Here is a 72089-nt window from a genome sequence, read left to right on the forward strand (position 1 = left end):
GGTGGGGAGGGACTCTTTTATCAGGGAGTGAAGTGATAGGACGAGGGGTAACGGTTTTGAACTGAAAGAGGGGAGAAATAGATTAGATATTGGGAAGAAATTCTTTACTGTGAGGGTGGTGAGGCACTGGAACAGGTTGCCCAGAGAAGTTGTGGATGCCCCATGTAAGGGATGGACTGTAAATTCCCTGACGAGGGGCAGAAGGCCCTCGAAGCCTTCAATGGAATGCCTCAAACACTCACAAGGAAATAAATAATGCAGGCCTGGCCTTCAAAGAACTGATAAGGCTAACACTTCTGGCGTCTGAAAGTGTGGGAGAACTGTCTTGTGAAGACAGGATAGTTCTGCCACTCGTGTGGTGAGCTTGCTAGTTGTCAGTTCTCAAGGCCATTGTGTCCGATGAGTGACCTTTGCTTCATTATCCGTGAAATGCATAAGAAAGTGCACACTCCTGCATATGCTAATGAAGATTATAGAGATCATGTTAAACATGTGTGATTATGGCACTCGTCTCTCCACCCAAATCATGCTACATGTCACCTGGGAGAAGGGAGAAACCTGAGACCAGGCTGTCCTCAGCAAGGGGGGTGGACCATGCTAATTCAGCAATCATAAAAGGGGAAAATAAGTGCCCCTAGGGGGGAACAAAGAAGAAACAATAGAAGACAGTGGCTGGGAAGATTCTTCCCAAGAAAGAAGACCGTGCCTGGGAAGATTTTTCCAAGAAAGAGGAAGATTATGCCTGGGAAGATTCCCTGAAAAAGATGCTGGAACCAGGACCGCCGATCTCTTTATCTGTGTCTTTTTTTCAGTCTTTTCCTTTTTCTATCCCTCAGTTTCTCTTTTCTCTTAGAATTGTTAAGTAACAGTTAGAGTTGTTAAGTAACGACCTTAAGTACGACTTGCCATAAGTTGTCCTATACCTGTTGTTACGTAACACAATGCATACCTCACCACTTGCCATAATTTGTTATATACCTAACCAATTATCGTGGACTTGTTAAGACCTATACTAACCATTTTGGTAAGCTAATAAATGTTTCTATATGGACCTTGAGATTTATCTCACCTTAGTCCGCACTGTTTAGAATTTAAGAATCTGAAGTCATTTACCCCCCCTCTTTACTGAGAGTGGGACGTGACACCCCATCCCTGGAAGTGTTCAAGGCCAGGCTGGATGGGGCTTTGAGCAGCCTGGTCTGTAGGAGGTGTCCCTGCCCATGGCAGGGGGGTTGGAACTAGATAGTCTTTAAGGTCCCTTCCAACTCGAACCATTCTATGATGCTGCGATTCAGGGCATTGGTTCCAGAGGGGTAGGGAGTTTGGGGAACTCCCATGGGGCACGAGGGTGGCCGAGAAATGAAGGTTGGAGGGTTTTATTTGCCTTATTTTACAACATGGATCTGGATGAGACCAGCTGGAAGACGCAAGAGTCTTTGCGCTTCCTGGTACCTCATCTCTAAAACTGTATTACACATTGTGTAATACAGTTATATATGTAATAAATGTATATATGTAATAATATAGTACATGTGTGCTATTTACCTGAGCAAACACACAAAATGCCTGGAGGGAGGGATGGATGTGCAGCCAAAGTGACCCCTTTTACCTTCTTCACCCACCAGGATGCTCTTTGTTCACATTCCCTCAAACGTTACCAAAACTTTGCAGGGCACTTCATGCTCTGGATTGTAATTATTCCTCACTGCCCCCTTCCTGTGTGCTAATTGCCTAACTGTTATGATTTTCTGCATTAGCATTGCATGGAAGCCTATATGCTTATTGCACCAAGCGCTTTATTCCTCATCGGGTTTCACCGGCTGGGTTCAACAAGTTTTTAACGGTTGAGTTACTAGGTGAATCTACCATAATACAGACTCCTGTCTATCAAAAATGGAGCTGATGAATATAGAATAAGCCTAGAAATACAGGGGAAAATACGTAAAAGACAGGGAAAGGCAGGTGGAATAAACACTAGAATAAAACAACTACCTCACCTGCACAACCAAAGTAGCCCGCCTCTCTCCTTCCCTGTATTGGCTTTACACCTTTCTTCCTCTTCCTCCTCTTCTTCACCCCTTCCTGCCTGCCCTTCCTCCCCAAACCCAGACTCGAGCCAGCCAAAAATCGGGTCAGTAGCCATGGGAAGAGAAGTAGAGGCCAAAACATCCCCCCTCGGCGCCTGAGGCACCGACAAGACCTTCATCCCTGGGCCCCAGCGGACCTGCCTTCCTTCCTCCCTGCCCCTGTTTCTCGGCTAGGCAGCCGCCGGGACGAATAAGAACGAGAGACCGAAGATAAGGCTTAACGCGCCAAAGCCACAGTGGCCTGTGCTCTCCCCTCTATAAACCTTGGTTCCATGTGGACGCCGTAGGGCTGGCGGCCGGGCGCAGGCGCAGTAGCGGCAGCGCGGCTCCCCTCACCATGCCAGCGCCGATCCCGCCGCGCACGCGCAGGGGCAGGAACAGCGCGTGAGACCGCGCATGCGCGGGACGGGGCGGGGGGGGCGCGCGGGGGCCGGAAGGAGCCGGCGCGGGTCGAGGCGGAGGGGAGGGGGTCACGCAGGCGCAGTGCGGCCTCTCCGTCGAGTGTTGTGGCGGGGGAACGACGGAGGACGCCATCTTGGTGGTGCCGTGCCGGGAGCCGCGGGCAGCGGGGCTCGCCGCCCAGCCTCTCCTGGTGGCCTGTCCGGTGGGTGGATGGCGTGAGGGAGAGCGGCCGGCTTCCCGGGGCGCTGCGTGTAACCAAGGGTGCGGGGTTCGCGCCGTCAGCCGGTTCTCGTCAGCCCCAACCCTCGCGGAACCGCTGCGCGGCCGTTCCCCGGGCCGCGGCCTCCTCATGCCGCCCTGGCCGCCCGCCACCCTTCCCTCCCCGGTGCTCCCTCCAGCTCTCTCCCGGTGCCCGGCGGAGGCCGGATCTTAGGTGGAGCCGCCTGCCCCCATTCCCGTTCCCTCACCCGCTGTGGCGCGTCCCGCCGCCCCGGGCTCCGGCCCGCCCGCCCCGGGCTCCGGCCCGCTCGCCCCTCCGGGGCTTGGGCTGCGCCGCCCGCGGTCGGAGCGGTGTTAAAAGCCGGCGGCGGGCGCCTCATGGGCTTTCTCCCGCTCGCCGCGCTCAGGGCGGCCGTGCAGCTGTCCCAGCTGCCGAGCTCACTCGCGTCCTCCGTCAGCCATGTGAAAACTGACATTAGCAACAGCTTGCATCGGCTGCTAAGGCTTGTTTTGAAGAAGATTAGGATCAGAAGTCGTCCTCTGATCCGCCCGTTATTCTCATATTGGTCCAGTTTTATAGTTGCGGTATTTCTGTGGGTGTTCTTTCTAGCTTGCATGCTCACTGCGTGCTGACTGTGTAATCTCTCAACGTTGTGGTAAAAATACTAGGCTAGTGTAGGCTAAGTTTCCTACAGTGTTTGCAAGTTTTGGTTTTTTTTTTGTTTGTTTTAAGTGAAGTTTTAATGGTATTTGGAATTTGCTGAGGCTGTGGAAGTATAGGTATAGTACTGTTTTCTAGTTGTGTCAGTTCAAATACAAAATTATAACAGCGTGCACGCTTTGTGCTTTTTAATTAGTGGCATGAAATTGTCATTCTATTTATTATCTAAATCCTTGCTCTCTAAAGTCCTTGCTCAGTTAATGAATTGGTCTTAGTTTTGCGTGGCACATTCATCCTAAAAGTTACTCTTTTTGGTCGTTCACTTTAAATTGTTGGATGGCTCACCTACACTTTCTACCAATACTTCATTGCTTAATAGACAGTAAGTAAATGCTTATTATTTGAATTTGCATTTCTGTTTGTGGAATTCTTAAATATCGCTGGATCTGGAATCACTGTCTAGTTTTCACCACTGAAGGTTGTATGGTGTATTCATGGTAAATCCTGGAGAACTTGCCATTTGTCACCGAAGAAATACTGAGGAGATCTGTTCTGAATGCTGTTTAAAAATTGGGAGAATGCAGAGTTGTGAAATTCAGAAATACTACAGATTAAATACATCGTGAAGTAGCAGGGCAGCGGATTTGTTTTTCAAGACACGAAGGTCCTATAAGAAAATTCTGTCCTTGCATTCTCCTTGCTTTTTGGCATTGCCGTCACATCTGTTGAGAAGATCCGTTAAAAAGTGTACTGGGTCTGGCTGGGATGGAGTTAACCTTCTTCATAGCAGCCCCTGCGGTGCTTTGTTTTGGAAATGTGGCTAAAAGAGTGTTGACAACACATCAGTGTTTTGGCTATGGCTGAACAGCACTTGCAGAGCGTCAAGGTTTTCTCTTTTTTTTCCTCATTCTGCCACCCCGGTGAGTGTGCTGGGAGTAGGCAAGAAGCTGGGAGGGGACACAGCCGGGACAGCTGACCCAAAGTGACAAAAAGGGATATTCCATGCCATCTAACATCATGCTCAGCAACAAAAAAATGAGGTAGAGGAAGAAGGTGGGTTTTATTTGATAGTTTTAGTTTTTTGAGGTGATTTTTTTTATTGGCTTCCAAGGTGGTGGTTGTTCAGAGGCAGGCTGGGCATCAGTCAGCCTGTGTGAGGTGGTGATTTCCTTTGTTTCACTCGTTTCTCTTTGCTGATTAAACTGTCTTTATCTTGACCCACAAGTTTTCTTGACTTTGTTCTTCCTATTTTCTTCCCCATCCTGCTGTTGGGGATGAGGAGTGAACGATCCCCTGTGTGGGTGCTTGGCTGCTGGCTGGGGTCAACCCACCACAAAAGTAGAGAGAACAGATGATCCTCAGTGCAGTTATTAAATAGGTGGTTGGTTTGTTGTGTTTACAAAGTGCTGGTGTAGAAGTGACATAGAATCCATTTGTTACAGAATTTGGGCTTTGCTCTTGGTTTGTTAAGCTCAGGTGGAGTGATAGTTGCTGTGATCAATACATAACTTGGCATCAGGATCTAGTGCTTTATGTTTGTTATTGAGCAAGGGGTTTGTGCAGGGGATATTCTCAAATGCATGTCATTGGAGCATTGGGCTCTTGTTTTTTTAAAAGGATGTAGTCGTTTGCTACGGAAGGTTGTGTTTGTTCGGAGAGTACTGTGCTGTGTATTGTGTGATGTTAGATAATGTTGAAAATGAGGATATATTTAAGTCAGTGTACTAAGGTGATTCTTGTTCTTAGGTTTGAAAGGCAGTAAACATATAGGGAAAATACTGAAGTCTGCTTTTTAAATTGAAGTACTCCCTGAAGTTTCTCCTTGTTGGATATTTTTGCTCTTTTATTTGATAGTTTTCACTGTGATGTTAAGTGCAGTGCTGGACTGGTGAGTAGCATTCTCTCGTTGTGAACTTTCAAAGCAGGTGGATTTAGAAGAATGGACACATCCTGTAATCTTGAGATGGACTTATGCATCTTTCAAGGACGGCAAGGAATTAAATTGAGAGTTTTTCCCTCAATATACTGTCAGTCTGTTTCATTTCAACAGTTCAGTGTGGCACAATTGATGACCAAGTGATCTCATCGTGTTTTCATCATTTCCAGAAGTCAACTCTAAATTTTGAATTTCTTTTCCTTCTAAAATGGAAGCACAAAGATGCAGGCATAGCATCTTGGAACATGGAAGGAGTTCTTCATAGTACCCCAGATTGTGGGTTCATTACATGCTTGGCTTTAATACTAGCCACTGCTATGGATGAGCTGCAGCAGTGTAGGACAGTATGTAAAGTGAAGTACAGGTATCAGCCATTAATTATGTTTCGTTTTCTTTCCACAGTTAAGTTGATTTTACAGAATTTATCAGGTCTTCAAAGCATAAACAGGTAAGCTGCCAAAAGCTTAACACTTCTCACTGAATATTGTGACAAGATCATACACATCCTTTTTTTCTCACAGTCTTGTGGCTGGGAACTAGGAGATGCTCTCCTGAGTGCATGTGGCTGCTGCAGTTAATGCTCTGACTACATGAAAGAGACAACGTTTTTGAACGCTGAGAAAACACGTTATTGAACAGACCTGGTCACTGGGTAGAGCAACTTGTCAAAGCAGTGAAGTCATCACTGTTGGTGAATTACTTTATTCTCCAGTGATGTAGTTATCCTTTTTCATTTCTCCTTTTATCATCTAGTATTTTCTGTGTTAAGATCACAAATGTCCTGTTCAAAAGTAAACAGGATTTTATTTTATTTTTTTGTTCCTCAGGACTGGGCAGAGATCTCTGGCATACAGTAACTATGCTGTGAAAGACTTTAGGCGTTCTTTAGGTATTGTGGATGGTGAGGAGTGACTTAGGTGGATTTTGTTGCCCTTAGGATAGGGAATATTGATAGGCTTGTGCACGTGTGCTGGTGGAGTAGCTAATTGTTTTGACTAATCAACTTTCAGTGAATCTTGTTTTAATGTTGTTCTTGTGAACTTGTGGGGGTTTTGATACCTTCTCTCTTGATTGAGACAAGGACGTTCATTAAAAAGGCTCTAGCTTCTTAAGTGTTAAGATACTGTAATAGCTGAGTACTAAAGACGTGCTATCATGTGTACCTTTTTGTCTGCAGGTGATTTTTGCTGTGGGTTGAGCTCAGCATGGCTGTAGTCATCCGTTTACAGGGGCTTCCTGTTGTTGCGGGTCCTCCAGATATTCGTCGTTTCTTCTTGGGATTGAATATTCCTGATGGAGGTGTGCATATTATTGGAGGAGAGATTGGGGAGGCTTTTATTATATTTGCAACAGACGAAGATGCACGGCGTGCCATGAGCTGTTCAGGAGGGTTTATCAAGGACTCGCGCATAGAGCTCTTTCTCAGCAGCAAGGCAGAAATGCAGAGTACCATAGAAATGAGCCAGAAACGATTTGACCGTGGGGGACGAGAAACTATGTCTGGCTCTAGAAGAACAGGTACTAATGGTTCTGGTGCAGCGGGTGTTGGAGATGTTCCGCATTTAGTCACGGCTTTTCCAAAAGGAATAAGTAAACCTGGTTATGGTCCACCAAATCATCCAGAGGCTGGTTTCCATACCAATGGCATGAGACATGGTGATATAGGTATGCCTAAATCAAGCTATCAGTCAAGAAGGGATTCTCATCCATTTAACCCAGATGACCTTTACTTATTTCTACGTGGTATACCTTACTCTGCAACAGAAGATGAAGTACGTGCTTTCCTCTCTGGGATACATGTGGATGGAGTGATTCTGATAAAGCATCGCAATGGTTTAAACAATGGTGATTGCTTGGTAAAATTTGCTACGCCTGGTGATGCCTTAGAAGGACTTAAACGTCATAGACAATACATGGGTCAGAGGTTTATAGAAATTAGCCCATCTACAGAGGAACGGTGGATTGAATACGGTGGCAGGGTAGACATGCCAAATGAAATGGATCGCTTTTTCTGTGAAGACCGGTCCCCAAGAAGTTCAGGCTACATGCATTCAAGGAAGCATTCTCATTCAAGATCACCAAGGAGACAAAGAACACGTTCTCGTTCACCTCCCAACCAGGAATATTACATACACTTAAGAAATCTATCTACTAATGTGGAGAAGAGAGATTTGAGAGCTTTTTTTCCTGATCTGGATATAGGCAGCAAACAAATCAAGCTTCTAACAGATAAGCATCAGAGGAGGACTAGAGATGCCTTTGTGATGTTAAGGAGTGAGAGAGATTATCAGGCTGCTTTGGAATGTCATAGAAAGGTTCTTCTCAACCGTCCCGTTTACATTTTTCCAATTTCAAAAAAGTCAATGTTGAAAATAATTGATTCTTGTGAGAGGAAAAGATCGCAGGACAGAGATCATCCTGGACAGGCCATACCAGAAAAAAGTTACCGGGAAGGTCATTCCGGCCCTAAGATTTGTGTTTATGTAAGGAATTTTCCATTTGACGTGTCAAAAATTGAAGTGCAAAAGTTTTTTGCAAGATTTGATGTTGATGAAGATGATATTTACTTGCTCTATGATGACAAAGGAGTTGGACTGGGAGAAGCATTAGTGAAGTTTAAATCTGAAGAACAAGCCATGAAAGCAGAAAATTTAAATCGCCGAAGATTCTTGGGAACAGAGGTATTAATAAGACTTATATCTGAAGATCAGATGCAGAAGTTTGGTGTAAATGTACCGCTGTCTGCACCAAATGAAATGCAGGGTCATTCACATCCATATGACAGAGGTGAGCTTTCCCGTCCAGTTGGTTCACCATCTGGGCCACCACAAGGGCCACCCATGCATTCATTTGGTCCCCCTGGAAATTTCAGGCATCCTTCTGAATTTAGGCACCCCCCTGAGGACTTCATGTGCCCTCCTAAGGATTTTAGAGGTCCGCCACCCCTCATGGATTTTGGTAGTGATGGTGAACCTTTTGGCAGAATGGAGTTTGGGAATAATAAAATGGGAAATTTTCCTGAAGGAAGATTTATGCCGGATCCAAATTTCAGTGGTGGTTCTGAACGTGTTGTTCCTATTCGATTGAAAAATTTACCTTTTAAAGCTACTCCTAATGAGATTCTGGATTTTTTCTATGGCTACAGAGTCATACCAGAGTCAGTTTCTGTACAGTATAATGAACAAGGATTACCTTCAGGTGATGCCATCGTTGCTATGACAAACTATGAGGAAGCTATGGCTGCTATTAATGAACTGAATGATAGGCCAATTGGTCCACGGAAAGTTAAGTTGAGCTTGCTGTGAAGGAGTGAAAGATGCTCTAGAATAAGACATTCTAGATTTGACAGTATTGACGGTTATTTTCACTTTTTTAATTACTGGAAGATGCAGAAAAAGCTGTTTCCATCAACGGTTGTAAATAGTTCAGTTGTTTAGCTCTTCGTTGAAATATCTGTATGGTTAAGATACGGGAACTGTATTGTGCCTACTTCTTGTGGCAGAGAAGAGCCCAGAAATTCTGGAGGATATTGAATGTCTTACATCAAGGTATAAAGGCATGGAGTTGTAATGCTTTGGATTTTTTTGTTTGCTTTAATTCCATGTCCCATGACTTTGCATCAAATAAAAATGTAAGTGCTGGTTGATTGACTACACAAACGGTTTAAACAGAACTACTTCAGTGCTACCTGCACTAGTAAATAACATTTCTTACTGAGATTAGCTTAATAAAATCTAAAAATGACAGAATTTTTCTTTTTTTTTGTGTAAACTGTTCAGGTTTTTTTTTCGGTTTCATGTGGTTGCAGGCATTTCTATTAAAAGAAGAAAAAGCTTCCTGTTCACATAGCTGGCTTTACAACTTTTTTTTAAATAAAAAAGAAATTGCCATTAAATGTGTGTCTTATATTTAAAGTTCGTATAGTTAATGATCTCAACTGTTATGTTCCGCATACATGGGTCTTGGTGAGAATGATGCTGGCTCCTTCCTCTAGAGAGTGAACTATTACAGTTTGTCAACACAGCAATGAATAGGTAGTTAACAAAGGCTGCAAAATCTGTATTAAAAAGTTGGATAGGCTTTCTTGTTCTAATCACTCACTGTAGTACCTTGAAGCAGAAAATGAATGTTGGAATTAGATCAAGAATTCTGGCTTCAGCCTGAGCTTTCGGAGTGGTCTTTGTTTTATCTCCGTATGCTTGTAATATGAATATTAGCTTGCTAATGATGTCTGGATGCATTCCAGGTCAATCTCTGATTAGTTTTAACTAATATCTGTCACTGGCAATCAAACCAACAACCAAATATGTTATTTTCTTATGTAAGAAAATAAATGCTTTGTCAGTATTTAGAATGCTTTGCGTATTTAAATTTTAGGAAGAAATAAAAGCTAGCCTGTCTGAGGAAAAACTGCATCTTCAAAATTCAGGCTTGGTAGGAAACTTTGGTTGTGTAAGGACTTTGTTGACATTGCAACTGTACAAGATAGTACTTGAAGTACTAATGAATTTTATGAATTTTAGTCTCCTCTCAAACTAAGACAATAGAATTGCAACTTAGTGATGAAAACTTCTTTTAACCTTTGCTTGGGCAGTACCAAAAAATCATAGATTCATGGAGTAGTTGAGGTTGGAAGGAACCTGGGGGTCTCTAGTGCAACCCCCTTCTCAAAAGCAGCATCAACTAGAATAGGTTATTCAAGGCCTTGGTGGTTGGGTTTTCAATAGAGACTCCACAGCCTCTCTAAGGAGACTGTTCCAGTGATTGATTATCCTCACTGGTGATCAAAGCTTAATTACTTTGTTTATGTAAAGTCATCATTATTACTAAACTTACATGTAAACTCTTTGAGTAGAAGCAAACAAAATCAAGAGAAACTTTTTTTGTTCTGTAATTTTTAAGTGGCCAGTGTAGCTTTATTTCTTCTGCATATTACTTGTCCTCTGTTTTAAGTGCTAGGAAAAAAGCATTTTGAATGAGAATGATAATGCCAAGTCTGTATCTGTAGATTCTTCTGAGCAAAGAAACTTAAATGTGGCCAAATTTTCAAATTCTGAACACTTACATGCCTTTTTTTCCTGTCTGGTAGGAATTAGCTTCAGAAGCGTACTGTTCTGAATCCTCTTCTGAATTTAAACGGAATTAAGATAAAATCCAACAAATTGATGCTTTTATTTCATACCTGCTATAAAGGAGGTCAAGGAGCCAGAAGACTGCAGGGAAAATAAAGATGTGTTATGAGAATCCTCAAAATAAACTTGTCTGATCTAATCATGCTGTTGAAAACTTAATCGTGATTATTTTTGTAAGCCAGCATCATCTTCACTACTAATTCTTGCCTCTCTGTTACCAGCTGTGTTGTAAACATGAATGCAATTAACTTCTCCAGTTAATCAGCTTTGGATGATTTGTTGGTTTTAAAGGTCTTCTAGCTACACAACAGGAGATTTCAAACACTGAAAATAAATTGGTAAACTTTTTACTGGTTCTACAGTAATGTTGTACATACATGTGAATTCTTGTAACGAAAAAAGGGATCTGGAGACTGGGAAGATAAGGGAGTTTAGTAGGTTTTTTGCCCATAAAGTGTGAGATTATCTTTTAGAAAAAGCATTATCTGTTCTCAAGTAAGTTAGTGTAATTGCTGATAACATAAATTTTTGGGATGGTAAACTTTTCTTCCCCTAGTGAATACATAAGAGTCGTCAAGCTTGTAATGGCAGAGGTCATAATTAAGGCATTTAAAATTTATTTTTTTTCCTCTGTAGCTAATTTGCCTTTAATTTAAAGGTTAATCTGAAATGTCTACTGCTAGGCTAAAAAAGTGTGGGTTTTTTATAGGTCTATAAAGACAAAAGCTGTACTTCAAAGTATGCACAGATAACCTGAAGCAGAGGGAAACAGGGAAGGGATGCCAGTGCATCAGTTAAATAATAAGGTTAATAGGACACTCCGATTCTGCCTGAATAGGTGGTACAGGTGGATGGTATGGTGACAGTGTTTCCCGATAATAAGGTTTTATAACTTCAGATGTTTAATGGTTTGGAGGCACTGTACTTTCAGTATAAAGGACAAATCAGTGACAGTCCATAATTTCATGGCTTGAATTACTGTTCTTCCTTTTTAAGTACCATCTGTATAGTAAAAGAATAACAGGAAATGCTGCAGTTTGTGGTGTTGATATAAAATACAGGTAGTTTGCCTAGTTACGCTTACTGTGAAGTTGCTTTTGCTACCATTGTCCAAAAAATTATGATTCAAAGGAAAACAGTCTTTGTCATCAAAAATTAGTAATCATGTACAGAAGCAGCTTGAGGCTTTCAGGAAAGCTATAACATGACAATCTGATGAGTGCAAGAAGATAATCCTTAGTCCCAAAGGGATGGGCCATCATGTTCAACAGAGTGGCAAAATACTCTTAGCAAGAATGGGTACCAGCCTGCATCATCCATGTCAGTGGTCAAAAATATATATGAACAAATGGAATACTGTCAGGCTTGCAGTACGCACTTACACCATGAGAAAAATCTTTGCAAAAGTATCTTTAGGTAATATTTAGTTATATAATTACATTCTAAATTATTCTCCTGGCTGTAAAATACTTTAATCAGCAACTCTTTAATCTATAGTTTTGAGGTCACACAATTTCTGTTTAACATGAAAACTTAAGACTTCATATATGCAGGACAAAGTTGCCCAAGACTATTTCTCCCTTTCTATAAGTTTTTCTGTAATTCCTAAAGTCGATTTTTTTTTTGTGAGGTAGGGGAGGAGGAATTTGAAACTGCTGAGGAAGAAAACAGTTTTCTTTCTGAACCCTAGCTGCTAATCTTGTAGTGGCAATTAATCTAAACACTGCTTCCTTTTTTATTCAGAAGGCATAGTATAGAGAAAATCACTATTTGCGTATTATATGAAAACCTGGTGTAGTCATGAAGTTCACCATCTGTTTTGGAGAAGGACTATGTCACTTCACTGAATATGAAATGGTAAAGTGGTGATCATCATAATTTTGATGTTGTGATACAAATATTTATTAAAATGCCCTCCTCGCTGAAATAGATGAGAATTAGTTACCTAGATACTTTCAAAGTTTTGGTCATTAGTATCCTGCTCCTTGTCAACAGTAGTTCAGTGTCAATAATGTGTAATTCTGGTGTAAAACTGTTCTCTGGGTTTAAAACAGAATGCTGTATTGTGATGTTTCCACTTACTTATATTTTCATCACATTAATTTTTGGCAAAACCTGTTTTTTCACCTGTCAAAACAAGTACGCATTGCATACTCTGCATCAGTGGACAAAGGCAACATCAATATTAAAAACGCACTTCTAGTGCATTTCCATAACTGAGAGAATATTTGGTTATAACTTCAGATTGTTTCCCAGTTAAAAGTTTAAGTTCTGGATTTATACATGCGTTCTTTCTTTAGCAGATACTAAAGCTGGAGGTAAACAATACGGTAGCAGCTCTCTGGCAGACAACCGTATGCTATTCAAAAACGAACATGCATAACCACCAACTCCAAACAGGGCGAGAAATTACACTCAAAATGTGTAATTTCTTGTACATTTGATGGAATTGGTAACTGAATCAACTAGTTAAACACATGAAACTTGAACTATATGTCAACTAATATACTAAATGTCAACTATATAAAATATCAACTAGTTTTGTTATGAAGGCACTTTTATTTAAAAGCAAAGCAGCATTAAAAGTAGATACTGGCCTAGGGACTTATTTGTGAATGTTCATTCTGTATGTGTAAAGGAATCAAAAGTCATCTTAATCAAGCCTGCGGAAAACGAGAATGAGAACAATACACCTCACCCTGCCTTCTGCCATCCAAGGTGGGTGACAAAATGAAATGTAACAGGATTGTTGCTCTAATCGGTTTCTCAAGTAACTACAGTTACTTTAGGATGCGTAAAACCAATTATGACAGGTATAGCTAGAGGACTTCCTAAATCCAAGAGGTGTGTAGCTAAAGCATAAGGTAATATATTGGCAAAGTAACAAGCAAACCCTTCTGTTCATAACTGCTTGTCAGCTTAGTGCAGTTTTTGGACGCTGTCATGTAAGTTTAAGCAAATGTGACTGCAATATATATCTATGCAAATATACATTTCGTTTTCTAGCTACTGAAATGGTCCCTTTTCAGCAGATTTTTATTCCATTTTTTGAACCTGGTCATTCGTTGTCTGGCACTCTACTATTGAAGACAATTCCTGCTCCTGTAGGAATTTTAAAAATACAACCTCAGTGAAGTTTTTGATTAACACACAAAAGCCTTTACATAAAGGGATTTTTTTTCCCCCAATCAAAAAAAAAAAGACTCTTAGAACTGTTTTGTTATCTCACTTCCTTAGTAGCATCTAATTCCTCCTCCTCTTCCTCCTCCTCCTCCTCCTCTTCCTCATCTTCATCTTCCTCCTCCTCCTCTTCGTCTTTTTTTAGCAAACTGCTGGAAATCTGTTAAAACAAAAAATCCAACCCAAGTAAATCAAGTGTTTGTTCTCCTGAAAGAAAAAACAATTCTCTGTTGGTATTTCCAGCCTAAGTACTTACAGTTTTTTTAATTTAGGTGTGTGTGTGTGGGGGGGTAAATTGTTTATGCCTTAACCCTTCGGTTTCTAGTAACATGCACATTGCCAACAGAAACAGGTATGGCACAGAATATAAATACAGTAATGATTTTTAAAAGCTAAAAAAATCCCCATGGTCCCGAGAACTATTATAGGATAGGAAAAACTATTCATTGATTGAATTAATGTTAAAAATCAACAAGACGTTAAGTCAGTTTTTTTCTGAGCTGGCTGTTAAGACAGCAGGCTGAGATGAGTATTAAGGCACAGTCTTACCTCGAAGACATCAGACATCTTCAGTTAAATGAAAAACTCGACGCTATGCTGCTGAAAGCTGTTTTTGAGAATAAATTACACAAACTTTACACTAGAAAAGTCTTGATTCATATATGAACTTCTTTCCCTGCTGATCAGCACTTGCCCTTCAGAATTATACTGTAGTCCTTTTTTGGTTCATCAAATGTTAAAAACAAGTGCCAGCTGCTAAGCTTTCATCTCATCTGACAGATTCTGCCATCTATCCTTTTTTCTAATAAGGGCTCAATCTAATCCCTATTGAAGATAGATTCTTCACAGAAGATGTAACATTTACAATTTAAAGTAGAATATATGGATTTTTTTTTTCTTTCCCCATGAGAAAAGGAACGTTAAACTCAGAGATAGTTATCCAAGTCATCTGGAATGCTTTTGAAAAATTATTTTAGGTTCAGCAATTCTCTAAGGGCATCTGCAGCTCTAATTTTGGTTATAGTTTCTGAGTTTCTCACATACAGTGATACAACAAAACTTCAGTATTGAAGACAAAACTTGCTTTTATTTTTGTGTGTGTAAACACCCCCCTATTTTAAAAGTCCTTAAATGCTGGTTATTAAATTTGACTTCTGAGATTTCATAATTCATACAGCTATGTATGTAACAAAAGTTTTTTGTGTGTGCATAAAGCAAACTGCAATCATTGTAACTAAAGAAAGCAGAAAAATCCTTAAATCTTGTTGGTGCTCACAAGGTACATAATTTAGTTTGAAGCAAATTCTTGCTTACAAATCTCTGAACATAACAGAAAATGGAGTTAATCATTGGATGAAGCTGGGTTAACTTGAGTCTAAATGCCTAAACCAGCAATCTGTCATTCTGTGAAAGAAGAAAAAGACAATGACACTGATTTGTAATTGGAGATTAAGGAGTGCTGCAGATTGAGCCTGTTAAGGTAGCTTCCTTTCAATGGCTAGACTAATTTCCCAAGTGTTTCCTAGTTATGAGCATCTGAAATTCTTAAGCAGAACTTCAATCCTATTTCTGAATAAAAGCTCCCTCTTCCCCTTTTTTTGAAATAAGAGGTGCTATTTTGGCTTTAAGGCTTTCTTCTGCTTACTAAAGTACCTCTGACCATGCTGTAATTAAACTAAGTAAATTAAATATTATCACTGGTGGTGGTGAGGTGGCGGCAAAATGGCTAACCTAAGATCCAAACTGTATCAGAGTAAGGAACGTGAGAAAGGAAACCGGGCAATTTAAATCCGTGTTATTTTGCCATAAAGCTAGAACAATACCAGTACTTGAAAATTTAATTTTTGATTACTTACTGCTGACAAAATAGTTTAAAAAATTTAATGGAATCTGATATTTTGTTGCTCATAAACAATTTTAGGTGAAAATGACTTCTCTAAGTTTACATGTAGGTGATGACTATCCTTGCTTAAGCTGCTGAGCCGCATGTTTCACTGCATGTGCTACTACAGAAAGTGCGGCAATTCTCTCCTCATGTTTTACACAGCAGGCAGTGTCGCAACACCTGGATGCAAATATTTTCAACCGTGGTTAAATTGATACTTTGCTGTCTTAGAGGGCAGGTGCAGAACAGTTGGCTATATTAAATGCATGTGGATAAAACTCGTGTAATTAAGTTTGATTTAAAATATCTGGAAGAGGTCATTCTCTTCTGCTGTAGTTCTGTCTAAAATAGAAGCGTACCAGCCTGAATCAGTAAAACGATAAATTGCCAAATAAAGTGCAAAACGAAGGGCCTTACAAAGCATTGTCGTGAAAACTTAAATAGCCTTTTCAGAACTTGAGTAAAACTAAATACCTGCAATAGTCATGTTTTAAAAAAGACCTGAACCCCTAAAGAGGTTTTCTCATTATGGGGAGCCATCCTACAAAAAAAAAAAGCTTTCCTGGTGCATAGATGTTTTTGCTCCCGATTAATGGGTTCCAGAGATTAGAGCCCTGAGTGTAATTCAAGGTACTGATCCTGATGCAACATACTCTTTGCACAATCCCAAGGGGCAGCGTAGGGGGCGTGTGGAACAGGATGCCTCCCTCTTCTTTACTGCCCTAGAGTGACTGCATTAGTAGGGTGTTCCACCCCTTTTTCCTGCCATGTGATCCTCCTCTGCAGATAGACTGCAGAGCCCAGTAACTGAAATGTACTGCAGTTTTGCTCTGGGTGTAGATGACTTCCTGTTCTTTAGAGATATTCCAGTGAGAGGTTATGAGAACATTAACATCTGAAGTTAGAGCTAAAAGAGAAGAGTAAGGTAAACTTGCAAGTTGGTCAAAATGGAGTTCCACTCCATCTCTAAGAGAAATCACAATGTACATACATTTTGGGGTTTTTTGTTTGTTTGTTTTTTTAAAGACAGTCCAAAACATAGCTATCTGTGGTACCTCCAAGTAATTACAGATGCTTTTATACCCTTGGTGCAGTTTTACAGCAGTGCAGGAAGTTCTCAAGGAAGATGGCAACAGACTTTTGACAGCTTCTTCTGGTCTTCAAAAAAAGGAATGGGTAAATATTTTCTGAAGTAGCTTAAACATGGAATTTGGTTGTTTGATAGAGAGGACAGACCCCTTATTCAAAGTCAAGGTTGGTCTTCATGCACCGAATCACTGGGTTCTTTTATCTTTTCAGATGGCATGACTCATACTTTCAACAACAGAATAACTCAACTGTAATAATTGATCCTTTCTGTGTTGAGAGCAGGGAAAGGGAAATGGTGCAAATGAAGTCAAGAAAACTTTTAGTATTACAATATCAATGCATGATTCTATCCAAAGAAGAAAAGTGGGATGAGTGCATTTTAAATTTGTTCATCTTTGTCTTTAACTGAAACACTGGTAAGACTCATCTTAGTTACAGGATTAAGGCTGCAATACATAAAAAAATAATTTAGCCATTTTGCAATGTCTGCAAGTTTACTGTTGCAAACAAGCATCAAAGATTTTTGCAAGGTAGCTGCTTCAAAAGCAGCGGCACTTTTTCCATCTATTTCACTTATTTTTATCATCCTCCTTTTCCTCACCTGCTCTGAATTTTCAGAGTACAAAAGGAAAGGTCTGTCGGTCATGGGTTCGCTCTGCTGCTAGGGGGTATCGCTAGTCTGAGTTTGGATCTGGTAGAGAATCCACACTCTAGAATCTGGATACTGAGACTAAGAATATGCATGTTATTTAAAGAACGTCACTTCGGTTTCCATTCAGCTCATAGATCTTTTCTCTGCAAGATGCCACAGTTTGTTGATGAAAGAAATAGTATCGCTGGAAATGGTATTTTTCAAAAGGAAACAACGCAGCTTTAAAACCTGATTTTGTCTTTTCCTCAAATAAAAATGATACTTAGAAGCTGCATTATTAAAAGCTTAATATGATCTTTATGATCTTGGAAGTCTCTTTACCTTTGTAACTCTCCTGAACTGAGTAAACATAGTGGATACATGTACATTATCTAAGGTTCTACTTAAGACATTCTTTTAATACAGTGATCTAGCATTTAATTTTTCTTTCTTACCTGTACTGTCCTCAATGAAGATTTTAAGGAGCCAGTTCTTTGCAGGGGGGACTTTGAATTTGCGCGAACGATGTCTAAGCGTGACTGATAGTCTGGTGGATAAAGTGAGCTCCGAAAAACCTGTTCAAATGAAGAAAGCTGTGACTTGGGTGCCATGATACAGCTTGCAAGCTACCAATCAGCAAGACTGAAGCTAACAAAAATGCAGCATTGGACAATTAAACCTGCTAGAGAGGTATGCATCAGCTGTAGTTTGGATTGATCACTTTTAGCTGAAACAACATCCTTGCTCAATCTGAGACATACCAACACATTTACGTGGTCAAAGTAAACATTCTTCAGATATCTGAAGGGATTTGCAAGCAGAAAACTGCAATGGTTTCCCACCAACATATGTGGCTGAGTTTCAGGCGAGCCCCAGCAATGCCCTTCAGGCTCTCCATTTCTTGGGGAGAGGAAATCTTAGCCCGTTCACAAGTAAATCCTTGCTGCCAGTCACAGCTACATCAGAGAGATTTTACCTGAAATGTTCAGGAGATATGCAGCTCAAGAAAAATTTGGGAAAACCCTTATAATAGAGGGGAGACTATAATATCCATTATATTTGCAAGTACCTTCCAATAGCCAAAAAGAGTAAATTATTAGACTAACAGCCTGATACTAAAAATAATAAAGCTATTCATGCAAGACTCTATTAATAAAGTCAAGGAAGATGTTAGAATTATGGTCAGTCAATATTTTTATGCAAAGTAAATATTGTCCAATTAAGAGAAAATTTAAAAAGAGATTAGAAATTTGGTTGTGAAAGATAAAGTAGTGGCTGAAAGGATGTTTTTAATTGGTGCCACATGATATTTTAATTGTGAAACTAGAATAGTACAAAATTTCCATGGCATAGTTTAAAGAAGTAAAAATACCAAATAGTTTCAAATGTGACTGTCACTGAAGAATCACGATTTTGTATGTCTCGCACTAACTGAATACTGCCATCCTTGGTCCTGAGCTATGTCATGGGAAAAATAAAATTAGTACTGATAAGATTTACAAAACCAAGACCAAAACTGATACAACTTTGTTGACAAGCCGAACACATATACACAACATACATTTCAATGACAGTAAGTTTAAAGGCCCAACATCCAGAAAAACTGCAAGAATGAATAAAGGACTGAAAAACATGTCTTGGGAAAGAGAGACTATAACTCAAAGAGAACAGACAGGGTGACTTGAAGCTGTAATTGCCACAAGGCACAAAAAGCAATTTGGTAGCAAATGTCTCTTAATTCTAGAACAGCCTAATAAAAACCAATGATTGAAAGATGAAAACAAGCAAACAAAACTCGGAATAGAAAGAATAGAGATTTTTAATGAAATAATTAGTCTTTAGAACATCTTATCAGAGCAGTGTAAGATTTTCTCTTACTGTCCATCTTTACAGCGAGATCCACTGCAGAAGTATTCTTTAAGAACTATGATTATCTGAGCTTGGAATGACAGTTCATTTAAGAAAAATCTCTTATCTGTATTTTGTGGGAAATAATAGATTGACCCTGCAGTTCTTTTCTGTTTTTAAAATCTCTGAGTTTATAAACCTGCACGCTCTTGCAGGAGAAGTGTAGAAAAGGGCTCAGTATACATACAAAGTTTGTTCTGGGAACCTGAAACATATGTTGCATTTTCTGTCTGGGACATGTATAGCCCCAAAGTGTGAAAAATGTTTTTATGTAGTAAGTAAACTGAAAAGCAAATCTTAATCACTCTTACCTCTAGATCTTCGTTTTCATCAATATTTTGGATATTTTGGTAGGCAGCAGTATATATTTCTAAAGCTTTCCCATGGAATAACATTTCAATAGTTATAAATTCAGAAAATATGTTCTAAAAGCAAATGAAAACAAAGGTTTTCTTAATGCAGTAAAGTACATTTCCACTTCAAATACAAGAAATTACTGAATTCTGTACTTGGTATTTATATGATACAAATAACTGCATGATACCTAGTACTTTTAAAGTAGTCAGACCTGAATTTTAGAAATTAAAAATGTATTCTGGCCGGGCTGTCACTTGCGCAGTTGTCATTTCATACTAAATTCTAAGTAAACACTTGAAAAGTGAAGGCTCATTAGGAGTAAATAAAATGTCTTGCTGAAAACTCATTTGATATTCCCTGACATGTATTCACAAGTTGTAGTCAGTGGATTTTTGCTTTATTGATAGCAAGTTTCTTTAAGGGGTTGGGGATAAATTATCTGTAAATTATATATGTATCTATAATTTACAGATACTTATATATTTTATATAATATTTTATATAATAAAATATTCTTTATATACACAAAACCACTTAATGATGACATCTTCAGAACTCACACAGTCTTTTTCATATTACTCTAACATCAAGTACTGGTTGGTTGGTTGGGTTTTTTAGCCATCTTTCATTCTTTCCTATCTAGTCTGTCTTTTTTTTTTTTATTTCCCCCCCAATAAAAAAAGTATCTCACTTCAGCAATTTTATAATTAAATTTGAAATCACATAATGCGAGTGTTTTTCAGTCACTATAGTCTTTGGGACTTAAGCCACCTAATGTTTGAGAGAGAAATGAAAGCTTTGCTTACTTGCACTCACTGAACATTCAGTGCTTTCTGCATCCTTAAAACTTTTAACTACAGTAACCTACACAAATTTCAGCATGGATAAATATTTTATTATTACTATTTCTGTTAATTTTGCTGTTATTAATCCACATATATCGTTCCACTAACAAATGCAGCTGCCAGTAAAGTAGAACACAGCAACTGTTGGAAGGTGGAGATGCTAAACAATCTGATACAAGAAAATTCTGAATTCAGTAAACTGTAATAATAATGCACTGGGTTTTTTTAATTGCAAAGTTCATGATATTTGGATTATGAAATATTCACGAATACAACAAGATTATGTAGGCTTAAATTAATACTAGATGTTGCTAATCTTGCCAAAGAGTAGCTATAGTAATTTTATTATGCAAGATGAAACACGATGTCATATATTGAACTGTGAGTGCACATACTTTTATGTCCTTTATTTTCTGTTTCTCAAAATTATCAATGGTTTCCTCTAATTGCCGAGTTGTTCGAGATGCATCCAGTGAAGCCCTCTGCAATTCACTTTCAGCCTAGTAAAGTAACACAAAGGCGAAATTAGTCCTGTATTTGATACAAAGATATTTGCTCCAAATGCCATGAAAACATTTAAGTCTGGGTTTTCAAAATACTACACATCTGTGTTACTGTATTTGTAAATTTTTTTGTAGCTTAACAAACAAATAACAATGCCTTCTAAGCCATTGTGACTTTGATCTGAAACATGAAAAATGACTAGCTGCAGCCAGTTGGGGAAGTCCCACTGCCCTAACCCATTTTCTGTAAAAATCATCTGCTAATTCCACTGAGCCAGCCCTGACACTCCGCTGATGACACAATGGCTGGGTTCAGGGAATTAACCCAGCACAAGGGTTTACCCTTCAGAAAAGTTAAGCTTTTTTTTAAGCTGGTGTAAAGGAGTGCACAGGCCAGAGTGGTGGATGAGTAGCGGAAAAGATCACCCCTTATTTTCAAGTGCAGATCAACCTGCTGCATCTAAAAATCTTTTCCAGTGTCGTGCTCAACCTCGTCTTACCAAGTTATTGTAAATTATTTAAACAGACAATAGAGCAACAGTTGGAACTAATGCACTTCTCCTGTATCTCAGTCAGCAGACTAGAGTTAATATAATGTTTGGATCCAAAAGCATTTTAGGTATTTTGTATTTTTAGTATTTTTATATTATTAAAATATTTTATAAAAAACCATCTTCAACAGGGCACTGAGAAGGGGACACGCCAAACAATCCCTAATGTATAAGTACACAGGTTTTCTTATTTTGTTACTACAAAAAGCATTTTAGATAGATATTTTAATTAGATATAACTATGAACTGTATAAAAACACACGCTATCATTTAAATAAAGATATCACAGCTATTCTGGTTAAGTAAAGTCTGAGAACTGTGTAGTATTACAAAATAATGATGTAAAGATGTAAGAGCTTGCACTTGAAAGACCGCAAAATTTGTATCTAAACTTACTTTATTTTCCCAAGACAGTATTTGCTTACAGGCTCTGTCAGTGTGTATCATCAGGAATCTATTCTGTCCTGGGATGTGGAAATAGTATATGGATCAAGTAATTTTATCCTACGATCAAGACATAGGATTCTTCCCATTTATACAACACTGCAACTTAAGAGTTTCCATTTTAAAAAATGGAAATGGACACCATAGGCCCAGTTCCCATGATCTAGTTTTTAATGATATGCACATATGGAAACCTAAGGCGTGCTCTGTCACTGCTTTTTCTTTCATTAAAATCCGGTAACCTTATATTACAAGATTATCAATTTGAAACAATCTCCTTACAAAAACGGCTTAATTGTGTCATAGACACAATTTTGCCATTACTGGGCAAAAAAAATTGGTAATGAACTTTAGTAGTACATAAGGTCACATGGTCATCTCCCTTTCTTGATTTTGCCCAAAACACAGGAAGGAAACATAGTAAGAAAAAAAATTTTGTGTATTCTCTATTATTACAATCAGTCACTCTCTGTAAATGAAGGCAGCTGTTACGCATAATCAGCCATTACACATCCACAGTATGTTATTTCTATGATAATAAACTATTATCTTCTCGATCCATCCTAAATAGACGGGCCAGATTTTGTGTGCAGATGCTTTGGGAAAGGAATTTTGTTTATTGTAGAGTGCAATGTCTAAACTTGCAGAAGCTGCATAGTTTGCACAACAGCAGTTTGATATTTTCTCTTCTGAAACACTCACCTGTGACTGGAAATATTAGTAAAGGAAAAAATGGCAAAATAACAATTAATATTGATAAAAGAATCTGTTTTCACTTCTACTTTTAATATATTGTGCGGTATTTAACCTCAGATATTTCAAAACTTCTGTATAACTGGAGACTGCTATTATTATGTTCCCTGAAGCTTCCTGCCATAAGACATTACTTACAGTTTGCTATAGCTTTGCTAGAATTCAAATACCCAGGCAAAAATATTTCTGGATAGCTGTTTGTCTTGGACTGAGGGTTTGGTTATTTATTTATTTAAAAAAATAAAATAAATACGTCAGACAACCTAGGTAGACTATTTCAGGAAAAAAAAAAATCTATTTTGGCATTTTTATATTAAAAAAATCCCACAACAGTAAAGTTTTCTTTTCAAACTACTACCCCCACATTTTATAACATGAACTTGAAATCTGGAAGTGAGTCCAGATCCATTGTTATCTGTGGCCAAAGTTGTTCGCTGCTGAAACATCACAGTTGCTCAAGAGAACCACTGCTGGAGCCGAACAGCTATGCTAACGAACATGGCAAAGCCTCTCTCAGACCTAAAAGCTGACCTGCATACATCCTCAAAAGCAAACGAACATATTCCTACTCTCAATACTTTTTATGCATTTTGTGTTGATCACTTTAAAATGCAAATACGTAGCGTTTGGTTCCTTTGGCCATATGCAAAACCAGACTGTACTGAGATTTAATAAGTCTTCAAGCAAAGTCTTTTAAATACAGAAAACACAGGTGTTATATGAAGGATATTTGAGAGTAGCTTAGCAAAGAGAGGAGAAACAAGCTAGCTGCCAGCCATATAGCCATGAAATCAACTGGGAGTTAGCACAAGAGGGAGAAAAATGGGACCAGTCTCCCTTTGGGGAGAATAGTGTACTGTCATCATTTACTCGCGTAATTGTAATGGAAGAGAACTCTGCACCACAGCTCAAGTCCCAACCCTATGGCTGACATTTTTGTGTCTTTATTACACAAGGAAGTCTAATTAGTCATCACTTGATTTAACCAATATGGTTAATATTAAATGGGAATTCTTTAGCAGAGACCAAAATAAAACACAATTCTCCTGAGTGGCATTTGACCATCACAATCATTTTCTCTCTTTCTGCAATCCCATGCGCCAGTCACTAGAAAGATCCTAATTTATGAAATAAAGTTGATGAAATCTTATAAAGAATAGGACTGCTTCACTCCTGAGTCCAACGCTGAAGTGTAAGAAAAAATAAGCAGCCCATCATCATGAACTTAAATGCAGTATCATGATACATGGGCATAAAGGGACTGAAGTAGAATTGCCTTGATCACCTTTATTTTGGCATTTCCTAGATTCTAATTGCTTCAGAATTTGAAACTTCAATAAGAGTTTAATAGAAATTCTGTGGAGGCTTAATTTTTCTCTCTGTGATACAAAATAGTAAACTGGGGAGGGTCACTGATCTTTCAAAAGAAGAATAGTCTGGTTGAGTATTCTCCTAGCAGAATAACAACTTTCCTTTCACACTTGACCTCACAGCTGGAGGAAACCCATATCCCACCTAAAGAGCATTCTTCTCTTATTACTTTCTAAACGCAATAGTTTAATTCCCAAGAAATTCTTATAGCCACTAGAAATACAGGATACAATAATGTGTCGATCCGATGGATTCCGCTGACGTGTCTTTTCCAGTTGAGATAATTGCTTGGCTTCTCGGTTCTTTGCCGTTAAAGTTGCTTTAAGATCATCCTGAAAAGAAAATGTTTTACACATGTTTGAAATAGATCTAGGATAACAGATTTAGGATAATACAAAACATACTTTTCTTCATACATGCACTGCCTAGAAAACATGAAGAGAACTGCTTTAAACAAAACCATGTTTTACTGATCTTATCCTGTTAAATGATCCCCTGAAAGAGAAGTCAACGGGGACCAAGAGAGTTTAGCACCTTGCACAACTCTGTAGCACACACTGTAATTTAAAATGTGGGGAAAAAAGATATTTACAGCTTTTCATGAAAAGTACAGTAGATAGTCAAAAGCTGACATCCTCAAAGCAGTAAGAAAACAAGCCCATTCCAGGCTTAGCAATGGAATAAAGGCGGGATTTGAACTAAAAAGTGGCATCAAATAAATAGGTAAGAGAAAACCCAAAACAGGCAGCAGTTAAGTACCAATCAGAGGTTATGAAGAACTGCTACACAGAGCTTAAGGTGCCACAGAAAATCCATGGCTGAGAGGATTAAACTGCATATTTACATATGCAGTTAGTAAGGTGTTTAAATACATTTGGAACAAAATACATCCTTGTAATGATGTAGCTGGAGAAGATGAAGTTTATTGATATAGAAAAGGCAGAAACTGTTGATAAATATTTTTGCTCCTCATTTCCAAAGGAGAAGCAGGATGTACTTCTAGGAAGATCTGTGACAATTTAAGAACATACCACTCTCAAATTCTCGTTCATGCTATAAAACTGTGGTTTGCAAAGAGCTTGGCATAGATGGAATCTAAAATTGTCAGTCAGATATTTATCACGCCATTAACCTTCGTATGGGAAATGACATTAATTTTGATGGCTCTAATTTAAAGCAGCAGTACCTTAGAACAAGCAGAAATACAGCCCAAAGGAATCAGTCTAACAAAATCCGGGGCAGGAGTTTGCAATGCAATTCAAACCATCATTTCTTCTAAAAAGGCCAGTTCCCATTTATCTACCACTCCAGAAAAGAGTGGATTTAAGCTATTAAAAACTATAATCTTGGGAAGTTGTCTGTGCTCCTTCCCTCAATTTCAGAATTTTAACATGGTTGTAGGTCTCCTTCACCCAAAAAGACATGCAACCAGGAACACGTCTCTTTCAAAGTTCTGTGATCCTGTGACCAGATCACTAGTCAATGATAAGCACAAGCATGCCAAGGTTCAAAGTGCTGTGTCTTCAATAACAAGTCTGTACATGAGGTGAGGGTCAAAACACGCACTTTCTTCCTTGTTTCTGTCCTTACTGTCTGTATGTCCTTGTGTCACTGGCATTTTGCTTTGTCTTCAGGGACACAGGGCTGGTTTCTGATCATAAAAACTGCATTTTTAGCCCATTAAAACTAATTCTGCTGCTTGTTCTTTCAAAAGGGAATTTACACCACTTTTAAGGCCATCTGAAAGACTGCTGGAAGGTGCTTTGTCCTTTATGAAAACCATGCAGCTGCAAGACAAGCAACAGTAGAAAAAGCTATTTTAATGCTTTACATTTTCTATTTTAAATTAAAGGTAGAGAAAGAGAAGAGAAAAACGTATTTATTTTTGCCATAGAACACAGCAGTCTTGTATCTAATAGTCACAGCTGCATGTTTAGTGTTATTTAATGACTGGGCCCTGTCAACAGCACTGACTTTCTAGGCCCATTTAAAACAGTCAAGCAGATTTAACACTGTGGCTGACAGGGTTCTGACTTTCATGCAAAGTATACTTGAGAACGCTGAAGAAACCACTAGAGTTACCATTATAAAATTCAGTATTTTTTTTCTAGCACATAGTGACTTTGGAAACACCTACAGGGACTGCACTGTTCCCCTCTCTACCTCTGCTCCCTATGGCAACAACAGCCATCATACTTCCCTGTGCTAGGCGAAGCCTGACAAACATTTGGTGCTACTGTAGCTATAGTGGTGGAGCTATATACAAATTCTGAATGTACAAAGATAGGTCACAGTTACATACATATTTTGTCTAGGATGTTGAAAAACTGAAAATGGTGCCGAAAAAAACATTAATATATATGCAAAAACTGGGGAAAATGCCATTATGGTGAAAGAACTAAGGTCTACATTTTTAGTTAACTGAAAAGAATGAAAAATTGTTTTACTAGCATCTAAATACCTTCATCCAGAAAGAAAATAGAGCGTCACAGAGCTCTTTAATCTCAGTGGAACATGTAACAAGAACCAAAGATTAGGTGAAGTCTTTAAAACAAAACGCCACAAACATCAACTAACCGCTAACTACCACAAACAGTCCTACATTCCCCTTCAACGTCTTCAGACCAAGATTTGATGTGTTTTTGGAAAACATGCTTTAATTACACCCAAGGAGAAATGGGATGGAACGTAATAGCCAGTGAGATAAATGACAGATGCAGAGAATATAAAATTATTCACAGTCCCTCTGGCTTTAAATTATGAATTCAAGTCACACGTAAGAACTCTGGTCAGCCATCTAATTTCAAACTATACAGAAGTACAGCTACAGTCCATCCACCAGGCAACAAGCTGGCGGATCCTCATCACTGTACTGTTACCTGCTGTAGTCACTGAAGTTATTAAAGCAAATCAGTCCTTTCTTCTGCAGGTGGATCAACTTGGTTTTATGATGTCCTGTTTTATATGAAGAAAAGGAACCAGGAACAGAGTTGCCAAAAAGCAGAAAAGTGAAGATTGATATATAGAACAATGAAACAGAAAGAAATGCTAAAATCTTACTGAAGCTGCATTCCATCACAAGAATATTACAGTAGGTTCCACTGAAGCTGCCAAATGCCATCCCAGAGAGCTACTGGGACAGGACATATGAATGAAACAATCTAATTGCACTAGCAGTTAAATGACACTCTATTCTGATTGACCTGGGCCTCTTTAAAGCATTTAGCATCACAGGACATTGATGTCTCACCTGACAGAAATTGCAACAGTTCTTTTTAGGTACAGCACAAAAATAGTTTGTGTACATCCTGGAGCAGGTCCAGTAAGTAGCAGTGAGAACATCCCCTTTATAGAAAGTGCTATAATGACATATTCCGCCTGGTTTTACTTAATCAGCTAACGTAGTTATAGGTACAGTAGTCTTACACCTAGCACCCTGAGTTAACTTTACATGAGTGACAAAACTTCCTTTTTCACTAAAAATGTCCCAGTGTCTAGAAATGATAACTATAGACCAGACAGCTGAAGTTTTAACCAAGATTTACATTAATGGTGTGTGTGTGTGTGTCATTTAATGGCCTACATCTTTAGTGAAGTCTCTCTTAGTTCAAAGATATGTTGATAAAATAGTTAATCTCATCTACAGTTTAAGAATGCTCTTGTACTCCTCACTGTAACTAAGATAAACATTATGCAATGCTTTCTGGCACTATGAATGGCAAAGACAACAGAAAATGCCATTCTCTATGGCAAGGGATGACCTGGCTTCAGTTGCTTCTGTCCTCAGCATTTACTGAGGACATTTACATATCTCCAATGCTTCAGAAACCCCAAGCATTCCTGCAGCATTCTCTGTGTCTCCTCAGAAATGCGATTGCCACGAACACAGGAAACTTGTCTTCCACCCTCAACATTTATATCCTATAGAATACACTAGGTCAGATCTAGGTCTCACAAACTGGGTTTCAGAACAACTATTAAAATACCGAATTCTAGGAGACAGGTTCTATAGGCTACAACTCTGATAAGGACTACCGCATGTAGTACTACTCAAGTGCAGGATGCATTTCCTTCATGATTGTTTCTCTAACAACCAATTGAGATAGCTATGCAGTAAATTCTGAACCCTGTACTCGCTTCTTCAACATATTGAAAAGATACAAGAACAAAAACATCTGAAAAATGCTTGTTTGAGGGGCAATGCCACAGTGTACTCAAATTAACCACGATGAACATCTGGTAAGATTTCTGTATTATAAAATACCATCAAATATCGATCATTTTACCTTCTGATTTATACAGATTATGATACGGATATATACATCAAATACAGATTTGAGTTTACAGGATGAAGGTAACCTCTATAATGTATACAAGTATTATGAAGGACTGCTTTCATCCTATAAACTAATACCTGCTTACTAAAGTTTACTTGCTCAAGCTATCCCTCCTGGAGGAAAGAAATTTACAGATCTTTGTGAGAATATTTCAAAACCCTATATACACTGTTTCCAGAATATAGTGAATGAAGAGACCTCAGGTTTTTGTGTATCTTCAGGTCATCCCGATGACTTTGCAGGACAGAGAGGGATTCAGGCCACTACCTATTTATCAGTTTCAAAAAGTGTCTTCTACATTATGACCTTCAATGTAGAATGCAATTCTAAGTTAGAAAAGCTGTTAAAGGCAGCATATAGATGAGCCAAAAGCATTACAAATAATTCTCCTTTTGGAACTCTGAACAACAACAGCAATAATAATAACTATTATTATTAAATAAAAATAATTACATTATTAAAGAAAAACGTCCTCAATTTGCACTATCCAGGAAGTTTCACACTATCCACAATGCTTTTTTTTAGCATTTGCTTGTGCTCCAAGAGTCTGAATATCCTTGTCTTCACATCAAAGCCTTTTCCTCCAACATATATACAGCTTCAATTCAGATATATTACTATATAATTTAGTTGGACCAATTACTGCAGTCAGAAAAATCCGAACCACACCCCCCTGCAAATTAGTTTTCAACTGAGTGGCCAGAACACCAAAATGTACCTTGTAAGAAAACAGACATTTAACCTACCCTTTTAAGTTTCACTATGGTCCCATAACTTTTCAGAGGTTCAACAACCTTGGCTTCAAGCCTGTCAACCTATAAAAGAAATCACAAGGTCACTAAAATCATCTGCATCTATGGCGTGCAGAAACAGAAAACAATTCATTTACTAGCGACTCATCTTATTAGGCATTTAGTCCATATATGCTGAAAATATAGTGGGAGGGAGGTTTTAAAAATATTGCAAGAACCAGAATCAATTAAATTAACCAGTAAGTCATTTGTATTTCAAGAAGCTCAAGCTGATTTCTAGTGGAACGCCTTTTTTTTCAATGGCAACATATATAAGGATAAATAAAACACGGAGATTCTAACAACTGAGTACTAAATACATCAAATACTGCATCTTGAATATCTGTAGCTTTCTATCTAAAGTTAAAGATCAATGTATTTGCTCTATACTTTTTGATAGATTATGGACTAAACCGTCTTTGCTATGGACTAAATCATCTTTGCTATCAAACACACTGTATGAAATACAATGCTTCTGTTCTTAAAAAAGAATGGAAGCAGCATAATAGGTACTGAAAATATTAAAAATACCAATAACAGGTTGTGTAAAATGCATGAATGCTCTCACAGATGAGTACATCTGAATCATTATTTCAGTTCTGCTAGTTAGAAAAACAGCTACATATGGTCAGACAGGCAATAGGATAAGACCTGCCTGCTTGTCAAAATTGACAATACTGCCCAAGTGGCCCTGGCATAAGCTGCTCATGACTTTGGACCATCTGGCCTGTCACTGTTACGTCCACATTAGGACAAGGTGCATACCTCTACTGGGAAGGGACAGACATTACACTCCCCTCTGAACTGGAAGTCACCAGCCAGCCAAAATCTATGCCAACTGAGCAAACATTTCTCCTTGACTACAATCTACCAGGGCACTGTCAAACAATTTCACTTAAACTACCAATAGAATGGAATGGAATAGGGCAGTAAGGGTCTAAATGAAACATATGATGTAGACACACCAAATAACCTGCCTGTCTTCCTTGCTTACCATTCCACATGTTGTGAAAGTACCTCACACCTCAGCATTTATATATCTAGCATTGCAGCTGAAGACCAGAAATTGATAACTCTTATAAGCTATTTTTCTCTTGCCCACATTGTCAATACATACGAAAACTGTTAACCTAATGCCCAAAAGAAACAAGGCTGAGATTAGTATGAGCAAATGAGTACTTGATTTAAAGGCTAGAAGCTTCTCTTTTCCTTTGCTTATTCTGCCTTGTCTCCTTCAAAGGGCAATGGTGGCTTGGGGACAGGCATGGTAGGAGGATGTTGGCCAAATGCCATTTTTTAAAAATACACTTAGAAATCGAAAGATGACAACTCAAGTTGTTAGATAGGTACCTCGGAATTACAGATTCATAGTTTAAAGGTGAAAATGGACTGAGAGATCATGCAGTCTGACTTCACATGCATCTTTGGCCATAACATAAATTTGCCCTATTAACAGAGGGATAAGTTGCTGTTACACCAATTGAAACATAAGGACCTACATGTGGCTCAGCTGGAGCCAAATGCATAAGAGCTTATGGAAAAAAATAAAAATCACACTATCCACACCCCTGGATTTCTTATTACTTGTTAAAAATCTGACCCTAAATACATTGTTAAAGATCCATGCATATTTCTTGGTTTTTGCACCCTCTACTTAGACTAGATACCTCATAGATTAACTACTTTTAAAAGGTTTTCTTTTTCTACTTCGCTAATATAGAAAGACTTGCGATGCTTCTTTTTTTTTTTTTAAAAGAAAAAAGGTCCTATCTGAAAATATCAAGAATGTCAACTACCTTCATCTCTTTTTTAAATTATAATGGTTCTTAGCTTTTCAAAACTGTAAGTGGGAATTTTCTATGCACTACTGAAAGAACAGATATGTACTCCAAAACCAGGTTGAGTACAAGTGAATTAATTCATTTTTTCTTCAATCTCAGCATTTGAAATTCTGGATCATAAGTTACAGTTTGACTGGCCCCGCACATAGATGTGTAAGCGGCATAAACACCGTTCTTTACACTCTCAACTTATCTAGCAGAAACGCGACTGTATTGTCACACATGTTCCAAATCAAGTTTGTACTTTTCATGTTGAACTACAGACTTATGAAATCTACAGTGGTCCCCAACAGCACCTCAGAGGGGCTGTCAGTGCCCAGTGAAGGATTCCAGTTAGTATCCTCTTCCATACTACTTCCGATAGCAGACTCAGCAAAAGGGAAATGACTGATTTTACCTCAGCTACCTTGAGACAACTCAAGTCACAAAACTAAAAGAACACTTTATTAACCATAAATCATAATCCAAAGTCTAAGACCAATAAAAGATTTGCTCTGTCTCCAATTCTGTGAGTGCTCATACGGATAGTTTCACTGACTTCAACAGGACTAATCACAGGCAGTTTTCACTAAAGTTATTAGCAGAGTAAATGATAAATGCTTTGGCAGCCTGTCCTGCTCTGCCACTAATATATTTAAAAGTGGTTTCTCCCATGTTTCTGTCATGACTGCAGAATATATCTTTCCCCTTTTAATCACAGATAACTGAAAAGTTCAGATGGCAAACACAACATGTACAGCTTTAATTTTGTACCTCTGCCTGGCGATAATCCTGAAGTCTGGAAAATTCATCTGCAAAGTTTTTCAGTCCAACTTTTAAGTTTGGTGTCTCTGTGGCTGCATATGCATATATTTCATTTACTAGAAGATCTGCTTTGTCTCGTAGTCTGGCAGTTTTACGTACATATCCAGCAAATATTTGGCACAATTCACCAAAATGTTTTTCCACATTTGAAACAGCATCTTGTATTTGTCTAGTCTGATTGTCCCTAGATACCAAAGAAAAATAAGTGAAAAATAAGAAGGGGACGAATGTTTACAACACATACAGAAGAAAAACTATTATACTATTAATAATTTGTGCATGATTTGGACATTTAATTTCAGTGCAAAACAGAAATCTATTCTTAAAAAGATAATATTATAACAACTGATTCATATGTGCTTATTTATGAATGAAAAACAGAGAAACAAAAAAAGCAGGATTTATACTTAAAGATCCAATAGAAGAAAACCCAAATCACAAAAATCAGCTCAGAAGTTTTCTTCCTGCGGTTAAGCAAAAGCTCACTATTATTGTTGGTATTAATTACTAACATAGAGGTGACACTGGCAGGTCTCAAACAAGACTGGGTCACGCAGCTTCCTCCAAGAGTCTACAATCTAAACAAAGTCAATGGTTGGAGAAATTAGGCAGCACAGGGCAAATCTGTAAAGGTATTAAATGTTCTTTAAATTGTGAACAGGTACCAACCAAACCGCTCCTGTTCAGCACTACAGTGGATAAATATCCCTGTAAATTAGAGAAGAAAAGTGAATGGACACAAGTACAGAGGGGAAACTCTAAAAACATAAAGGACATTCATCACACCAACAAGTTATTTTCTTTTTAATTATAATACTTGAATTCAATTTTTTATTTCAACCAAATGCCTGTATGTTTCATTATTAATGATCTAGATAAGTTATTCTGAATTTTTAATTAATATTGATAATTAATTGATATTTTGCTTCCCTGTTCCTACATCATTTGGTAATCTTGCTTTAGTTATGCCTCAGTGATACTATTAAACCAAATCAGTGTCAGTGAATTCATGCCAGTTGTTGTTGATCTCACTGAATCAACTATGGGATAATTTAGCTAACGGTAAGTGCCAGGTAGTGGGTCCTAAGAAGTCTCCATGGTCTACATGAGGTGATTCATGTGAAGTGCTGGAATTCTCAGCAAGAGGATTCACTTGTACCACTGCCATGGTGAGGAACAGAAATGAAAACTTCCTTCATGCCCTTAAGCTATCCCAACTCCAAATCCCGATGAATATTTAAATATTGACTTAGTATCACAACACATGAAAATCTGAAAAAAATGGGAGAAATGCAATACTTTAAACAACAATGCAGTCAATTCAAATGAAGAACACCTTTATTCAGGAACTCTTCAGGAAAAATATTTCAGGACAAAGTTCTGCTATAGGCAAAAACCCAGTTGTGTTGCTTCATGGCAAACAGTCTAGAAGACTGTTCAAAAGACATATTGTTCAAAGAAAGAAAAAAATTCCAAGTACGTTGTTCAGTCCTCCAGGACATGCTTGAGCATAGAACCATTTGAATAGGAAAGGTTTCACCCAGCAAGTGTGAAAGTAACAGTCTCATTATGTACTAATAAAGTTAATCTGATAAAATCTTCAGTAAAAGGTACATCTCCTTTCCTGTTTTATTGGAAGAAAGTGTTCCTCTCCCAGGGAGGAGCCTTAAGCGCGTCTCCTCACTCGCGCTACAATTTTGATCTCACAGTACTCCCATGCAAATAATAATTTTGGGACATGAACACTACATTTCCTTAGATGGGGGTGTGAAAAGTTTGGGTTTTTTTTCTCCCCCTCCTAATTATTTGTGACTGCTTAGAGGCGGCCACAAAATTACCAGCGAAGAGGCCCGATTAAATCGGCAAGTCTTCACTCCATCTCTGCGCGGCACACTAAGCCTAGAAAAGTTTCGCGGCCTTCACCTGAGGAAAACGGGGTTGGATCCCCTACCCCCAGGGAGGTTAGCTGCTGTAGGAGGGACTGGGCCTCGCATCGCCCCCCGAACCCCCCGCACCCCCTAGGTACCCTGACTGCAACAGGGCCGCCTCCTCCTCCCCTGTCCAGCCAGGCCATGCGACGCGGCCAGCGCCCCCCGCCCCCCAGGACCAGCCTTCCGGGGGACGGGCAGCGACCCGCAACAGGCGGTGGCGGCACTGCGGGGCCTCCCCCGCCCCGTTACCTGGCGTCCAGCCCGCGGCCCAGCAGCATCATGGCGGCAGCGGCGGCGGCGGCGGCTCGGCGGGAAGGAGGGCGGCGCTCCGCGTGCGCTCGGTTTCCATGGACACCACCCGCCGCCCGTCCCGCCCCGGCCCGGCCGAGCTCGGCGCCTGAGGGGCGAGCGCCCGCCTCTCCTTCCCCGGGGCTACCGCAGAGGGACGGTGGCTTTGTGAGGGGAGACCGCCAAATACTGCCGGCGGCTCTCAGGCACCGGCTCCCGCCCGCGGAGCAGCCCCGTCCCTCTCGGCGGCCCGAGGGCGGTGGGACTCCGAGTCCGGCGGAACCCCACCGGGAGAGGTGCAGGGCCAAGGCCCGGTCCGGCGCAGGAGCAGAAAGCAGGAGGGCTCGAGCCTATCCTGTAAAAAAAAATAAAATCAAAACCGTCTTTTTCTTTTTTTTGTAAATGCCTTTTTTTTGCACATCGAGGCTTGGCAAGAGTAGCAGTCCAAGGCTAAGCGGCCCACCAGCCTGTCACCTCACCTCTGAGGGAGAGATGCTGAGATTGGGCAGCCATGAAGAAAAATCCCGTGGAACACCAGGAAAGGTCTTTAGAAAAAGCCAACCCCTTCCCCCTCCCACTTAAACCCACCCCCCAAAAAATCCCCTCTCTGTAAAGATCATACATTGGGAGTGTGACTTCGGGACTGTGTGGGCATCGTCCTGTGTCAGGGCTGAAGAAGGAGGCTGCTGGCAAGGTCCCAAAGGGTGTTGTGTGAGAAATGCAGAAAAGGCTCTTCAAGGAGGGAAGGTGGGAGTTGTGCTGTGTCCCGTACAAACCCACTGGAAAACACAGCAAAGCACAAGAGCTAAGTACTTAGACAAGTGTTAGCATGCATGAGAATATTTCCTGGTCTTGTCTGAGCATGTCAACAGGAACTGATTTAGTTAAGACTTGGGTTTTAACTTTTCATCATTTTTTTCTGTTAAAAGTAGATTATTTAGATTACTTGAACTAAAGCTTTAATTCACCTAAAGCAAACTACTCTTCAGATAATGGGGATCTATTTTGATCTATTTAGTGGTTTGCACCAACTAAGCTAAACCAAAATGTGCTATTTTTCCTAAGGAAAATTTATGAAATCAGTTGTAAAACTCACCCAGAAGGTTTGCAGCCCTTAAGCACTTAGCAGACTAATACATCTAATCCCAAAACGTCCTTCAGAGGATGCAGGGGTGAGAGGTCAGCTGGTACCTGAAGGTCTTACCTTCTTCTGACTGCAGGCTTGAGATGAGAGGCTATAATGTTTATAGTTAAACCAACCCACTATTAATAATCTAACCAATCAGTTAAATGACTCAGCTAATAATGACATCACTATTACTACTGTGCAATTCTGTAATTTCTCATGCTGTAGCAAGATCTGAGTTTATCACGTTTAAATCTTATTCATTACGACTACCACTAAATTACAGCTGTATCACCCGTCTCTCCACCATGTCACACTGCTTGTTATCGGAGTGTAATACGATCCGTCTCTGGATGCGTTTTTTGGGGGAATTTTTTTCCCCCCAAAAAATCCCCCAAATTCCCCTTCAATTATCTAGTTCATTGGTCTGCATACTGTTTACCTTGCACACTGTCTGAGACATACCATTCTATTTCAATCTTGATTCCACTACCTAGCTCCAATTAAGTCTAAGTACTTTATCCTATATGCAAATAATTGACATACAAGAGCAAGGTTTATCCTGTTAAATGTTTTGGTTTTTGTTTTTTGCTTTTTTCCCCACTGTTTTTGTGCTCACATAGCATCCTGCTCTTAAGTGCTTAATTACAGGTCATTGACCTTGACATTTTCTTTGGACAATCTCCTGGTCTCCTGCAGTGGTCTTGTCCCTTCACAAGGCCCTGTACTGCAGCAGGACTTCTAGCTCACAAATTGTAACCCGTTTCTGTAGCATTAAGAGCTCTGAAAGTGGAAAACTTCTATTCTGCTACTTAGAGCGTGTTTAGACTTCGTCACCCCAGAAAGCTCAAGCAAAGCAAGTATCAGAATACCCAGAAATTCTTAATAAACGGCAGGATGGTATCGTATGTATGAATTACTAGATAAACAGTGTAAGAAGAAGTACAAAGTTATTTGCTTCAAATTACAGGCCAATGAGAAGCAGAGACGGACACTTAATGAGAGTAAAAGATTTTGAAAATAAGGAGAAGTTACTTGTGATTAAAATTGAAGAAGTAATTGTCACTGGAACAAGACACTAAAGAGGGATGACGGCTCATCTTCAGCTATTGCAAACTAAATATACTTCAGTCCTGAAGTATGGGACTTGGCATGGACATTAAAAAACTTAATTTGTATATGCTGATTTTGCACATGACTTGACTTAATAGTTCTTAATATGATGCTGCAGATGATAGTCCTGGAATGTATGGCCCACCAGCTCCAGCTGCACATGGAAAGTTGAAAATAATGTCATGAGGGCCTGTTGAAATTTTGAGTCATCAGAGAGTGCACGAGAGCGCAAGCTGCATAAATCATGGAGTGGAAAAATATTTTTGTACTATGATTTAGAAATAATTATGGAGAATGATGTTGAAAGTAATGCCAAATTTCCTGCTCATTACTTCTAAGTAAGTTTCCAGAATAACATACTAAAGATGATGACATCTTATAAATGACAAATTCCAAAGATAAGAAAGCTCTGAAATATCCAATTGACAGTGTTTTCCAATATTCCTCCAGAGCATAAGCAAGAGTCCTCCTGACTTAAATGAACTTGAATAAATTCTCTGTACTATTGTGTTGAACAACAGTATAAAGCTCCATCAGTTTTCAGCAGCAGTGAAGAATTGCCTGTCATTGCTGGATAGAAAAAACAGGGTATGCATGAGTCTGTGGAAACTTCAAGAACACAAACTGGGATAGAATTTCTTCTCTAATATTTAGGGAACAGTTCAGCCATTGTTAAAGTAGAGCCATTTTTCTGGGTTGGAATTTCACATTTCATCAATGAGTTTGTCCTAGTTATATGTGTAAATACCAACAGAATATTCAGTCACTTTCATTTAAGTTAACTGAGGTTAATTTATATGGTATTACAACAATTACAACTAATCCATGCAGGTCCAGAGGTTCTTCCGTGCACTACAGGTTATGTGATTAAGTCTCTGTATGTAACTGATGAGTTTCCTATATGTTCACGTGACTACTTTGTTTCTCCTAGTTTGTTTTGTAACTTTAGAATATTTTTTACAATCTTTAAAATTTTTTGTAATTTTCCATTTTCACATCCGCCTGTGCTATCAAATCCTATTATATGTATAGAAAGGCAATCACTGTAGAGCTTGTATGCCAAATAACATTAATTTTAGCATACGAGTTTAGGTCAGAGTGGATTGAGGATTGTTCTTTAAGATTTAATAATTTCAAGTGTTTTCTTCTGCTGCAACAGTTCCCCTCTTCCTGCTATTTCACTTCTTTGGGTCTGCAGTTCCCTTACTTAATGGAGGAGCTAGACCACCTCTTAATCCTCGCCTTGTGGTTTCTCAAGAACAAGAGGCAGCTTGTGGGAACCGTCCTTCCCTGATGCACAAGTCTCCAATACCAAGTTCCAGATATCTTAATTAAAAATCAGTTTGTTTGTTAGGGAAAGAATTGACAACATAATTAGAAAAACAGTAAAACATCGTTTCCTCAGGCTAATAATACCCGTAGGCCGGTATAACCGTCTGTCATCCATTTTGTCAGTATTGGTTAGAGTGCAGAAGCCTCTTGATGATTTATGCATTTGCCTGTTATGTTCTTAATTCTTTAAATGAGCTTTGGCCACTGTCAGAGGTAGGGTGATGGGCTAGCAGGATCTTTGATCTTGTTCAGTACAGGCACTCATGCTTTTACGGTGTTATGTTTTTTTATAAACTAAGAGGAGGAGTTCTGTTTGCTTCCTTGCTTACCTTTGGGTATTTCTGCTCCCGTGCTTCTTTTTATACAGAGTTCAAAGGTGAAATGCAAAATGTGTCTGGGACATGCTGCTACACAAGTTTTTTTGGTGTCTCTTGTCTTCAGTAATCTGTCAGAAAGTAAGGTTTTGTCTCAGTTTTGCGGCAACTTTTTTATACCATGTAACTTTCAGACTTGTTTCTCCCAGATTCTCATTTATGTAGCAGGACCCTGTCTCCCCAAGTTGTTTCCCCAGTCTAGCTAATCTGCATTGTTTCTGGTATGTCATTAAGATCTACTGCTTAGATATTGACAGATGAAGATGTTCTGTTTTGACACTGTTTTATGACATTTGATTTTCTATTTAAGATAGTCACATTTGTTGTGATGCAGACCATGATCACAGTTACGTGTAGTGCGTACTGATTCATTGGCCGGGGAAGGCATTGGAAAACATCTGTTTCCTGGATCTGCAGCCTAGATGATTCTGAGTGTTCTTTTTCATTAGCGTCAACAAATGGTACTCCAGTTATTGTTGGTAGCAATGTAGAAATCCTAGATTAGGCTGTCAAAGTGCTTTACTGAAGCCTGCTCAAGGTTCCTGAGCCATGTAGGCACATTGTGAACATTGCTGAAGACGAAGAGCCTATGCCAGTCTATGTGTGTTGCTGGAAGGACAGGGCAGAGGGGACTCTTGAAAGGAGACTGTTATTGCACCTCTCCACAGGAATCTTTAGTAAGAAGCAAATGATATATTTGAAATTAGGGTATAGATGGTGAGGAAAAGAAGCTTTGGAGTGTTGGCCTGCTACTCGTTCTACTGCACCGTCCCTCATTCCTTCAGTGGCAGTAGCACTGAAGCAGCCCGCTCGGCTTTCTGGGGCTCTGATTGATGAAGGTAGGCAGTGAAGCCAGGCTGTTTTGCCGTTCCCCACAGGCTAGTGCCAGAAGCAATCTAATCTGCCTTTTGCTTTCAGATAACTGTGATAATATACATATTAATTAAATAGACACTTGCATTATTAACATAGTACATATTTTTAATTAATAAATAGTTATTTTCCGGACATATTTTATTATTGGAATGAATATGAGTCAACAAGAACAAGCAAGTCAGAAATATTCTTTTTCAATATCATATTTATTAAAATGCAAAACTAGTGGCAAGTCACTTTGCTGCCTGAGAAGCAGATTGGAGAGTAAGGAGTTCTTTGCTGCTCTGTTCAGCAGGTAGGGAATTTCTCCTAGATCCTTCACAACCAAAGTGAGTGAGGTTGGAAGAGTGGTGAGATGGATGGAGCTCATCTTTTTGGACCAGGCACCTGCAACATGTACCAGGTACAATAACTTTGGTGGAAGTTTCTTCATACCTTCTATGCCAGACTCATACTGGTAATTGTGGCAGAATTCCTGAATGATGTCTATACTGCTCTTCAAGAATGAGATTCTAGACAGGGCGTGGTTCTAAATTGCTTGTCATATAAGCAACTGCTTCTTCCCAGAGATCCCCGCACCAAGTGGCAGGGGTTGCCTTACGCCCCTCACTGTAATTACTAGCTCGGTACTGGTAGTGGAGCAGGCTGGTTGCATCCATACAGTGTGCCTCAATGTCTCCTCTGGGTCTCTTGCAGTGCCACTGTGGCTGAAATAATGCAAAGGCATGAAATAGCCCTCCTGAGTGCTTTTATAGCATGGAACTGAGGCTATATATGTCCTGGGATGTGGTTTATAAGATATTTGAGGGGCAACAATTGCTGCAATAATGCTGAAGTATGGTAGAGAACGAAGGGAGTAATTTGCAGAGTGAACACAGCAAACATGGTGCAGTTTCAACCAACTGACTTTTGTGATCATTCCCTGGAGTAAGTTGTTCCCAGCACTGTGCCTGTACTTTGTCTGAGAGAGAACAATTTGGAACTGCCAAGGGTAGGGGAGTGATAAAACAATTAAGCAATACTTGGTTTTGTCTCATGGCCCGGTAACATTTAGCAGTGTAGATATACCCAAATACTCAGTTATACTCAGAGGGTCTCTTACAGATGCACCCAAGGGCTCTCTCGCAGGTTCGCTGTCTACATGAACTGCAGATCTGGTCTTTCGGGCAACCTTGGATTTGCTCTCAGAATATTATAAGTATTTTATAAAGCTTGAAAAGGAAGTTGATAACAAGTTTCATTTAAGATAAGGATGGAGAGCAGAACAACCCACCCATAATCCAGGAGGAAGTAGTCAGTGATCTGCTTCTGCACCTAGACGCACATAAGTCTATGGGGCTGGATAGGATTCACCCAAGAGTACTCAGGGAGCTGGAGGGAGAGCTCACCAAGCCTCTCTCCATCATTTATCAACAATCGTGGTCAACAGGGGAGGTACCAGATGACTGGAGGATGGCTAATGTGATGCCCATCTACAAGAAGGGTCGGAAGGAGGATCCGGGGAGCTACAGGCCTGTCAGCCTGACCTCGGTACCAGGAAAGATCATGGAGAGGATCATCCTGAGTGAGCTCTCACGGCAAGTGCAGGGCAGCCAAGGGATCAGGGCCAGCCAGCATGGGTTTAGGAAAGGGAGGTCCTGCTTAACCAACCTGATCTCTTTCTGTGACCATGTGACCCGCCTTCTGGATGCGGGGAAGGCTGTGGACATTGTCTCTCTGGACTTTGGTAAGGCCTTTGACACTGTCCCCCACAGCATTCTCCTGGAGAAGCTGGTGAATCATGGCATAGACAAGTGTACTCTTCTCTGGGTAAAAAACTGGCTGGATGGCCATGCCCAGAGAGTTGTGATTAATGGGGTGAAATCCTCCTGGTGGCCGGTCACCAGTGGTGTCCCTCAGGGCTCAGTTTTGGGGACGGTTTTGTTTAATATCTGTATCAATGATCTGGATGAGGGGATTGAGTGCACCCTCACTAAGTTTGCAGAGACACCAAACTAGGTGGGAGTGTTGATCTGCTTGAGGGTAGGAAGGCTCTAGAGAGGGACCTGGACAGGCTGGATCAATGGGCCAAGGCCAACTGCATGAGGTTTAATAAGGCCAAGTGCCGGGTCCTGCATTTTGGTCACAACAACCCCAAGCAACGCTACAGGCTTGGGGAAGAGTGGCTGGAAAGCTGCCCGGCAGAAAAGGACCTGGGGGTGCTGGTGGACGGCCAGCTTGACATGAGCCAGCAGTGTGCCCAGGTGGCCAAGACGGCCAACAGCATTCTGGCTTGTATCAGGAATAGTGTGGCCAGCAGGAGTAGGGAAGTGATGATGCCTCTGTACTCGGCACTGGTGAGGCCTCACCTCGAGTGCTGTGTTCAGTTCTGGGTCCCTCTGTACAAGAGGGACATTGAAGTGCTGGAGCGTGTCCAGAGGAGAGCTACCAGGCTGGTGAGGGGTCTGGAGACCAGGTCATATGAGGAGAGGCTGAGGGAGCTGGGCATGTTTAGTTTGGAGAAGAGGAGGCTGAGGGGAGACCTCATTGCCCTCTACAACTACCTGAAAGGAGGTTGTAGAGAGGTGGGTGTTGGCCTCTTCTCCCAGGTGAATAATGACAGGACCAGAGGAAACGGTCTGAAGCTGCGGCAGGGGAGGTTTAGGTTAGATATTAGGAAGAATTACTTTACTGAAAGAGTGCTCAGGCACTGGAACAGCCTGCCCAGGGAGGTAGTTGAGTCACCATCCCTAGAGGTGTTTAAGAAACGTCTAGATTTGGCACTTTGGGGCTTGCTCTAGTGGCAGAGATTGTAGGTTGTTTGGTTGGACTCGATGATCTCAGAGGTTCTTTCCAACCATGAAGATTCTATGATTCTATGATTCTAAGTCCATGACAGTTCTGTCATTAGCAGTAGGAAGCAAATTTTATCCTTAGCGAATTGTTTTCCTCTTTTTACAGTAGTCATATTCTTTTCCCAACAAATGGCTATATGAGGAATATTTTCTGCAACTGAAGTGTCAGCCTGCAGTGAGCTCATGCTGAAGATACTGGTATGTGATAACAGCTACCACTTGGTGGCATCCGCTCCATGCTTTATTTAGCTTGAGAACTCCGCAGCCAGCAAGCTGAGAAAACTTTCTGAGTTCCTGGCTTGACATTCTTTATGGTTATTTAAAATACTTAACCTTACACTAGTCTTGATTGGTATGCTCAGGACTTGACATGTGGACGACCCACCTTCTGCTTGTATTTTAGTGTGGAAGTATACACATTTACTGACCTTGCAGTTCACTCAAATAATCAGTGATTAAACTCTAGCTTTGTCCTGTTCTTTGGAAGGCTGTACAACTCTTTTTTACTCACAGAAAACCTGTTTAAGCTCTTGGGCCCTTGGTCTTGACCTTGCTGTCTACGTCAGTTTAAAACAAGCTTCGATTTTAGATAAATCAATCAGAAGCAAAAATAACGTAGATCTGGTTAGGAGGAGAGTGTACTTGAAATGAGGTCTTCAATCTTTGATTCATGTTTTTCAAAGGAAAAATATTCAGACTTATTCTGGAAAGTGTGTAACATTAGCATTACTAATAAATTAAGGTTTATGAGGAGATGTAAACACCTACAGATTCACTTTGCCTAATTTTTGACATTTAAATGAGACATCAGAAATATATTTCATCACCAAAATCTTAATTTGGAGATTCCTCTCTGTCTCTAAAATTGTCTATGGCACAACAGTCTCGTTCAGTTTGATTCTCATGAGTACCTGACTTCAGATTTAAAGTTGCAAGCCCATCCTCCTTGTATTTGTTGTCAAAGTACTGTGAAAAGAAGCAAGACAAGATTTTTAAAAAACAGTTCGTAAATAAGAATAAACCAGATCTTTGGTAGCTTAGCGCAGATATCCTTAAGTGGGCAGTTTTGTCTAGTCTGATGTAAGGAGAATCGATAACTTTTCAGCTGTTCAAGACTTGGCCTGCAAGTCCTTGGTCACTTTGTGGAACATAATATAGTCATGAGCATGGTGTGAGATCTAAATAAATGGCATTTGGCAGTTTGTGGAATGATACTAGAATAATATTTCTACTTTTGAATATTTCACCCATAAAATCCACTTGTGATGGTAGTGAAACAAAAAAAACCATATACTCGACATCTAATTGCATTATGTGATGAAAATTGAATGGTAGATGACATTTGAATCTTATTCATTGCTTTCATACCTAGATTCTTTGACTTCTGCTTGGAACTGAGGTTAGAAAGTTTGAGGGTTGTCTTTTTTTTTTCAATTTAAAAGAAATTTTGTTAGCCATTCCTAGGTCATTGAAGAGTTGGTGGAAACTGGACACTTCCCAGCACTTTTTAGACTTTTTTTTTCCTACTAATGAAACCAAAATAAAATAGAACAAAAATTTCTAAAAAGCTGATAATCAAATAGTTGTTATTAATAAATGAGATCACTAGTACTTTTGGAGGCAAAGAAAAAATTAACTATTAAAACTTGCTGACTTATTTTGTGATTTTTTTTCAACATAACCTGGTGAATCACCCATTCCACTATGTGGTCTGTATCAGTGCGGTGAGGGTTGTGCTTTAAAAAATGCAGTCATGATCCTCTTTTTTCTAATTTTCATTTTTATGAAACAGGGTAAAGAAATAATCTGAGTTGATTTCTTCTTGGAAGTTAACTCTGTTTGATAATTCCGGGAACAATACGTGACACTGTTCCACGTTTCCACCAGAATAATCAGTCATGTTATCAAATGACTGTGAATTCAGAGAATGCTTCAAAATTCTCAGTAGCTCATATTTCATCTCATCTCTCTATTCCTTCAACACTGCCCTGCGTTGTTGTTATATACATTAAAAAAATTACAGCTAGCTACAGAACAGGCCTGCATTGAAGAAAACCACAGTAAATGCATCAGTCTGCTTCTAGAGGGCAGCAAATGACTGTGTTTTAGCCACAAGAGAAAACAAAATTCACATTTCTGCCAGAAAACCAAAGGCACAATCCAGCATCTTGTAGTTAATGGCAAACTTCCCATTTTCTTTGAAGGGAACAGGATCGAGCCCCTGTTGCTTTCCTTGCTGTCTTCCCAACCCCACTTTTTAAGTGGATAAGTATTGTGCATAAAATACATTGAACTCCTGTTGTAAGTCGTCATTGTTTTAGATAGTGAACTATGGATGCAAACGTTATGGTTTTTATTAACGTTCTGAGGCCACAATTCATTTGATATAAAAAAGTACATGACATAATTGTAATAGTATTTATCTAAATATTAGGTCATTGGGGTTTTTTTAATCTGTTTTGTTTTGTGGTATTTAAAGGAATGTGAATGATTTTTTTTCTCTGCCCACACATGGCAGAGCATAGTAGGGTTGCCCACTCTTTTGGAAAAAAACTACTGATAAATTCAAAAGTGTTGCCTAATGCAATCAAACAAAAGAAAGATGGTAAGTAAAAGTTTTATTTTAAATGTAATTTGCTTTTATTTATGTATAGGTTTTTCTATAGCCCTCCTTACCATAGCACTGGTATAGTCACATGTAAGCTTATACCAGTAGTGTAATATAAATGGTGATAAATTGCCTAAACATCTCGTAACTATTATTTTTTTCTTGGTCAGTGGTCTATCTCTGTAGAAGTTATTCTAACTTTGTAGCCCTGTGAAACCTTCAGCTAGACTTCCTTTTCTCTCAGAAAAAATACACAATTTCTTCTCAAAATTACATTAGTCGAATTTGTGCAGAGCTAGAGAAATGGGAACTGGTCAGATAGCAGCTTCTTTAGAGAGTTTGTCTTTATCTCTTTGTCCCTTTGCTTAGGAAGAACTTAAGTTTTGTGGTCCACGTACCTAGGGAACAATCTGGCTGCAGATAGAAGCTGATGGAATTGTAGAGCTTCTCTAATGTATGATTTATTCCTGGTGGCTACCTGTGAATGTAGAAGGCTGAACACAGCCACAGTTTGGTACATTCTGATAATGCAAAATCTGCACTGTTGGCTGGGAACAGCGCTCATATATCCGCTGGCGTAAGGGATATTTTTACCAAGTATCAGAGTATCAGAAATAAGTCAGTGTAACAGAATCAGGCTCCAGCTGTCACAATTTCAGTGCTATGGAGGTCAAGAAATGGGATTGTTCCAGTACAGACCAAGGAACTCTCTTTTGGCTGAGAAACATCCCAGAGCACCAGATCGGATGCCTCTGGTTGAGGGAGAGCCATCGTGGATCGTGTTCACGCACCCTTGCCAATGGTGGCCTTTCCTGGGGGACTCCATTCCTGGATGGTGCTCAGAGCCCAGAGCCATGGGGAGGAGGATGCGTGCTGTAAACCCTGGCTCTTCTAGAGTCTAATGAAGCTTACAGCTATTTTCTTTGTCTCAGAGACAGTCCTTACCTCTTTCACCAGTGAATGAATCTGGTGGCAACCCTGGTGCAAATCAGATCTCATCTCAATTGCATTTTTTAAAATTTCACTGGAACTGCCTTTTTCCAGGTCTCCATTAGTTCTTGCTCTGTTTTCAGTGCTGGTCCTGCGTACCTGTGTCTGAAAACGTTTACAGTTCTGATTAAATTTTCTAATAGAGACAAGTCTAAAGAGCGATTCTCACCATAGTTTCAATTTTTCTTTTCAATGGTTATGAATAAAACATCATGTAAGGGAGGGGAAAAGCTTTTGTTGTCTACTTCTGAAGTGTACAAAGGGAACATAGAATATTCTGTGTGACTTCGTGCCTGAAAAAAATCACAGCAAGGCTTCTAGAAAAGTCAAGAGGTGAAATACTTTAGCTAGATATGATATCTTTGAGATGCCTCAAACAGGGAAATACTGTAGAATTTTGCCCCCATATAAAGAGAGTTTTTGTTCTCCTCCACGGTTTCTGTTTAGTTTTTGTCAGTCTGCATATCTAGAAATGATGATGTTTGCAGTGCAATAGTTGTTTTTTGGAATAATTATTCATTACTCATTTCTGAAATATTTACACCGATACTGGCCCACAGCATGCTGTAGTTTAGGCTACTAAAAGTATTGCTTCTTGGCTGCTGACGTCTTCAGCATATGGTACTTTATTGTGTTGGCCACAGAAATGTTCTATAGTCCTGCAGTAGCATTGAGCGTGGTTCTGTGGCTTTCAGCTTTAATTATGCTTAATAACATCATGCATATACAGCAAATTACATTTCCCATATTTAAAGTGTGGTTCTACTCTGAAATGTGATGATTTTAAGATGATAGTAACTAATTCAACAAATAAGATCCTTGTGCTAGTCGAATCATAACTGGCTGCTAACAAAAAGAAATTTCCGTATCTGTCCTTCTTGTAGCAGGGAGGAGTCAGTTCCCCGGCATAAAAAGTTCCAGAAATTGGGTCAACAGTGCTTTCCCTTGCTCTAGTATAATCCTTGGTGTTGCAAGTAAAGTACTAAATTGATAATAAACTGGCAGAATTTAAACAAGAAATTAATTAAGACTTTTGACAGTGTGAAAATGGGACATCAGTGTCACTTTTCAAGCCCAGTGCAGGAAATGCATTTGGTGTATTCAGGGGTGAATATTTTGCCCTATGGCAACTCTTCCCTTATTAAGGAGCTGCCTCTTAGGATGTCTGCTTCCACCTAGCTGAGTTTTTTATCCAGTTATTATTTGTTAAGCTATCAGTAAAGTTTTGAATAGACCTCAGTAAACAAACTCGATCTTTTATTCACATTTCAGCAATGACATCAACATGAATCAGTAAGGATCATTTAAAAATCTGGGAATTGCTGTCACTTTTTTCTTTCTCATGCTATAGAGCACATTTTCTCCATGATTATGCTGAAGTAGGACTTTTTTTTGGTGATTTGCTTGCTTTCATTCAATTTGCAGGATTTTCTTGTCAGCCCTTTTAAACTAGCCATGCTTTCTTTCTGTTGCAGGAGAAGAAAAGAGTAAGCCAGCTTGGCAAGGCTCAAGTGCAAAGCAACTGGGAAATTAAGGACCGAGATAACAAAGGAAAATTTGAGATGAGTTCAGGGGTGTCAATACCTTCACAGTTTATACTAGTATCAGGGCATAGCTATGCTGTGGGGACAAGAGAGAGCTCTGCTGTGTGCTGCCGATGGAGCTGGAAGTGCAGCGAGGGATGCAGAGGGCGGATGGCACTGGCTCCGAGAGCCGTCCTGGTGGGATGTGTGCTGCTGTGGCGGCTGATGGATGTGAGCTGGTGTCTCTGCACAGCAGCGCCTTGTGCATGGGGCAGCTCGCCTGGAGGTCTCTGCAACAGGCTGCTTTCTTTAGACAGGAGGTAGCTTCATTTTCCTACGGAGAAATGGTTATGATCGGTTCCCAGTTTATTACACAAAACTGGAAACAAGCAGGAAGCCTGTCCTTCTACTTTAGTAAAACTGTCCATCTTTACAAGCCAATAAAAAAAACCCAACTCCTTGGGTTGATAGGAGTGAAATAAGTGAAATTAGCCTTTGTGGCTGCTTTGAATTTCCTAAAAAATCCATCCACTATCTCACTCAGAGCATGTATGGAGGCAGTCTTGCTGTACTCTAACATGGACTGTGGTAAACTCATCCCAGGTTGTTCATGATGTACAAACTGTCCATGTGTAAATGCTGGAATATCACTTCCAATTCAAGCACACATCGGACACTTATTAAAAATAGAGGTTTTGCTTAATAACATTGAAAATAACTTTGTTTTATACAATCTGCAAGATTTCATTTCAAATTCTTCTTGAGACACTGCTGTCAGATGAAGAAGTCATGCTGCACTGTCTTTATCTACAGGCTCCTTACTTTGACAGACACTTATTTGATTTGTTACATGAGTAAGGTAAAAGTTGACTCAATCAAGCAAACCTTTAAAGAGCAGCACTAAGCAATGGAACTGGTGCTTAAACCTTGTTTTCAGTGATCAAGGCAGCTCAAGGAAACCAAATCTTTTGACAAAAACTAAACTCAAAGCTAAGAAGAAAATGCCAGACCCTAAGAATAATGTAATAAAAGATTTTCCTTGTGTCTCTAGCTAAGGTTGCAATAAAGTTAACACAAAAAAGATAAATGCTTGTTCATTTTCTCCCGTTGAAAGATTGTATTAACCCCAGCCTCTTTGCTTTTTTTAACAGCTAGAGAAGAGACACTCAAGAAAAATCCCCTGGAAAGGCATTCTAATGGCTGTGTGAATAGGGGCAAGGTATGTTTGCTGCAGAGGTTCAGCTAGTGCTTGCTATAAGGCTGTGAAATATGTTGCCAAGAGTAGTTTTGGCTGGGCCTGGCCATGTCAAGGTGGAGCTCTTCCCAGAGAGTTTGTCATTGCGGCGGCACAGTGGCCAGCTAGGGACCACTTGGTCGTGTCACCTTCTTGCCACGATACCCAACGTTCAACCCTTATGCTTTCTAGGGGGAGAGGAGAAATGAGCTGCTCGGTTCAGTGAAGAAATAATGGAGCGTGTCACTTCAGGCTCCTCGTAGCTTATGCAGAAGTTTCTCAGTTAATCGTAGCGGACTGCCAGATGCGAGGCAAAAGCAGGTCTTAAAACTTTGAGTGCAGCTTCAAATAACATGCATGAAGTTTTCCTTGTTAAGGGCTATAAAAATAAAATTGCAAGGTTATTGCTTAAGAGTCAGCAAAAAATGCACAATAATACTTACTATTATTGTAGTCACCTGCAGATCTTGTGTGATATTGGCAACAAATTAGTATTGTTTTCTAAGATTATCTCAGCTAAAATGTTAAAACTTGGTACAGCAGATACTCAGTATATGAACAATATATTAGAATCTTTTTCAATTGAGAGATTGAAGACTTTTGAAACGGGCATGTTTTTCATTTTGGACTCAAATCGTGGAAATATCAAAATGTTTCCCACAGTTGTTTTCAACTACACAGTTTAAGGCAGAATCATCCACCATATGCATAATTATTTTCAAGATGTTAATAGTACCCCATTAGTAGTGTGTCCAACTCTAAGAGATATACTACAGTTTTAACTTTGATAATGTATCATCGTGATAGTATATCATTAATAACAGATTATGCTGAAGTAAAGTGCATACAGATTAATGGAATATTGAGAAGTTATTTGTTTTCAACTAATTATTCAGGTCATGTACTACATAATACATGAATACATGTGAGAGCTGCATTATTATTTATTCTTAAGGTTGTGTAGGTTAAGATTTTGTATACTGCACTGCGTCTGTCAAAGAGTTTAAGAGTTACAAGGGAGATTTAATTTTGTCAGCCTTGAAGATGAGGAAATAATGAGGCTTGTCCCCACAAGGTGGTTAATTGTATATTGTGCAGTTGAAAGAAACTTAAAATGTTTTGTAGCTCATATAAATTAGTGTTAGATACAGACTGCACCACGGTGATTTTATGTTATTCCAGGAAAATGAAAATAATGAAAATGCAGAGATATTTCCAGTGACAGTTTACTACTTATATTTTTTTCAAAATGTGCTAAAAGATGTCTATGGATACACTTTTAAAATTAAAATAGTTTGGTTTTGTGCGTGTTGAAGCTCAAGACATAATTTGTTAATTGAACAGAGAATTACAACAAAAAGCTTGTGACAATTTTTGGCCATAGGCATTCCTACATAAAGCACACTTCATGCAAAGAGAGAAAAAAATGGAAAGTGATGGTGAAAAAAATGATGATATTTTTTTAAATTATAAGCATGGTTGGAAAAACAGTGCGTTCTGAGAGATTCAGTTGACCATGTGTGCTTGTTTTTGGAGTCAGAAAGTCCTTTCTTATCTCTAGTACGGCAACAGGAGGATATGTTCCTAGTGCAAACATACTTGGACAGTTTACAGAAATCTGCTAAAGACTGATTCTGCTAAAGCTGAGCTTCAATTAAGTTAATTCTGGTTGTATACATAAGAATGGATTAGAAAACCAAAAGAGAGTGAAATTTATTACAATTGTTAAGTATCATTTAAATAATAAATTGATGCTTGTGGCAATTCAGCTTTATATTTGATAGTAAAAGGAATGCATACTTAGCAGGAAAGTGCATGAAATACTAAAAATAAATCATATTTTTCCAAAATGTTCTTTAGAATGAAGCATTGTTCCTTATTTTTTAAATAAGATACTACTGTTTCTTTTTTTGACCACCTCAACTCACAAGTTCTTGAATTTCCTTTTTTAAAAATTCAAGAACTTTTATTGGGATAACACCAAGTAAAAATTGAGAGGATACTTTCCAGAATAATCAAATGATAGTAAATGACACTTGATGCACTGGGTCTACTCTTCTGCTAGAGACAATGTAAATGGAACTAGACAGGATTTTTTCTTCTATCAACCTTCTGCTCTCTGAGTAGGAGCGTGAAGTCCCATTGATATTTTCACTCAGGTTTTGAATTACACTATTGCCTGTTTCATCAATATACTTAGGTTGTTGGGGGCACTGTATTTTATTTTCAGTTGCAGCAACATGACTTGCTGATATTTGTCTTTGTGGATGGAAAGCAACTTCCACAACCACAGGGAAAGTCCAATGAGGTGCTGGTGAGTTTGGCTGTAAAGGAGCAAGGGGCTTGGATGGGGCAGAGAGGTTAAAAGGTCTTGGTTGTATGTAGAGATCTGGAGGCATCAGAGAGCTCCAGGAGGTAGCTTGCTCGTCAGTGACCCATGTTCTGTGCAAAGCTGGGGAACTTTTGATGGGATCCCACTGGTTGCCCTTCTTTCAAGGAGTCACCTCATGCTCATTTTTATCTTCTGATCTGGACCCATCAAATTTCTGAGAAAGATTGTTGAGAAGCCTCCCATGGGCTTTGTCTTTCAAGGCTGATAGGTACAAGGCTGCAGCCCCAGCTGGCCAGGGAGTGCAGCAGGAGAGCTGCCTCCAGCAGCTTGTGGTGTCTCCTCTTGGTTCCATTGAGGTTCCTAGCTGGGTCTGAGAGTTTTACACCTGATGAGCGTTGGCTTTGTGTGTACATGTCTTTTCAGAGGAAAGGCATGCCTAGGAATATTTACCTCACGAGTTATGAGTTGTCCGGGCTGGCAAAGCAGCCCACTAGCTCTTGAAGGCAAGACCTAGCAGGCAGCATCAGCTGAGTGCGGTACAGGGAAGGCATGCTGGGGAGAAAAGAAGGCAGATGGTTGAAATTACAGCTGAAAGCAGTTAGGAAAATATATCCAACTCCTGAGCATTATTTTGAAGACAACAGGGTGAAGGATAACTTTGAAATTGAAAGCTTTTTAGCCTGGAGAAGAGAAGACTGAGAGGGGATCTCATCAATGCTTATAAATATCTAAAGGGCGGGTGTCAAGAGGATGGGGCCAGACTCTTTTCAGTGGTGCCCAGCGACAGGATAAGGGGCAATGGGCACAAGCTGGAACACAGGAAATTCCGTCTCAACATGAAGAAAAACTTCTTTACTTTGAGAGTGCCAGAGCACTGGCCCAGGCTGCCCAGAGAGGTGGTGGAGTCTCCTTCTCTGGAGATATTCAAAACCCACCTGGATGTATTCTTGGTCCAATCTGCTGTAGGTGAACCTGCTTTGGCAGGGGGGTTGGACTAGATGATCTCTGAAGGTTCCTTGCAACCTCTACCATTCTGTGATTTTGCTTTTCATTGAGGTTCTGGTGTATGACTAGTGTTGGTCACAGTTTTGCAGCATTGGGGAGATATGACTAGCGACAGCACATCTGAGCTTGGCCCTCTGAGACATCCTGACTGAGGCACCCAGACCCTGTGAGATGCAGTTTCTGTAGCAGACTTTTAAGAGATGTTGGTAGGGCAGCAAGCCTGGATGCTACCAGTGGCAGAACCGGGCCTTTATGAGGTTAATAATGATATGCTCTGTGCAGCTTTAGTAATCAGTTGAGAGAAATTTTGGTTTCTTTTGAAAAATCAAAGTGATCATTAGCTTACACTGAGCTGACACCAGAAATGAGTCAGAAGGGGTCCTGATCTGAAAGCTTCCCCACAAGGCGTGTACATGCATCCTCAAGCTTTTCTCTTCTTTCCCTGGGAGGGTTTGCCCTCATCCAGTTCATAGCACTTTGACTTTCTGCCCGATGTTGGTAACATTTGAAAAGTTGCCAAGAGGCAGAATTATCTGATTCACCAGAACCTCTGCACATTCTCCAAAAAAAAAGAAGTTGTATTTCTCAATAAGAAGGATTTTTGTGAAATTTCTTAGCACAGTGTTCATCATTTCCTGCTCAGGCCATGGGGAAAGAGTCAGTTTAAGCACTTAGCTGATGTATAATCATTATTTGTTGTGCTGTCTGGAATCTTTTATTGAAGTGGATGAATGGAGCAATACTGAATAGATAAAAATTTGAAGGTGGGTTTTTCCAAAGTGTATTGATCTTGTTATGTTCTCACTTCATGGGCTTTACCTGATATGCTAGGCCAATATTTGCCTCCCCATGTTTTCCTTAGGACTATTCTATGTACTAAAAAATGCAGGCAGAGGGCCGAAAAAATTAGGAAGCAGTTTTGCAGTGGAAATCATTTTGCTGCAATGACTTCTAACAAGAAGGAGAGGCACTGAAATAGGAGAGCAAAATGAATCAAATAAACTGCTGGTTTCTCCCAGAAGCTCCAGAATGTTACTTCTTGTAACATCATCAGGAGTTGTGCCGAGCAAAATTTACAATTAAAGGCCCTTCTTGGTTTCCAGAATAAGCACTGTGGCATGAGGAGGGGGATAGAGCAAACTTTGTGTTCCTTTTTTACTTGACTTGTAAAAGATCAGAGTGAAAAATGAACTTTGCAGGCAATATGAAAATAATTAAAGGGAAAGCAGAACTTCACCTTTATTTTTGGCACTTATATTGAGTGCCTAGTTTGATAACTGCTAGAGCAAGATCTGTGATTCTTCCTCTGTAAATGGCCTCTCACCTTCCTGAGAAATCACATTCCACAGTTCACCATCTCAGTTTCCACTTGGAAGGAAGAACTTCAGTCATCTCGCTGCCCGAGAGCCTTTCTCTTCATGACGTCCTGGCCATCAGTATCTGTGAGCAAATGTCAGGCTCTCTCCCCAGGGCAGGCAGGCTTACCGACAACTCCTGTCCTTCCACAAGAGGGTGCTTTCCAAAACTGGTTTACTGCATATGTCTGTGTGTGTGTGCCTTCTCTCTGAACTCACTCAACAGCTATTTGAAAGCAGTTTGTGTGAGAGGATGCAGGCAGGACGCAGGAACAACCACACAACCATGGATGAAAGGCAGAGAACAAGGCAAAGTTACCTTTGCCGATACCTCATGGACTGGCGAACCTCCAAAGCAACACCTGGGTAGAGGCACGCAAACAGGGAACATGGGCACCGTGGAGTGAGAGAGTCCTTGTTAGCAAGAGTCCTTGGCCGTGAGAGAGTCCTTGTTAGCAAGAGCGCACGCGGACTCCCTGTTCTCCCTGGTATTTAAAGGGTTCAAACAGGCACAGTTTTTCCACTGTGCTTTGATCTTCTTCATCAACAGGCCAGGATTCTCAAGCGGCTAGATAAGGTGTCCCTGAGTCCATTGCAGACTTACATTATCTAAGTGCAAGTGTTTTACTTGCAAGCACCCAAGACTGAACAAGAATTAGTGTGATACGTGTGTTTCCCAGCACCCCAGATGCGAGTCACTTGGGAGTATTTACAATCCTTCTCACCGATCCATTGCTTTCCCACACAGTTAATCGAAGTTCTCTAGCTGAGTTCGAACAGGTCTGTTGCCGAACAGAATTCCTCTACCACAGCATCTCTTTGAGAGAGATAGAGAGAGGAGCAAGTTCAGGGCAGATACAGACAGCAGCAACCTGGCAAATTGACAAAATCCATAGTCCTTAAGTTAAAAATATCCATCTTGTTTTGAATCTTTTGCACCTTCTTCTAATCTTGCATGCGAGATTTTTTTTTTCCTCACTATCTAGTTTCTGGAATTTTAGAGCTTTAATGTTTGCTGAAGCCTCTTTATGAGACCAGTACCCTCAGAAGAAATTTGTGTTTAGTTGTTAAGTTTGCTGTGGCAGAGAAATGGGTGAAGGTGCCAGGCTGTCCCCTAGTACCTAGGGGAAGGTGGTTGCTCTCCAGAGCTGTCCAAGTAAATCTGCGTGATTTTGAAGAGAGAGGGCATTTTTTAATAAGTCGCTACACATTAAATCCTCCTCTAGCAAGCCACTACCCTCTTCCTTCCAGTTAGAAAACTTCTTCAATTTCTGATGGAAATTTATTCGTGGCCATTTGTGCTAGTGTTTTGATTTATATAGCTCTTTCCAGCCCTGATGTTACTCCCTTTTGTATCCCTAGAGAGTAATCATGCCTCATCTGGGATTTTGTTTTGCTGGGTTAATAATCTGAGCTCTTTGACTCTTTATTTTCTTTCCCAATTTTTCTTTCAGACCGTCCCAGCATCTTTTCTGATTTTTGTGAAAATGTGCATAGCATTCCAAATCAGGATTTACTGTTGGCAGTAGCGCCAATAGCAGTAGTGCCAATCCTCTTTCTGCATTATTTGATTAATCCTAAATTACATGATTTGTCATACCAAAATCACCCCCAGGGTTGGCACCTTTGATTAGGATCAACCATATAATCAGTCAAAACCCCCTCATTTTCTTCTCTCCTTCTGGTATTAGTAAACTAACTGGTAACAAAAATTCTTGTTATTCTTGTTAGCCCCAAAGTGCAGTAATTCACACTTCATACTATACCTGCTATTCTCATTCCTGCTGTATCAGGCCTGAAGGATGCTTGAGATTATCACAGGCACTTCACAATAAAAAAGAAAACATGTTCATTGTCATGAGGAACTTATAAACTTATTCAAAACATGACACTACTTGATGGTATCAAGACTGAGGCTAAGTTAAATCAATAAGCTCACGGTATAGCTCAGAAAGACTAATACATAGCATGGTGGGTTTAATAATTATTTATTTAATGACTAAACCCAAGAATTTTATTTATTGGATTGATGTGCAGTAGCAAAAGTAGCTGAGAAAATGTTGGAAATCATCAGAAAGGGGATTCAGAATAAGGAGAGGGTGTTATTTTATTACTATATAATACCTTGTAGCATCCACATCTTGGCTTCTGAATGCAATTCTGGTCTCTGCAGGTGAAGGATAGAGTGGAGTTAGAGAAGGTACAAAGAAGACAGCTAAGATGATTAAGAGGATGGAATAGTTGCCTTATGAGGAGAAACTATAAAGGCTGAGACTCTTCAAACAGGAGGCAAGAAAGCTGTGGGGGTATGATTAAGCTTTAGGAAACTGTGGAGATGTGGGATAAGCTGAATACAGAACAGCTTTTTAGCAAATTCCTCAGCACTAGAAACACAGGGAGCATGGTGAAGCCAGTAGGAGGCTGGTTTAAAACAGATGAAACACAGAAACACAGAAAACTGCTGGATTTACTTGCTACAGAAGTCTACGGAGACAGAATTGTTAGATTCAAAACAGATTAGACAAATTTGTGGGCATCAGGTCCAATTAGAACAAGTTACTCAGGACCACATCCAGTCAAATTTTGAACAAGTCAGAGGATGGAGGATCCGCAACCTCTCAGGACAACCTGGTCCAGTGTTTGGTCACCCTTGTAGTGGAAGAGGTTTTCCTAATCTTTAATGGGAATTTCGTATATTCCAGCTTGTGTCTGTTGCCTCTGTTGCCACCTTTCACCTCTGAGAAGAGAGTGGCTCCGTCTTCTCTGTACCCTCCCATCAGGCAGCTGAAGATAGTGGTGAATTGTCCCCTGAGCCTTCTTTTCTCCAGGTAGAACAAAGCCAGGTTTCTGATCCTCTCCTCACACGTCTTGTACTCCAGCCCCGACTGTGTTGATGGCCCTTCACTGGCTTTGCTGCAGCATGCCCATGTTTTTCCATTGTTTATTGCAATGAAATTTGTTGATTTGAAGCCATAGTCTTTTGAACTGATGTCTTCCTTTTCACATTTGTCATGTCAATGAATTTTTAAATCTGGAGAGACAATAATATCGTACTTACTCCCAGCACTGAAGTATATGACATCTGGTCACTGATATTGCTGATTCTACAGTTTAGGTTTTCAACTTGAGAGCGCTATAACTCCCCAAATATTCAAAGTGACAATTGCAAAAATATTCTTCTTCCACTTTCTAGAAATAATGTCGTAAACATTGTCAAAATTCATTAAGTTTAAAGGGCAGCAAGGTCTAATCTCCGCATAAGGGACAGGATGAAAGCCACATGCTCCAGAATTTTAATGAGAATTCCACAGTTGACTTAAGCTGGCTGTTCCAGTGATGGAAAAGTTCCAGGTATTATCTGCATCCTCCATACAGACTTTCTTCTTTTTACCTCTCAGGCAGAAATCCATTGTGTAGCCTGAACAAAGAAGCTGCTGATACTTCTGGGATTAAGGCTGCTGTAATGATGGTCCAGTCAGTCCACTGAAGTCAGCAGAGAAAAAGCATTTAAAAGAGCAAAATGTAGTTCCTAAGGTGTATATCTGTATTGTACATACCTAAAAGAACGTAGCAACTTGCAGATTTTCCTCCCCCAAAAAACAGCAAAAAAAGTCAGATATCTGCTATGTATTGATTTACTCCGCTGCTCCTAGACGGAATTGGGTAATAGCTTGCCATTAGCTCGCAGTTCATCATCTGGTGGCATCTAATCGATAGATCAAGTGGTAGTTGCAGTTAATCTTATTTCTACATATCCGTGTACAGAACAACACAGAGTTTTGTTTGTTTCTCTTCATCCTCTTCAAGACTGATACAAGAGTTCCTATTATTGATGACAGGATGGATCCAAAAACCTGCTGCATGCTCTCCTTCCCCTTCTGCAATTTCCCCATAACTGACTTGAGCAGTTCACATTACAGTCTCAGTTCAAATTTAATCTTAATCCAAACTCAGTCTTCTCTTTCTTCATTCCCTTCCGTCTTTTCACATTTCAGATGTACCATCAGCTCTTTCTGTACTTGACTGGCTTATTAAGGAATTTCTGCACCTGCTTCTCATCAGGTGCCACCTGGGTTCCTCTGTCCAGCTCTTTATGGATGCCCCATCCCAGACCTCTCTCTGATGGTTTCCCACAAACATCTACTTGAGATCTACAGTTCTTTGTACTGCCTTTCACAGTAACAGCAGGCTTTCTCTTACAAACATTTCTGTTCTGTACTGCCATTTGGTGTTCCAGACTTTCTCGTTGAGGTACCTGTACAAGACTTCATCCACCTCATAACGGTCCAATAACTGAGTTTGTTTTCCTAATGCTGTGTACAAACTAATCGGTGCATGTGGTACAGCAGTGTCCCTGCAGTCATAGTCCCCGGAAGGTTCGGGTCACAGGTAAATCTGACTCATGTATTCTGGCTTCACTCTAGGGAAGACAGGGCATGTCAGGGTGAAGGAGCTGCTGGTGTGTACCTGTTCTTTGCCAAAGTCTGAATTCCTTCAGTGTATATTCCAGCCTAAGGAGGCTGGAAGTTCTCCACGGTGCCCCAGCTTGGGCATGTCCTAAAAGACCAGAACACCCAGGAATTTTTTTGGTTTTGTTACTTATCTGTATTTGGACCCAAGTCAGACAAAATAGAAGCAAAACACATGGCTGCATTTGCACGTCACTGCTTTTAATAACAATACATTCGGATGTATTACACAAAGCAAAGAAATAATGTTCCTAGAAATAACAATATGGACTCCCATAAAGAATACCAATAAAAATAGCAACAAATAAAAATGAAAATTAAGACATATCTGATCTAATTTTGACATTTAAAAATCGTGAACTTCAGATTTGTGTTTGACAGGTCTGTATTGATTCAATGGGAAAAAAAAGTCTTTCCTGTGGAGCAAAAGAGATAAAAAGTGTTAGAAGAAAACATGTGAGTCATAGAAAATGACATTTGGACCCAGAAATGAGTAGTGTGGGCAAATTAACTGAGGACATGCAGCACAAGTTTTGAAATGACAGCAACAAAAAAAGAAAAAATGAGAGGGATGCATGAAAAGAAGGAACTGAACAGCAATGATTGTGGTTGCTCTGGAATGGGCTGCTAGCGGGAAAAGTAATGGATGCAGCTGGATAAATTACTGAGTTTCGGATTAATTTTGCAGCTGGGGTGGTGACATAAACCACTTGTCACCAGGACTCTTTTCCTTGATTTATAACCTGGTCACCCATCCATCTCCAACCATCACTTTCTCCATAGCATACGCTTCTGAAATTGTGCCCCTCAAACTGGGGAAGTCATTGGAACAATAAAGAAAAATATAGAGTTCTTTCAAGAACTAATAGTTTTGTTATCTTGTGTGAGTCAGCTTGTGTGGGAGTTGAAGAGCTTTGTAGCACATTTGTTAACTCTGTGCAGCTAGTGAAGTTTAGTGTTTAAATGAATGCCTGTGAAAGTTGCCTCATCCAACTAAATCAATTTATTTCAAGTCTTTGCAACAAATCTATTCTTACAATCTCTTTGGTATTGGGTTAAATTCCTCAGTGTAAAATGAATTGCTTATCAGATTTTGCACATTATGAAAGCTGTACCCACAATGTTTCCAGGCTTGAGTCTATTAATTGGTGGAATTTAGAGATGAATACAGATGGTAAGCCTATTAATAAATGATGGGTAGGGAAGTACACACCAATTCTTAGAAAAATATTATATGTGGAGTGTACTGTGTAGTGTAAGGTAAGACTGATTTTTATCCCCAAGGAATTTTTATATATACTTGCAAATTAGACCTAATATATGTATGTAAAAGAAAAGGACAGCTCTGCAGCAGGATGAAATTTCTCACTTTCAGTGTAAAAGAGAAATAGGGTCATTAAGACAGAATATTAAACAAAAGAGAGAATAAGCATCTCTTCGTTGAGGATAAGGAAAAAATATTTAAATCAAATAGAGCGTTTGTCTATCCAGTGTAACACACACTGTGAAGAGGCAGTCCCCTAACACCCAAATGTGTGCTTTCCGAGCTCGGTGCAGATGTGCATGTGCTTCGCGAGAGTTTACGGGCTGTGGCAGAGACAGTGCAACGTTTTCTGACTGCTGCCGTGGTCCTACTGGTTGTGACCTCAGCCCCAGCTGTGGGTGCCTGTGGGTGCCTGAGTGGGGCCGTCAGAAGCTGACAGCAAAATGCCACTTACAGAAGCCTGCTTTGGAGTAGCTTATGTATATGTTAGCCCAGGGAAAGTAAAAAGCTGCTGTGTTACTGAGGTGGTGCAGAGAAGAAGATGTCACATGCTGAAGTCTGAACATCTTTTTGAGGTTTGTGTTACCAAGAAAGAAGGGTAAGCTCAGATCAGTTCCTTTTCAGTTGATGGGGATGAAGGAGTGTGGAGATGTTGCGGGACAGTCCTGTGAGAGAGTTTAAACAGAAGGCTTAACCACCCAATTCTCACCTTCTTATTTCATCAAGCTTGCTGTGGATATGTGCAAAGCCTCCTGGCTCCTGGCCTCTACCCCACAGCCTGAAGGGAAGAGTAGATTGGGGATAACCTGGGGTAGGATCCGACCCATATTGCTCTCCACACAATACTGGGGACTCCAAGAGATACGCAATGACTTCTGTGATGCAGAAAACAGCAAGGACTTGACTTTCAGCTGTTAAAAAAGAAGCCTTTCCTTACTCAAATGTCCTGTAGAAGTTAATCTGGAAGACGAAATGAATAAGGTCAAATTAATCAAACAGAAGTTTTATAAAAGTGATTGTAAAACTCAGAATATGTAACATGCAGTGACATTACTATTGAAAAAACCTACAAGACTGGCTAAACTGTCTATAGGCCATGCTCTGTTTAGCTGCACCACAGTTATTCTAGTAGGAAAAACCTGCAAATGGAAATAAATACTAATCTCTTATGAATAATAAATGGTTGTATCCCAGCCTGTCCCAAGTATCTTTCTAGTATTTCACTAAGCCTGTGAAATTATATCTGCTCCTTTAATTGCAGTCTCTCTTCTGGAACTGCTGTTGTCTGAACTAACTTCAGCAGGCTTTGTCTTAGCCTGATGGTCAAAGATGTTTTAGCTGAACACAGAGTGAAGTTACAGCTTTCTAAACAGCTTACCTAATCACTGGACTTACTTTAGTTGTCTGACATACAAAGTATTATGTTGTGTGTCAGTCTAATTAATTTCTGAAGAACTTACAGAATTTACTATTTTAATTATCAATCCTTTTACTCAGTAAGCTCCCTGCTAACTTCCCAGACTTACACTGTTGCCCACAGGTGATGAGGATTGAAGATAAAGTGCCCAGGTATGGCTGTACAATACTATCGTTCATATTTTTGTAAGCATTTAGAGTATGGCAGGCACCTTACAAAACAAGAACATGTCCTTGTCCTAAGAGCTGTATTCATGAATACACAGAAGTCCATCATATGCTAGAAAGCTGGAAAACAAGGAATGCACAAGAAATAAGAGAAGGATGCTAACACAGCAACACGGGTCTGCACCAAGGTACAAATACAGCAGTGCAGCTTCTTTTTATTACCTCTCTTGCCCTAGGCTTCTTAAAGGAAAAATAATGGAACTGAACTTTTGGCGATTATCTGAGAAGGAGAGAGCTGGTGGAAGGTTAGAGGAAGAACACCCTTCATGCTATGAAAGTACAGAAAAGCGGATAAGTATAAGATAAAGTTGCATATGTACTGCTTTCGTCCTGAATGCCAATTGCAAATTTCACTGTATATTATAAATGCAGAACAAAGTTCTTACAACACTTAAGTTACCAAGCTCCCATTGGCATAACTACAGCTTAAATTTTGCTCATTTTCTTCACTGGTTTAAAATCTCTTGATCAAATCCAAATCACCTTTTTAAGACTCTGGGATAATCCTTCAGGAATACCTTCAGTAGTTCAGGGCTTTAGTTTGTGCTGCTTTATGATCAGTCTTTTGTATTTTCTGTACCTAATTATGCATTTTAATGAAGCTTGCCTCTATAACTTTCATCTCCCAAAGAGATGATAATTTTCACTTAGAATAATTTTAGAATTCTTTTAGATGATTAGTATTCTTTAGAATATATAATTTTTCTACTCTGGCAGTCAGAAAGACCATACTAGCAATTTATGCCTGTTCTAGCCTCAAAACCCACAAGTTTAACCAAGTCAATTTTAAGTCACACAGTTAGATAAATCTATGGAAACCTATCTGCGAATATCCTTTTATATTGACTAAATTTTGGGTTGGATTGATAGATATCTGTACAAACAAAGAAGATACAAGCTAGGTTTAAGTGGATATGACAGCGTTCGCAATACATGTTTGCAGTGATTCTCCTGTATCACCTTTTACATCAGTTTAAGTTTTACTGCTGAAACATCTTGATGACCTTCAGCTTTTTTCATTTGACACGCAGAAGCTAACCTTTCAGCCCAGTGCCAGCAGTAGGCCTGGTTCATCTGGATGTCACCACCCACAGTCTCCACTGACTGAGTTGGATAGTCCCAAGATACCAGTGGAAAAAAATGCCTGGGCAGCGGGGAAGATGTGGTGGTGGCTGGGCATGATGGACTGCTTGTTTGCACAGGCACAGAAAAGGTCGGAAATTATTGAGCGAAAACACAGGCAAGCAAGCTTAAAGAGCCTCCCATGAATTTTTGACTTAGAGCTGTCAGCGTTGCCAACTATTTTTAATGCTTGCCTGGCAGGCACAGCTAGAGGTATGAGTTTGATAGCAGGCACAGGTGGTGCTGTGGCCTATTCCATATTGTCCTAGGCCATGGGGGCAGAGGAGGATCTTACTGCCTGGAGTCCTCTCCACCTTGGTGGGGAGCTGGAAGTCGGGGTGATTGCAATGAACATTAAGTAATTGAGAGCAGCGACTGCGTGTGTTTGTTGGGGTGGGCTGGAACAGCTGGAAGGGCTGACACGGACCCTTTGTAATCCTGCTGGGATCTTCATCCCTTAAATGGATTTTCATAATTGGAAGAGTATGAATAACATAAATAAAAGGTGGTGATTTACCTTGCTTTTCTTCGTCTTGTTTCCTGGAGTTTTATAGCATAGATGTGTGCAGTCTCTGTTAGTAGGTGGTGGGTAGTCTGCTTGTATGCAAAATTAATAACTGCTCCTAAATTATTGTTTTGTTGAAAATAATCTTCTCTAATGAAAGCATAGAGGATGAGCGTTATTCATTGGACTTTTTTGTGTGTTTTTCTGTGAAGGTATTTTTATTTTGCTTGCTTAAGAAAATAAGATTTATGTAGTAACAGGCATATACGTTTGTGTGTGCCTGTGTATTATGTTTGTGAAGGCATACGAATACATGTGCCTTAGTGCCTTAATGTTTGTCTACCCAATTAATTTTTCAATCTAGTGACTGATTTCTGCCAAATTTAATAAAGGGGTAGAAGCCTTACATTCACTATGTTCTTATACCTTCCGTAAAAAAATAGAAACCCTTCTAGAGGAAAGAAACCTCTTAGGGACCTCCCTGAAGGGGAGGCTACTGTCCTTAAAAGACATGAAAGAATCCCTATAGAAGGTTTTCCTTTTGAGATATATAAATCAGTAGGAGGTCATTAGATCCACTGCAGAGAAAACTATTTGTTTACTCTATTTGCGTAACTTTTGCCCCTTCTTCATGTCAGGAGACAATTGATTTGGTAATTGTAATACCAACTTTAAAGGAACCGCTGAGGAAGTGGAGTACTATTTTTTTTGTGTGTGTGTGGACAATGTGTAAGAGTGAGTATAAATGGGAAATCTACTTTTTTCCCTTCAGAATTGTAGCTGAGTTTACAGGATTTGTATTAATATAATTTATTCTGGGGGGGAAAAAAACCCAACTTGTGTAAATATTAGGAGCTACCTGCTCTGTCTCTGTGTCTCCTCTTAAAAGTGACCATAAAAACAGAAGGAGAATGGATGCAATACAAGAGTCAGTGTGGTTCTCAGTTGCCAAAGTGGAAATTCAGAGTAACTCAGGAATTAGGCCGGGGTGCCTGAGAGGAAAATTTCAAAAGACTGGAGGAGATCTGATTGACATCTGAACTGTGGGAAGGAGAACTCCTAAAACTATGGCACTATCCCACTACCCTCCTGCTACCAGTCACTGGTATATAGCATAAATATTGGCTGGGAAATACGATTGCTTTGGAGAAGACATACCTGAGCCATCTTTAGTTTAGGTACAATATATATAGGGATTATAGATAACAAATAGCTGCTGGGAAGCACTCAGCTTCTGACTCAGAGAAGTCACCTGCTTCTCAGAAGCTGTTGTATCTTAATAGTGGGGTGCAGCATCTCAGCCCTTCCAATTCCTTTCTAGCACAGCTGCCATTGCAAAAGATTTCATGTTACATGAATGGGAGTCATTTGGGAGCTTTGGACTGCAAAGATCTCAGAGAAAGTGGAAACAGTCTGGGACTTACCAGGGTGGATGTTTAATATTTACAGCGGAAGGTTGGCATGAAGGCTTGAAGGAGGTCCAATTAGCTCAAGTTACTCAGGACCATGTCCAGACCACTTTTGAACAACTCCAAAGATGGAGGCTCCACAACGTCTTGGGTCAGGCAGGCCCAGTATTTAACTTACCCTGTAGTGGAAAAGGTATTCCTAATCTGTAATGGGAATTTTGCATGTTCAACCTTGTGTCTGTTGCCTCTGGTTGCATCACTGTTCACTTCTGTATCCTCCCATCAGGTAGCTGAAGACAGCAGTAAGCTGCCTCACGAAGCCTTCTTTTCTCTAGGTAGAACAAAGACAGGTTTCTTATCCTCTCCTCACACATCTTGTGCTCCAGCCATGACCGTATTGGTGTCCCTTCACTGGCCTCGCTGCAGTAAGTCCTTGTTTTTCTTTTACTGGGAACCCCTACTGGACTCAGTCCTTCAGATGTGAACTCACTACTGCCAAAGAGAGGAAGAATCACTTAATTCAACCTCCTGGATATACTCCTGCTAGAACAGACTAGCATGTATTTGTCTTTCTTGCCGCAAGGCCATGCTGTTGATGGTGTTCAAAGTACTGCTCACCAAGGCATCTAGGTCCTTTGTAGTAAAGCTGCTTTTTTCCAGTGTTTTCTCAGCTTGTATTGTCACATGGGGTTGTTTCATCTCCTTTGGAAGATTTGGCATTTGGCTTTTTTGGACTTCATGAGATTCCTGCCAAACCCTTTTCTCAAACCTGTCGAAGTCTCTCTGCATAGCAGCTCTACCTGCAGCTCATCAACCGCTCCACTCAGTTTGATCTCATCTGTGAATTTACTGACAGTGTTTTCTAGATCTTTAATAAAGACATCAAACAGTATTTGCCCCAGTATCAATCCCTGAGGGATGCCACTAGTAACCAGCTGCCAGTTGGGCTTTGTGCCACTGATCACAACAACCCTTTGAGCCTGTCAGTCCGGACAATTTTCTGTCCATCATCCACTTATCCAGCCAATATCTCACTAACTTGGCCATAGAAGATGATGACAAAGGCCTTGCAAAAGTCGATGTGTAAATTATCCTACTGCTTTCTCCTTGCTCAGTGCACCAATCATTTCATCATACAAACCTTAGGCAGAATTTGCCTGTGGTAAATCCACGCCGGCTGTTCCTAGTCATGTTCTTGTTCTCCATGTTTTTCAAACATGTGTTCACATATTTGAATTGTTTCCTTGTGTTGTCAGGAGTACGTACTAATTAAAGAATACATTTTTTCCCCTAATTAAATAGGATATGGTGACGCAGTCTACAGAGGCATAAGCACAAACAACCAGAAATCTATATGAGGAACAGCAGCCTATAAAGGTAGTGATGGCTTTTACCAGCTTTCGAAGAATTAAGCAAATGGTTATGACAGATGAACAGGCTGCCAAAAACCTGAATAATTTCTTTGTATAGGTCCTCCCTTCAGAAGATGTCAGGGAGTTAGTTCACTACATTGATCTTACTTGTGTCAAATAAAGATGGAATACTGTCAGGGAACAATTTTTCAAAGGAAGAGGTAAAAAAACCTCCAGGACTGTGTGAGAGAACACCCAGGAACTGCAAAGTCACCCAGTAATGAGGACATTGGTTAAAGCTTCCAGCACTGACACATGACTCAGATTGAAACTGCCACTGATTAAAACCACCACACAAAGGAAGAGAGTAGTAGCAAGTTTGGGAATGGTCCTGGGAAAGTCAATAAAATTTACATTAGATGAACTGGATGAAATGCTAGCTGGAAATAGTTATAAAGCATCCAGATCACATGATATGACAGAACATGAATTATGCTTATGTAAAGGAAAATCTTGCATCTGTAGAGCAGGAATCCTTTAAATACTTCGACCGAAAAACAGATAAACAGAATTCATAGCCACAATTTTCTTGGATTTTAAAAGCCATTGATATCTACTGAAGTACTCATGAAGTAAAGACTTATTAGTGATGAGTTAGTGGGACTAGATTTAAACAATTAAAAACTAAATTTAAATTAGCCTATAATTTATTTTAAGTCAATAGACTGTAGGCCAAGTAGCCTGTAGCCAGCATAAGCAACAGCTAACATAATTTATGGTTAAACCTTCCTCCTCCTCTCCTAATGAAGAAGAGTAGCTGTTGCCATTGCGTTATCTAAGACTCCCTAAGCAAAACAGAAGGAGATCAGGAAAGCCAAAAAAAGCCTCCTTGGAAAGATAAAGAAAGGAATGCAGCAGCTGAGGGAGGAAAAGTGACTGCTGAGGTAAGCGGAGGCATTACCAGCTTTAAACAAAGAACTGGAAAAAAGTATAAAAGGTGACCAGAACAGAGAACTTGTGAATGCTTTGAACTTGTGAATGCTTTGAACTTAAAGGAGTTGAATCTGCATGATCTCTGCTGTAGACCATCTCCAGATTCTCAAGACTCACAGGACATCTGGCCAACAGACTGGTGAAGTTTTATTAACAGAGGCTACATATCGCCGCTTAGCTCTGCATAGTTGTGTATGTTCCAGTAAATCTTGTCTGTTAGAGGATGGACTTTTTTATCTCAGCTGTTGACTGCCCACTACCCACATTTATCACTTTGGCAATGGATTTTGCATTTCTGGGTGGGCTTGAAGCTTAAGTGAACTGAGAGAGATAACCTTCCAGGACTAGAGGTTTGAAGGCTCGCAATTTCCTTCTCTGAATGTAAGGAAGGTGCAAGTGCTAAGATAACTTTGTTTTGAAATAGGAGCAGTTATCTCCTCATGCATTTCTATAAAGGAGATTGGAAATAACTGGAAGTTAGCAACTGACACTTCAAATGTATATCCCTCCCATCTGGTCACCTATGGCATATCAGGAGGCATAACTGTGGCATACCTGGTGATGCATCCGTTGTCAGGAAAGGCTAATGAGGGTCATGCATCAAACACCGGGCTAATCAAGTAGTCACTGTCTCTGCTGAAAAAAGGGGTCATGACAGGAGGTCAGGGTGTACCCCTGCCTCTGTCTGATTTAGTAATGGATGAAGCAAAAGCAATGGAAGACCATGAGTACTTCCTACCAAAACCAAAACCCTAGAAACCACTTTTTGGATGGGACTGTTAAAGTGACAGAGCCAAAAAAGCAGAGGGTACGTTGGCTGGTTTGTAGGTGAGCCAGATTACTATGGAGGAGGAGCACCTGGAACACATGGTGGTGAGTGTAAGTACTAGCAAAATGATCAAGGGAAAGTTGCTGTCACTTTATGCTTTGGCTGACAGGTGGCAGCGTTCAAGACAGGCTGGTGGATAAACCACTGCTTGTTTCAGGTTGTGTAGTGAGGAACTGGCACTTGATCTGGTGGGAAAGGGCATACAGTCAACAGAGAGAGCACCTCCTTTAGCATCAGCATGCAAGGCAAAAAAGTCTTTAAGACATGGCCTGATCCATCATCTCGAGTAAGAACAGAGGGCTCAGACAACATAGTATTGCAAGCACAAGGTCTAACTCTCTCTGATTTAGGGAAAGAAGGTGAAAGTCTGAGATGGAAAGTGGTAGGGTATCACAAGTCTATAGACATATATAAAGGCTGGACAGTGCCTGAACACGCACAGATCAGGCTGATAGCATGAGCTCATCCTCAGGGAAATTCAGGAATAAACAAAGCCTTGACAAGATCAGAGAGTGGCGCATGATGGTCTAAAGTAAGAGAAGGTGTGGAGATGTGTGTTAAGAAGAGTACAATTTACAGGACCAGCTGTCCATATACAAAAGTAATAAACTCACCAGAGGATTCCTGGACTATGGAGCAGGTTGTGAAACGGACCATTCTTATCCTAAACTTATGATAGTTTCACCAATTGACAGAAGCATTTCCAACTTACGGGAAGAGAGCCAGCACAGCTGCTCGGGCGCTGATAGGACAGATGTTTCTCTGACAGAAACTGGCTATGACTTGGGCGTGTATGTCACAGGAAAAAATTATAAATAATTGCGTCTGGCATTAGGGTTTGTACAAAGGCTTCGCATTGCTGGACATCCCCAGGGAAGACTGCTGAAGGCTGAAGATGGCTCTGAGAGAAGTTGTAAAGCAGCAAGGGAAAGCCTAAGATATGAATCTCCCAATAATCCTAATGCTGGAATGAGGAACTGCTGCATCTCCTGGAATTGAAGAGACTTGAGGATGCTCCATTTGCGATTAGGAGCGTGGCTGCCAAATAAATTACAACCATATGGTCCAACAGACAGATGGATTCAAGGCATGTTAAAGACAGTGTCAGCTACACACCACCAGGTAGCCAGGCGTACACTAGAAGCAAATGTTCAAAAGATGGATAAAGTAGCATGCTTGTTGCACCTGGTGGAATGAAATATTGGAGACAGAGTAGCAGAGAGCCAAAGGAAAAAACACATGCTGAGACTTCCGAGGATGGGACCTCTTAGAAATATCAAGCAGGCCAGCCCCACCAGCTAAAAGTGGGAAGGGGAAGAAAGACCAGAAAAAAAATGTTCAACTTTTCAAATTTAAATGCATGGAAAATATATTAATGAAGCTGAGGATTTGACTTTTATTTTCCAGAAAAATGAAAATGGAGCCTGATTGAGACTGAGAAAATGACAAACCTCAGCCTCTCTGGCCTTGTTTGAGTACAAGTCCTTTCAAATTTGTGGTTTCAGGGTTTCCTTTGATTGCTGGTAGATGTACAGCACTGAGTATAGGATGCACATGACTAAACTTACACACCTGTGAGAAGTTTAAAGGGAAAGGTAATAATTCCCAGTTGAAAAGACACTCTGCCAAAGGAGTTGGAGTCCAGTGCATATTTAAATAAAAGACAGATATAGAGTGGCACAGATTGTCCAAGGTATGAAATCCACATGAAAAACTATTGGAAATATGAAAATAAAATAAAATAAAATAAAATAAAATCTTAAACTTGTCCAATGTTCAGCTCTCAGGCTACATGACACATCTCTTCTGTCTACCCTAGACATGGGATAGTTGACTTGGCTTCACAACTGCTTCGCATATGAAGTCTGGCTGATCCTACTTACTGGCCATGGCATTGAGAGGAGCAGGAAATGGGGAACTCAGGCAAGTCAGTAGCACAAATGCTGGAGCCCTTGCCAATTATCCGGAGGCTGCAGTGTTGTACAAGACCTCTGAGTCCTCCTAACTGAACAAGAGCCAAGCTGTAGCATTGGAACAGTGGTTGGTAGGAGATGTGTTGCCTGTCTGGAAAAAAACAAATGAAAAGATCAAGTGTTACCGAAAGTATTAGAAATTAAAAAAAAAAATAAAAAATCTGCCTTGTTCTTGGCTGCATACGGCTCTTGCAGCAGATGCACTGGGATGGAGACAGAGTCCTCCCCACTGAGATCAGAAGGATTTTGTTGGATTCAGCTATGGATAAAGAGTGGCAAGTACAGACTTGATGGAAACTGTTTGCTTTTATCCAGGATCAAGTCCTCAGTTAAGTGATTGCCTGGTGTGTCATTTTAAGATCACTCTGCAGTAGTATAAGAAAACAGTGTTAGCTGTATGAAAGGGATATGTGTGTTTCAGAACAATTTGTGAAAATGATTTAATTAATGACATTTCCAATCAAACTGTGTTTACTGACTCCAATGTAGCTGTTATTGGATGCCATCTTTTTTTGTATAAACCACCTGTGTTTTCTAGTTGATTACTCATTAAATACTGTAACCGGTATCAAAATATAACCCCAAATGCAACTGACACAAAATTGTCTCGTGTAAAAGAAATATTAGAACATGCAAATTTTCAATAACCATTAGAAATGCTGTGGAAGCAGCCAGAATGGCCTTGACAATTGTATATCACCGTGGCACATCCTGGAATGAATTAAAACAAGGAAGGGTATCACTGATGGAGTTTTCTTTGGGTCGTCACCCCCAGCTGCTGGAATCTTAAACACATCATTGTGGGATCTCATTGTGGTCCTACTAACAGTGCTAATAATGCCAATAACATGTCTACTGATGTAAAAATGGCTCATTACTGGTTGAGGCAAGCAAAGCACCAAAGTGACAGCCTGTTGCGCGGACCAAGACTCGATAGGTGCCTCCTGTCTTAGTCAAACACAAGGCCTCTGTCTTGGCCACCAAGAAGTGTTGGTTCCATTACCCAGTAAGCCTTAAATGGCAGAGACATGTGCCATGCCAGGCCTTGATGTTGATAATGGTCTCATTTATTACAAGAGAGCCTTCAAGGATGGTGTGACAAACAAGTGGTAGCTGACATGGGCTATAGTTAACATAATAACTTTTTCTTGAGCATTTTTCTCTTGCAAAGTCAAGCATAGGTGCTGGCACGCGCTGTTATGTGACACAGGGAACAGATCAGGAAATCTGGGGAAAACGTCCTTAGAAAGATAGAGAAAGTAATGTAATGGCTGAGAGAGGAAAAGCGACTGCTGAATTGAGCTGAGAAGAAAGAACTGAGAAGAAAGTTAAAAGGTGTGCATAAGCAAGATGGAATAAACACTTTGAACTTAAAGGAGTGGAATCCACATGCATCCCTGTGGATGGCCACTGCCAGGCCCCCAAGGCTCCCAGGAGAAAGAGATTGGTAAGATCTGCTACAAAAACAGTGCTTGGCTTTGTATAATTATGGATGTCTCTTGTGAAATTAATCTGTCTCTTGTGAAATTAATAACTATCTCAGGTGTGAAGTGCCCACTACCCAGATTTACCGCTTTAGCAACAAGTGCTAATTCTGCTCTCAAAACTACATGAGTCTGTGGAAAAATACAAAGTCAAAACAGAACAAGTTGTATCAGAACCTGTGCTGCATCAGCTCTACTAACTTTTGTGAAATAAAAAGCATATTGAAAGTGGCATGAGTTTTCAGCACAGAATGCGTTCATTTCAATTGATGTGCTGGGAATTAACAGTTTATATCAATAAAGTAGTTGTTAAATTATTGCATGCACAAATTAGTCATTGCACTTGCTTGTATTTAATTGTTTTCTGTCTGCTATCAGTTTTACAATTTCCGATTTACTCTTGGTGTTATTTCCCTTCTCAAATACATTTGATATTATATCCATTACTATGTCTTTTTCTCTTTCAACTCATCAACTTTCTGTTTTGCCTTTTAGACCAATTTCTTCCTGGGATTGTTCCAGCATGGGATTTCTGCAAGTTTCATCTTTGAAAGGTAATTTAGGGCTTTCATAGTGAAAGTTCAGTTTCATTGCTTAAAAAAGGCCTCGTTATATAAGAACAAAAAAATGACTGATATGCTAACCTATTTTTTCCCCCCTCGTTGGTTATTAAACAAGTCTTCTGGGGGTTATATAAGTTCAGAGATTCTTGAACTTCTGCCAGAACCATGGTACGCTTCCAGTGGGTATATATAATTCTTTAATGCCTAGAATGCAGCTGGATATGTTGGGTTTACACATACCCAGAGTCTAATGCACGTTATCTGCTCCAAAACTGATTTGATCTTTTGCCATAACTCTTACTAGATTGTTATACAATAAAGAGCCAGGTGCCAACAATCTCAGCAACGATGCCCCAGCTAAATCTGCTTTAGATGAAAGTGCACCTGCCACAAGTATTTCCCAGGACATGCAATCATTTAGTCTACAAATTCAAATAATGCTTATTCTCTTGCTTAAATTACACCTAGAAGTCTAGTCAGATACATAAAGAAAACTTGGTAGATATGCCAAAAAATGAATAAATTGGAGTCTCTGATCACGGATACAGATTTTACAGCCCTGGAGCTCCATGAATTCCAGTGCAGTTACTTCAAATTTATACCATTTAAGCATGAAAAGGCTTGGAATCACTTGTAAGAAATTTCTATTATTCTCTGGAAAAATATTTACAAAGGTGCGTTCTCCTGCAATTTTATTGAATCGTGTGCAGTAGTAACAGGTAAATGGCTTCTGTGCCTGTCCTGAGCCCTAGTTTTCAGATTTTGGGGCTGGATAACTTTCTAGCCATGGGCTGTTTCAAAGCTCACCGAGTGAAAGGCTGTCTGTGCAGGGGGGGTTTATTGCCTTTAATGGATGTAGAATTTCCCCACTGACTTTGCTGTGTAACAACGCAGGGTACCAGCTCACCGAAGGTAGTCTGCCTTTTGTTAGAGCTTTTGTTGAATAGTTACAACTGAGGTCTGGAATACAGCATTCAAAGCCTAAATGCTTCTTTCTGTAAACTGGTGTAAATGAAATGTTATTCCTCGGAAATCACCCTCTTGAAGAGCCTGTTTACTTTCACTGACTATAATAGGAATCAACCTGAATTTGGGTGGTGGAAAGTACACACCATGCTAAAATCGGCTGGGGGAGTAGGTGCCTTAGAGAATTAAGGAGTACAGAGAACTTTGTTTGCAGATCTGTTCAAATCCAGATTCTGGATGACTGAAAGTTATTATTGTCACATAGCCATGAAGCATTAGATCATCTTATGTCATTTCCTGCTCAGGCTTATACTAACCAGAGTTGTCTAATTAGGACTCCTGCTGGGACGTCCAGGAGAAAGGAAGGACTGGCTGGCAGGCAGACTGCTTTAACTTCTCAAGCCTCATAGCCATCATGATGTCTGTTATTAAAATTATATTTATAGGCTACTATGGGGAGCCCCTCTCTGCCTTTGCCCACGCTGTAGAGGAAGGCTGTGCCCCTCTCGCACGGCAGCGCTTTTCTGTCTCAATTTGATGGTTTTGCTTTTCAGCGGAAAGCCAGTTTTATGCTGCATGCACAGTAGGTGATAATAGTCTTCTTGAATGATCTTAAGTTATCTAATGGCATAATTAGGAATTTTAAACACGGAGATTATCCCGGTTCAAACTTGAGATAATTTTAACATTTCATTTTTCAAACCATTACAGCCTTCAAAAGTCTCTGCTTGATTACAAGTAAAACTTCTGTGTCAGGATGAAGTAACGACATATTTTCAGAAGTTGTGAACATGGCTTTTGAAAAAGCGAGAGTAGAGTATAGGTATAATAGTAAATGTTTCCATGACCATAAAGAACTAATTAAAACA

General features: G+C 39.9%; 2 protein-coding genes across 7 annotated transcripts; one reads left to right on the forward strand and one right to left on the reverse strand.

Moving 5' to 3' along the window:
* Positions 1-2547: 2547 nt before the first annotated feature.
* RBM12B (RNA binding motif protein 12B) lies at positions 2548-9200 on the forward strand. Of its 6 annotated transcripts, none has more exons than XM_054191188.1 (3): positions 2548-2691; positions 5708-5753; positions 6483-9200. In XM_054191188.1, the coding sequence occupies exon 3, from the start codon at positions 6511-6513 to the stop codon at positions 8608-8610; it is 2100 nt and encodes a 699-aa protein (XP_054047163.1). In that variant the 5' UTR covers positions 2548-2691; positions 5708-5753; positions 6483-6510; the 3' UTR covers positions 8611-9200. The 6 variants fall into 6 exon arrangements, with proteins under 6 accessions (XP_054047163.1, XP_054047165.1, XP_054047168.1 ...); XM_054191193.1 differs by having other exon boundaries at positions 2562-4422; XM_054191190.1 differs by having other exon boundaries at positions 5708-9200.
* Positions 9201-10167: 967 nt separating this feature from the next.
* CIBAR1 (CBY1 interacting BAR domain containing 1) lies at positions 10168-34006 on the reverse strand. Its single transcript, XM_054191195.1, is given in 10 exon segments — positions 10168-13777; positions 17678-17797; positions 19442-19555; positions 20727-20831; positions 22532-22537; positions 24184-24285; positions 29037-29105; positions 31676-31910; positions 33907-33977; positions 33980-34006. Coding segments are annotated over 10 exon segments (969 nt in total). The 3' UTR covers positions 10168-13657.
* Between the last annotated feature and the right edge of the window lie 38083 nt (positions 34007-72089).

The sequence above is a fragment of the Rissa tridactyla genome, chromosome 2 (assembly GCF_028500815.1).
Source record: "Rissa tridactyla isolate bRisTri1 chromosome 2, bRisTri1.patW.cur.20221130, whole genome shotgun sequence".
Classification (NCBI taxonomy): Eukaryota; Metazoa; Chordata; class Aves; order Charadriiformes; family Laridae; genus Rissa; species Rissa tridactyla.

Coding starts and splice junctions, on each gene's coding strand:
- RBM12B (XM_054191190.1), top strand. CDS start 6,511: ATGGCTGTAGTCATCCGTTTACAGGGGCTTCCTGTTGTTGCGGGTCCT.